Source organism: Coffea arabica, chromosome 2e (assembly GCF_036785885.1).
Source record: "Coffea arabica cultivar ET-39 chromosome 2e, Coffea Arabica ET-39 HiFi, whole genome shotgun sequence".
NCBI classification, from domain to species: domain Eukaryota; kingdom Viridiplantae; phylum Streptophyta; class Magnoliopsida; order Gentianales; family Rubiaceae; genus Coffea; species Coffea arabica.
This window is the reverse complement of record NC_092313.1, coordinates 38,157,917-38,230,005: the sequence shown is the minus strand read 5'-3', so window position 1 is coordinate 38,230,005 and position 72,089 is coordinate 38,157,917. Positions and strand designations below refer to the sequence as shown.

At 38.9% G+C, this 72,089-nt stretch overlaps 3 protein-coding genes and 1 long non-coding RNA gene across 6 annotated transcripts; 2 read left to right on the top strand and 2 right to left on the bottom strand.

Annotated features, from left to right (window-relative positions):
* Positions 1 to 37,027: 37,027 nt before the first annotated feature.
* Positions 37,028 to 37,528, bottom strand: LOC113729050 (uncharacterized mitochondrial protein AtMg00310-like). The gene has a single exon (XM_027253376.1). The coding sequence runs from the start codon at positions 37,526 to 37,528 to the stop codon at positions 37,028 to 37,030; it is 501 nt and encodes a 166-aa protein (XP_027109177.1).
* A 2,211-nt stretch (positions 37,529 to 39,739) lies between these two features.
* LOC113732501 (ribonucleases P/MRP protein subunit POP1) lies at positions 39,740 to 44,874 on the top strand. Of its 3 annotated transcripts, none has more exons than XM_027258311.2 (10): positions 39,740 to 40,323; positions 40,427 to 40,523; positions 40,666 to 40,773; positions 40,857 to 41,075; positions 41,413 to 41,531; positions 41,625 to 42,149; positions 42,440 to 42,548; positions 42,628 to 43,208; positions 44,130 to 44,294; positions 44,455 to 44,874. In XM_027258311.2, the coding sequence occupies exons 1-10, from the start codon at positions 39,914 to 39,916 to the stop codon at positions 44,651 to 44,653; spliced, it is 2,532 nt and encodes an 843-aa protein (XP_027114112.2). In that variant the 5' UTR covers positions 39,740 to 39,913; the 3' UTR covers positions 44,654 to 44,874. The 3 variants fall into 3 exon arrangements, with proteins under 3 accessions (XP_027114112.2, XP_071936598.1, XP_071936597.1); XM_072080497.1 differs by having other exon boundaries at positions 39,814 to 40,323; positions 42,628 to 43,193; positions 44,085 to 44,294; positions 44,455 to 44,783; XM_072080496.1 differs by lacking the exon at positions 44,455 to 44,874 and having other exon boundaries at positions 39,816 to 40,323; positions 44,130 to 44,298.
* A 4,171-nt stretch (positions 44,875 to 49,045) lies between these two features.
* Positions 49,046 to 50,562, top strand: LOC113729049 (pectinesterase 2-like). The gene is made up of 3 exons (XM_072077637.1): positions 49,046 to 49,145; positions 49,880 to 50,103; positions 50,167 to 50,562. Exons 1-3 carry the CDS (start codon positions 49,046 to 49,048, stop codon positions 50,560 to 50,562), a joined length of 720 nt encoding a protein of 239 aa, XP_071933738.1.
* Positions 50,563 to 52,889: 2,327 nt separating this feature from the next.
* LOC113732500 (uncharacterized) lies at positions 52,890 to 57,256 on the bottom strand. The gene is made up of 4 exons (XR_003458781.2): positions 57,037 to 57,256; positions 56,499 to 56,629; positions 54,404 to 54,675; positions 52,890 to 53,173 (listed from the first exon to the last, which is right to left on the bottom strand). It is a non-coding gene; the product is annotated as an uncharacterized lncRNA (long non-coding RNA).
* Between the last annotated feature and the right edge of the window lie 14,833 nt (positions 57,257 to 72,089).

The following is a 72,089-nucleotide window of genomic DNA, read 5'->3' as shown; positions in this document are numbered from 1 at the left end:
CTTTTGCTCAAATTCTATGGCTTCTTCAAGTTATAGAGGGGAATTTTAAAATTTACCAGCCAGTTTCACAATAAAAAAATCCTTATTGAGGTTGTAGAGAGAAGGCTAAAATCAAGATTTCAGATAGTGAAAGAAATCCAAACAAACTCTACTTTTGTTGTACAAATTGCAGACATTTGAATGGTTTGAAGGCCCTGATGATGAGTTGAATAGCAGCAAAGCGAATTGTAGAGATGGCACAACCACATTCAGCAATAACTAATTTGATAATTGTCAACCTGATTCTACTAACAATTTTTATTTTTGTGCAAATTGTAAAATTCATTGGCTAATGAATTTTAAATGCATGATTTAAAGTGGTGTAAAAGCTTTTTGGTCATAAATTACTAGAAAGGCAATGTAGGTTGGAGCTAAATTATAAACTTAATATCAAAATGATGGTTGAATTCCAGATCAATGTTAGAGAACAATTTGGTTTAGATAATTCACTAACTATTGAGGATACAATAGTCATTTTGCTACATAATAGGTCAGCAGTAGGTCCAAATAATCTGCCAAGGGGCGTGTGAGATTTCTAAAACTTGAGAGGAGGCCAGTGATAACATTAGTAACCTCATGGGAGGTTTCTGAAATTATCCTTTTTAAAATTTAATGGTGTCAAGTGATATTGTTAGAAATATCAGGGAGGTTTCTGAAATTATGCCTTTATGGCTTTCTCTTTTTGACCTTCTGGACCAGAGTCTTCTCTTCCCTTGACCCTGAGTTTGCCTTTCATTCTTCTTTCCTCCCTCTCCTTTGCTCTCCAAATTTCACTACTACCCGCCATGTAATATGATATAAAAGCCACCTCGTCTTTAAACTTCGCCCTTTTATTTTTCCTTCTCCTCTTGAATCTCTGCCACCCACTTGCTACTATTCAATGAAGAGTCTGCAAAGAGAGAATTTTGGGTTAAAGACTGATTCGTTGTTTCTATCTTTCTGTACAATTTCCATAAATTGGATATAGGTGAGTTTTTATTTTTATTTTTATTTTTTATTTTTTTATACCTTAAGGTTTAGTTTGGTTCACAAAATGGATAAGATGGAATGATTCATACTCTGATTATTAATCATGAGTTGAGTCATTCTGGGATTAATAATCCAAGGTGCCTAGCATTTTGTTGGTTTAGGTTGGATAGGATATATTAGAACATAATCCTATCCTGTGTTTGGTTGAAGATTGGATGAGATAGGATTACTATTTTAATGACCAAACTACCCCTTAATTTGTAGGATCATTTTAATGAAATAATTTAATAATTTATAACTTTTATTAAAATAAGTAATTTGAGACTTTAGAATTATAATGTTAATAAACGGTTTTGATATGTAAAAATTTGCATTCACTCAAACTCAATCATTCGGGCCCTTAAAAATAGGTTTTAACATAGTTTTTGAATCTAAATTTGAAATACAATTAAATAATGAGCCAAATTTTGGCTAAATTAAGGTTAAATTGAATAGAATTCAACCGATTAAAGAGTTTTGAATGAGTCAAGACCAAGTCAATATAGAAGATTTTTTTTTGGACTAAGCTTGGGCTTATTGAAACCCTATTCACAAAGCGCAATTGCTAAAGTTATGTATTTATATAGAATTTAGTTAGGAAGGTCTGTAAGGACAATTTAGTCCAAGGGCAATATAGTCATTTTATTATGATATAAGTAGGGGTAAATTAGCTTAAAAAATTTAAATTAAATAATAGAGGTAAATTTGTCAAAATAATTAAAATAATGAATAGGGGCAAAACAGTCAAAAAATTTTAATATTACTATATGAGAGAATGGTTATATAATTTTCAGTTTGAATTTGTATCATTCGCAAGGGCAAATTAGTCCAAATATTGTTATATTGGTAGTTGGGGCAAATTAGTCAAAAAAACATTAAATTAATTAGGAGGGACAAATTAGTCCATTCATATTATATTATTATGTAAGGTTAAGGTTATATAATTATGAGAGTATAATTTTATATTATTTGTAAGGATAAATTAGTGTAAAATTTTATTATCCTATCTCTTAATCTCGAGATAATTAATACCACCTCTTCTATATGATCATTTTATTCCATGAATTGGGGAAATTAATTCGGTTAATTGAGATGTATAAAATGCAACCAAACATCAGATGACATAGAAAAATTAATTTAATCTTGTGTCATCCAACGAACCAAACGAGTCTAAATGTCTTTTTAAATCATGGTGAAAGCCTCCATCATAGATAAGATAAGTGAATACAGGTTGACTCGGTAGACTTGGCCGCTCTTTTGAGTTCCGAAGACTCGAGTCTAAATGTCTCCGAAAATCATGGTGAAGCCTCCATCATAGATAAGTGAATACAGGTTGACTCGGAAGACTTGGCCGCTCTTTTGAGTTCCGAAGTCGACTTAGCCTGAATCTTCCAAGTCTGAACTAGTTTCCACCAGGTCTACCATCTCCGAGATATCGCGGAGCGAAAGCTCTAATTCCGGTGACGACTCTGCTGGTTCGAGTCCAAGTCTTTAGACCTTGTTTGTAGTAGAGTGTAGACATGAACAAAAAGTACGACAGAACTTTGTGAAGAAAAAGCAACATAAATTTGATGGTTGAAATATTTAGCTGGCTATGATATAGCTTAAAGATGGAACAAACTCAATCTTAGAAGCCAAAAAGTTTGTAAGGTTGAATAGGAGTCCGGATAACTCAGCATGCCAAAAAAAAGAAAAAAAATTATTTAAGAAGGTGCGATTGTGGCATGAACTCTCCAATTCACACCTCACGAACTCATAACAATTGTTAGAGAATGTGCTTTAACTTTTAGCTTAGTGAAAATCATGAAGGCTGACTGGTAGATAATTTAGAGGTTGTAAAAGGAGCGGCGCAAATCAATCTAGATGCTTTGGAGATTTTCTAATTTTTTGCTGCAAACTATTTCCTCCTGTATTCTATCTTTTTTTTTATGTTTATTTACTAGTTGACGGGGGTCTCACGTGTTGCATGAGGTTGCCTGGATTGTGCTCGTATATTCATAAAAATGGTTCGTTGCAATTAGTTGGTAAAAGAGGAAGATAAGGAGGTCATGTTAGACAAGCAATTGTATACACAATTATTATACACAAAAAGAAAAGCATTATATTTATAGATCCTAGTACCATATTAATATACGCTTAATTTAACTTGATACAAGTAGGATTCTAATAACAAAAGTAATTTCCAAATGATAGCAGCATGCCATTTGTTCAACCTCAAAATTGTTCACCTGGTTGTTTCAAAAGTACCATATGGGATGTAGTAGTCATATGGTTGATTCGAAACTTGACAACTGATAAGTGATGAAGTCATTTATAATAACTTTAGAAGTCTTCTTCCCTTTGCTGCAACAGCTATTTTGTGACAGCCGCACCTCCCCCTAAGGCAAACAAAAGGGGTCAGCAGACCGCCTACCCAACTCTCGCCGGGACTCAATCGTTCACTTCAATGCTCAATCGAAACCAGAATAAACCAAGAATAACATAACAACGATCCAAAACTTAAAGTAAAACTTATGTACATTACTATCTCAAAAGGGAGTACAAACATCGAATATACAAAGGTTCTCAATTCACCACACATCCAACCCGTGCCAACCACTAGGGCGAGAATCATTACAAAATCAAAGAACTAGACTAGACTAGTCTATACAGAGCTCTTGTCCTGCTCGCCGTCCCCTGTTAAGGAAAACAAAACTAAAGGAATGAGTTAAAAGCTCAGTGAGGTTCCGAACACATAATCAAACAATCAATCCAATACATTAATCATAGAGTACAATGGAAAGCGATAATAACACATTCATTAAAAGGATACGGGCTCACAAGGAGCCATTCGTTCGTTCGTTCGTTCATTCTCCTGTCATTCCCCTTATTTCTCCAATTATTTGAAAATGCGTTTTTGTAAGTAAAACTCTCGTTTGCATTGACATTCGTTCATTCATTTCATTTCACCCTCTTCCGGACGTTGGCCGGACTCTACCCGACAACAAGGTAATACTCGAGTATACCAAACGTTCATCCAGGGTCACTAAATCGCCCGACCAAGTCCGCTTCTGGCTCGAGTCGATCAGTAACGAAGGGCAGGGCCAAGTTCAGCCAATGGCTTACATTCATGCATATATAATCATTCAATCATTGAAAATTTCACATTCATTTAGGTCGAGTGCGATAAAGTACACACTCGCCTAGAAAACTCGTTTTTAGCAATCATTGAAAGCATTTAACATTCAATCAAATATCCATAACATGGAATAAGGCATATAGTCAAGAGTAACATAACAACAAAGAATACTCACCTATTTAAGCAAAATAACGTCCAAAGTTTCCTTCCGGATAATACTCTCAATCACCAAGGAAGCCTAATAATCAAACGAACACATTATGCTTTAGCCATCAAAGATGTAAGTGAGTCAAAGACAAGTCGAATACGTACTAGTACAAAGTATAAATATGGTTTTGGTAGTGAAAAGAGTACCTTGAAACCAAAGGACATAAGTAAAATATTTGTAAAATTTAGACTCACTTGTAAAACTTGAAAATCGCTATTTGAGTCGAAATGGCAAAGAAAACGTAAATACCCTAGATGGTTCACGTGGTATTCGCTCTCAAACCTTATTCAAGTCGCAAGTATATCAACCTAGTTCTCGAGCGTAAATTTGGGCAGCACGCCCTTTGTATTTACCTATTTTTCAGCCATTTATAGCTTCATTCTTTTCCTCAATCAAACCCAAAATCATATACAAAATCATCTCATTTCAATAGCCATTCCATAAGCTCCAAGTCATACAAGTACAAAATCAAGCAAGGAGCATGTGCGGAAATGAAGGTTGAGTCAAGAAACAAAAGACAGATTTGATGTTGTTTTGCGTAACGGACACAACTGAAGCTACGTTTATTGGATTGGGGTGAAATTTATACCGTTTAGAAGCTAAAACAAAGGCCTACAACTTTGATGAAGACCACTTAGTCCAGTTTGTAGTGTATCTAAGTTAAAATTGTCATTTACAGAACCAGAATCTCACATTAGGGCTAGTTAACCGGACTATGCGTAAACAACCATAACTCAGGTTACCAAAGTCCAAACGAGATGATTCTTGATTCTAGGGGCGTTAGAAAGCTAAAACATAACACTACAACTTTCATGTTTTGTCCAATGGCTAATTCAGTACACATCAGGGTGAACAGACACGGTTAGTGTTGTGAAATATCAAAATTGTCCACTGGACTAAACCTATGAGAGTCAGGGGTATTTTTGTCTTTTCATAGGTTACATTACTCCGATTGAGCTGAAATTTTGCAGAAAACTATAAAACATTATTCTCTACAACTTTTATGTTTTATGCTAAGACTAATTCGACCTCTAATATCACGAATTGGAACCGGGCAGAACTGAAACTTGAATTTCCAGAAATCTGGACTTTTGTTATAGTCAAACTATAATTCATATTTTTACCTTAAAATTACCACTACCTTCTCCTTTACAAGATTATATACCATATATATACACCATATAACACCTAACCCACAAGAAATATGAGTGAATAAATCAAAACCCTAACTCAATATTCCTCCATCCAATCATCAAAACCATTTGAAACAAGCATCACAAGCACAATTCTAACATTAATACCCAACTTAATCATGATTAATGGAGAAAGAAAGAGTGATCAGCCATTATACCTCAAGACAAGACCTTGCAAGAGTGATCCTCCACTACTCCTTGAAATTTTTGGTTCCTTAAGCTTCCCAAGCTTCCAAACTAATGATTAATCGGTTTAGTTTTTCTTGTTCTCACTAAATCAAGCAAACCCAAGATGCAATTGAAGTTTTCTTTCCTCTTGATTTTCCTCAAGGCTCACGACCCTCTCTCTCTATTTTCTATGAGTTTTTGCTTTGTTTTCCTTCTCATTTACTAACATCCTAGATATTTAAGCTAAGGTCAAAGGTCACTTTTCCTCCACCAATCAAATTTAAACTTAGGAAGACCTTAGAAGCTTCAAGGTTACTAATATCTTACTTTGCTAAGTCTCACACTATGACCCCAATAACTTTTAATCTTTGCAATTAACTCCATAATTCACCAACTAGTTGAAAAAAGTGTTGCGTGCATTGCACTAGCGGGCCCCACATCGATAATGCGTTTCAAATTTAACGTCCACTAACTCATACTAGAAAAATGAATTTAAAACTGTACTTGCTTGTAAAAATGCATAGAAATTTTAATATTTCCAAGGAAAGTATAAAATGTAAGCAAAGAAATAAAATAATTCTAGTTCAATTGCCGCGCTCAACCGTACTTCCAACACACACACGTATATACATATCGTTCACCCAAATACACGTAATATCAAAACCTTCCTTTGTTGAAAACAAATGGTTAATATATTTTCACGTGACAAGGGAAAGTGTTAATAAACAAAAGGCTAAGAAAATGTGACAATTTTAGGGTTCTCACATATTTGATCTTCAGTTTGGTTATTGATATTGCAGCCTATATAGTAAAGCATTGTTTGTTCTAGACTTCTAGTTCATTTAAATTTGGTTGTCAACTAATAGCGCGATTTCTCAAATTGGAACTTCTCAGCCATAATTAAATCAACTTTAGCATTATCCAGATAGTATATGCAACGAAGGTGTAGCAAATCTTTAAGGACTTCTATATCTGGGGTGTTAGGACTGGCCCAAGAATAAACAAACTAAAGTTAGCACAAAATAGGCGGTATAACCGACCATATAATGGTTAGGCGGTAGACACAAACCATATAATAATTAGGCGGTAAAATCGACCATATAAAAGGGTTACGGCAACCCAATAAAGACAAATAATAAAGTAAATAAAAGACACAGAAGATTTACGTGGTTCGATCAAATTGACCTACGTCCACGGGCGAGGAAGGAGCAATATTTCTACTATGAAGAAGAAATACAAAAGCCGTAGGAAAGTGGTTCCTAGGCCAATAAGGCACTTACAAAAGAGTTTAGAAAATATTTCTAAACTCAAAACAAGATAGGCTAAAATATTTGACTAAATGGGTTAGATGACTCAAGAACCTAATAACCCATATAATTCTCTTGAGTGGTGCAATTAATTCTTTCATATACCCTTATATTTATAGGCGCATGAGGGAAGCCTTCCTCAGCCTTTCTCCGATGTGGGACGAAATTAAAGGAAGAAAACTTCCTTACGCAAAGTTGATGTGGGACAAAGTCAAAAACTAACAAATCTCCACCTTGACATGTCCCCAACATCGACAATAGCAAAACAGCTCCGCCTTCTCCATATAAGCCCCAATGGGCGTAAATCACTAACAATGAATACCAATCAAGTCCAAGTACTGCTTGAACTTGTAAATTGGAAGAGGTTTCGTAAACATATAGGCTGGATTGTCCTTGGTATTGATTTTCTGAACAAGGACTTTTCCTTCAGCAATGATATCTCGGATAAAATGATACTTCATATCAATGTGCTTCGTCCTCTCATGATATATCTGATCTTTAGTCAAGTGTATGGCACTTTGACTATCACAGTGAATAACAGTAACACCTTGATGTAGACTAAACTCGCTAAACAAACTCTTCAACCACAAAACTTCTTTGATTGTCTCGGTCACAGCCATATATTCTACTTCAGTAGTAGACAAAGCTACGACAGGTTGTAGAGTTACTTTCCAACTAACAGCACAACTGCTAATGTAAAATACATAGCCTGAAAGTGATCTTCTCCTGTCCAGATCCCCAGCGTAGTTTGAGTCTACAAAATCAACCAAAGCGTTATTATTTTTTCCAAACTCCAAACATGCATTTGAAGTACCTAGCAAGTATCTGAGAATCCACTTCACAGCCTGCCAATGTGCTTTATCAGGACAAGAAATATATCTGCTAACAACACTGACTGCTTGGGCAATATCTGGACGAGTACAAACCATTGCATACATAATACTGCTGACTACACTGGAATAAGGAACCCGTGCCATATAATCTTCCTTTTCATCTGATTTTGGTGATTGAGCAGCAGGTAGTCGAAAATGGCTAGCAAGAGAAGTAGATACTGGTTTAGCATCTTTCATACCAAAACGCTCCAAGACTTTCTCAAGGTAATTTTTCTGGGTCAAGAACAACTTTCCTACTCCTCGATCTCGATTGATATCTATGCCAAGAATTTTCTTAGTTGCTCCCAAATCTTTCATTTCAAATTCATTATTTAACTGCAGTTTTAAAGTGTGAATTTCTAACAAATTCTTGGCAGCAATGAGCATGTCATCAACATACAGCAACAAATAAATGAACGAATCATCATCTAACTTTCGGAAGTAAACACAACTATCATACATGCTCCTTGAATGACCATGACCCAACATAAAGGAATCAAACCTTTTATACCATTGTCTTGAAGACTGCTTCAATCCATATAAGGATTTCTTCAATAAGCAAACATGGTCTTTCTTACCTTCAATCTCAAAACCCTAGGGTTGTCTCATATAAATTTGTTCTTCAAGTTCGCCATGCAAGAAAGCTGTCTTAATATCAAGTTACTCTAACTCTAAATCATACATGGCAACTAAAGCAAGCAAAACATGAATAGAGTTATGTTCAACAACAGGTGAAAATTTTTTATTAAAATCAACACCATGTACCTGACTATAGCCCTTTGCGACTAATCATGCTTTATACCTTGCATCTTCAACCCCTAGAATACCTTCTTTCTTCTTGAAAACTCATTTGCATCCAACAATTTTTTTAGCTGACGGCGGCTTTACAAGAACCCAAGTTTCATTCTGATGAAGAGATTCAATTTTTTCATTCATCGCAATCAACCACTTTGCAGAATCATCACAAGAAACTGCTTCTGAATAGGTGGAAGGCTCATCAACTACATCAGTTTCTTCTGCAACAGACAAAGCATATGCAACTAAATTTGCATATCTTTGTGGTAGTCGAATGTCTCTCCTTGCTCTATCTCTGGCTATAGAATACTCTTTTTCTTCTGAACTATCTTCAACAGTAGATTCAGGTGCATCTACTGGCATTTGTTGAATAGAAGATTTAGTCTGAGAAGGACCAGAACTACCAATATCAAGCTCCATCTGCTTCTGTGTACTATCAGTAATACAAGGACTAGAAGACTCCTTATTGGAAGATAACATAGACAATTCATCAAAAGTAACATCTTTACTGATCACAAATTTTGGGGATTTGGGATCAGAACACCATAATCTGTATCCTTTCACCCCAAAAGCATACCCAAGAAAAATGCACATTTTAACCCTAGACTCCAATTTTCTATTATTCACATGCATGTATGCTGGACACCCAAAAACTTTTAAATTGAAATAATCAGCAGGAGTACCTGACCAAATTTTCTCAGGAGTTTTGAAATCAAGAGATACAGAAGGAGAACGGTTGACAATATAACAGGCCATATTGATCGCCTCTGCCCAAAAGTCGTTTGTCAACCCTGCATTGGAGATTATACACCGTGCTCTCTCCAAAAGCGTTCTATTCATACGTTCGACTACACCATTTTGTTGAGGCGTCATCCTAACGGTGTGATGCCGAACAATTCTTTCATTTTTGCAAATTCTATCAAATTTACCTCCACAAAATTTCATGCCATTATCTGTTCTCAACCGCTTAATATGCTTTCTTATTTGTTTCTCAATCAACACTTTTCATTGTTTGAAAGTTAGGAAAACATAATTTTTATACTTAAGAAAATATACCCAAACTTTCCTTGAAAAATCATCAATGAAAGTCAACATGTACCTGACACCACCTTTAGAAGGAGCACGAGAAGGATCCCATAGATCTGAATGAATGTAATCAATAGTACCTTTTGTCTTGTGAATTGCTGGTGAACTGAATCTGACTCATTTCTGCTTACCAAAAATATAATGTTCACAGAATTCCAATGGCCCGATACTTTGTCCACAAAGAAGTCCTCTTTTGCTTAGTATGCCCAAACCTTTTTCGCTCATGTGCACCAAACGCATATGCCATAATTTGGTGATGTCTGTATCTGACAAAGGTGATATTGAAACAGCAACAGCACCTATAACAGTAGATCCCTGCAAAATATATAAAGTACCAGATTTGTGTGCCTTCATAACAACAAGAGCTTCTCGAGTGATTTGGAGAACTCCATCTCCACCTGAATATCTGCACCCAATAGACTCAAGGGTGCCCAAAGAGATGAGATTTTTCTTCAAATTTGGAACGTGTCTAACATTTGTAAGCGTCCTCACAATACCATCGTACATTTTAATCCGGATTGTACCTCTGCCAACAACTTTACAAATAGCGTTGTTGCCCATTAAGACAACTCCACCTTCAGTTGATTCATATGTTGAAAACCAGTCCCTATTGGGACACATATGATATGAACAACCCGAATCTAAAATCCACTCATTGTTAGATCTAAAAATATTTTCTACTGCACAGAAAATGGTTCCATCATTCTCATCAGCTGTTATACTAGTTTCAGCGGATTCAATATTTTTCTCAACAAATTTTCCTTTTTGCTTTTCTTTATTTTTCAATTTAAAGCAATCAGAGATAACATGACCTTTCTTTTTACAATAATTGTACACCACATTTTTATGTCTGGACTTAGATCTACTTCTATTTTCTGTATTTCTCCTTTCAGATCTACCCCAAACAAACAAGCCATCGGCTTGACTCCTACTAGTTTTTTCAGTAACATCCCTATCTATCTGCTCTTTAGATTTTAATGCAGATTTAATTTTTTGATACGAAATTGTTTCCTTTCCATAAATTATAGTATCACGGAAATACTTAAAGGACTGGGGAAGGGAACACAAAAGTAATACGATCTGATTTTCATCATCAATTTTTGAATCTATATTCTCCAAATCCATAATAATGGAATCAAATTTATCAAGATGAGAGAGTATAGATGTACCTTCAGACATCCGAAGCATATACAAACTCTGCTTCAAATATAGTCGATTCTCGACTGTCTTCTTCATATACAAGATTTTCAATTTATCCCACATAGCCTTGGCTGAAGTCTCCGTTGCTACCTCACGCAATACCTCATCGGAAAGATTTAAGATTATGCTGAATCTGGCTTTCTTATCCATATCGGCGAAATCCACATCCTTTACATCTTCTGACTTTTTCTCAATTCCCTGAATTGCCAAGTCAACTATGTCTTGAACCAAAATGGCCTTCATCTTGAGCTGTCACATGCCGAAGTTGACATTCCTGTCGAATTTCTCGACAATCGTCTTTATTATCGTCATTGTTGCCACAAAATCTATAATATGAACTTTGTCTCAAAAAACTGGTCAAAAAAGCAATCTCGTGAACGAGCCCCACAGGGTTAGTGGACCCCACAGGGTGAGTGGGCCCCACAAGATGAACGGACCCCACAGGATGGACGAGTCCCACCAGATGATCGGGCCCTACCAGATGAACGGGCCCCAAGGGAGTGAAAGGGCCTCACGAGATGAACGAACCCCACCAGATGTACGGGCCCCACAAGATGAACCTATCTTACAAAATATATCAACCAGCTCTGATACTACTTTGTTAGAATTGGCTCAGGAATAAACAAAATAAAGTTAGCACAAAATAGGTGGTATAGCCGACCATATAATGGTTAGGCAGTAGACACCAGCCATATAATAATTAGGCGGTAAAATCGACCATATAAAAGGGTTGCGGCAACCCAATAAAGATAAATAATAAAGTAAATAAAAGACACAGAAGATTTACGTGGTTCGGTCAAATTGACCTACGTCCACAGGCAAATGAGAAGCAATATTTCTACTATGAAAAAGAAATACAAAAGTTGTAGGAAAGTGGTTCCTAGGCCAATAAGGCACTTACAAAAGAGTTTAGAAAATATTCCTAAACTCAAAACAAGGGAGCCTAAAATATTTGACTAAATGGGTTAGATGACTCAAGAAACTAATAGCCCATATAACTCTCTTGAATGGTGCAATTAATTCTTTCATAAACCCTTATATTTATAGGCGCATGAGGGAAGGCTTCCTCAGCCTTTCTCCGATGTGGGACGAAACTAAAGGAAGAAAACTTCCTTACGCAAAGTTGATGTGGGACAAAGTCAAAAACTAACATGGGGAGTACACAACACCTTGAACTCTGCTTTTTTGCAGGTGCTAAATGGGCACATTGAAATAGATTACCAAAAAAATGAAGAGGATGAACTGTAAATTATGTGCTTATGATATAAACAAACGCACATGTCAAATAAAACCAAGTGTAAACTTCAGGCATTAAGAGTATCCAAGTCGCATATTCAGTTATATATCTAAATGGAAATCATCAATAGCACAAAATATGACAAAAGTTGGCTTCAAAAAACTGCCAAAAGACGGATCTCTAAACCTGAGGCTGCCATGTTCTAAAGTTTTATCATTTATGTGGCCTTTGCTTGTAGAGATTACATTCTAGACATGAAAAGACGTTATTTGAGAGAAGACACTAACAGAATGAAATAAGAGAATGGTATGGGATGGACATTCCAATGGCTCAAACCCAAAAGCCAATTAAAGAGTTTGGCCTTACAGCCTAGAAATAGCTATAGCGAAAACTAGAAAGAAGATCAACAGTAATATGAACCTAAAGTTCTTAAGAGTTCGCCAAATGTAGGAAGAAGATATCATACTTTAATCCATGGATAAAGCAAAAAGTATTGGATATTTATTAAACCCAGAACCCTTAGATCTACTGGTGATTATTTGAACATCCAAATATGTTTCCCATAAGTTCAGGACTGATAATAAGTCTCACTTTTTAAAAAAATTACTGCATTGGATAGCAAATTAACCAACGATTATTTTATATAATAGAGAAATATTTGGAAGTCTAGTTTCTATCATAATAAATGGCGCCTCAATTTGCGATTGCAACATTACGTTACAATTATCTGAACATAAGAACATGGCCGGCCGTTGTTACAGAATTTATAAAACGCTGTCTCAAAAGTTTTTTAATTTTTGTATTATAGCAGATTGAAACACATGATGAGCTTCAGGCTGATGCGCACATCAATGTGAACAATAGAGGAAATGTTACAATAGTTTTCCTTTATTGTTCAAGAAACTTTTCAAGTCGAAAGCAACCAGACAATTGACCAAATTTCATCTCATTAATCAAAGTGAAACTTGGTACTTGTGAGCCTAGCATTATTTGTTACTGTTTCATTGGAAGAACATGGTCATGCTGATTAGGAATATTTGTATTGAGTTTTAATTATTAGTTCACTACCGTTATGACCTAGAATGATTTGTCTTTAATCATCTTGCACTGTCTTATCTTCCTATGCAAGTTTATTATCTTCCGCAACGGATCCTATGCTTTGGAAACAGAATAAGAAAATTTCTTATGAGAAACAATGTATTTTATTAATTAACTACTGACTACTTGTAAGTTGAGTAAGTATTCTGTAAATAAGAGGTTTTCGGTTCATGGCCTCCCATTTACACTATAAAAAAATTAAAAAAAAAAGAATTAATTACATGGTTGCATATTAGTCAGCTTCTTAGTTCTCTCTCTCACTCGGTCTTCAATTGTAAAGTACAACAATATTTTATGACAATGAGGCCTCGTCTGATTGCTGATTATATAAACAAACACATAGCATGCATAAGGAACTTGAAGAAATTTATGTTATATCTACATAACTTCAACACCAGTGCCAAATTTACGCACTTGAGTATCTTCACTTTGTGCGCAGAAAGTATCTTCACTTTCAATTTATCAGATACGTAGTCACACTTCAAATAAAACTCCAGTATTTGTACCACTAAATTTCCAATGTTACTTTCATATTTGCTTGAATCCCAATTTTTTATCCTAACAATTTAGGAGGAGAAGTTATACATCGTGGAAGAAGAAGAAGAAGACTACATCGTGGAAGAGAAAGGATTTTGTAGAAGGGCGACGCATCCCAAGAAGTGGCTGAGCACCCTGCCAACAGTGAATGGCAACCACTAGCATTTGTGCGAAATACCAGTGTTAACATATTTGTAAAACCATTTACTTTTAAAGGACCAAAATACCATCCATAAGTGGCCCTAAATTTACAAAATTGTCCACCTGGTAATGGTGTGTATAGGGGACAATAGCACTACTGTTTATTGAGGAACTCCCTTATATGTTAAGATTTAGACCCTGTTTAATAAATTTATTCAACATTTAAACTTAACGAATTTAAATTTTAATATGTTCAAATATGTTTAATAATTAATTAAATATTTGAATTAATTAAGTAATATTAAAATTTTTAGACAAAATTTGTTTCGAAAAATAAATAATAAAGTATTCACTTATCCCTTAATATGATATGTAATCAAATATATTAAATTTAGTACTTAATAATTTAATAATTTAATGAATTCAGATTTCAATTTTATCAATGCACCCTTAATTTAATGTAAGCTGATTGTGGTTTCTTCTAACTACTATTTCCTCTTATCGTTTGGGAAAAAAAAAAAAAAAACCACTATGCAACACAAGCGCTGTAGCTTCACTTTGAGCCACGTGGCAGACCAGGGTGAAATTTTATACTGGGAAATGGGAATGCAGCTTCTGTTATTGAAGATTTTTTTCTCATGGCCCGAACAATTGCTCACTATTTAGGGTTATTTGTGTCCTATGACCTTTAATTACCAGTTTGTCCCTCATGTTTTAACAGTGCTTAACTATTGAGGCCTGTTTTTGTAATTAACAATTATATTTTTTAGCCCACGGTTAGTGGTCTTCCCTTCGTTCTCTTGTAGTCAGGAGAGAAGAAACAAAGCGGCAGACGTCTTCTCCTCTTCTTCGACTGACAAGTCCGCCCAATTCCTTGAATTTCCACTCCATGATTGCCTTTCTTGTCTGCTTATTGTACTTGGAAAGGATGCAAACAAGTGAATTTACTGTTGATTAGGCAGTCCCTGTTACCCTAAAAGTTAGGGATTTTTGCCCAAAAAAGTGCTTCATTCTTTGATTCACCTCACTCATTGGGTTGTACTATTTCCTTCAGTCACAAAACCCTGTTTAGATGAGATGTTTGCTTTTGTCCCTAAAAAGTCTTTGACTTATTTTTCTGCCTTTAGATGTATTTTAATTGTACCCTCTTAATTTTATCACCATCTGATTGAAGCAAAAGTTTTCCAAATTTTCAGACGGGAGTTGTTAGGATTTTGGTGCTGAAATTCAGTGAATATTTTGACCATTTTGTTATGGTACAGAAACTAGAGAAACCAGAGTTTGCAGGAAGCATAAGGAATTAAGCTCAAATGAAGGAAACCAATTAATGATGAATCAATGAAATAGTGAACGAATGAACTTCAGCTTTCATCAATTGAATTCTGGAAACGAATTACAAGAACAGAGATAATGGATTTAGCTAAGAAGGGGAAAGATTGAAGGAAAATTTGGGAGGGAAAAATGAGGATTGCTCCTCAAGTTAATTCAGATGAATCTGAGGGAATAATTCCAAAAACTGATTACAACGAAGCAGAGATGCCTGCTTATAAAGCTATCAATTTCTAACAAACTCCTAACTACACCAATAAGAATCAAACACGTGGCCTTCTTTTATTTGGCTCGCTCCATGACAAAGCCTCCCCCTTAAACAATCCTTGTCCTCAAGGATGTCAAAAAAAGTTCCAGGCTTCCAAACAAAGTCTTTAGATTGATATTTGGCAATTCGTAGCAAGCAAGTAGTATAAGAAAATGGCAAAGCTTGCTGATTCTTCTGAGATTGATCTTCCATAAGCACGTGCAAAAGAAGTTCAGCCGCCAATTTTTGCATATCTGAAACAAAAGAATCAAGTAAAGGAATTGGGAGTTCACAAGTTTGGTGGTCAGCCAGGCCTTGTAGCTCCAAAATGTTTACAACCTTTAAAGTTCTAAATTGCCCATCACTCTCAAAATCAGGTCCTGGAATTAGTTTTAGCTGAGCAACAAGAGCTGAAATTCTAGAAGTAGCACCACCAACCATATATAATCTTTTAAGAGCAACTTGATCCGGATAATGCAAACCAAGGAATTTCTCTACTGCCTTTAAAAGGTCTTGCATGTTAGCATCAACACAACCAAGCAAGGTTAGAAGTCCTGCTGTTACTCCTGGATTTGAAACAGATAGGAGAATTCCTATGTAGCCATTACTGGCCAAGCCAGCCAGAAATTGCAGACCAAAGTACCTATTTGTTGTCTCTTTTAATTCCAATAAATTAGCAAGTATTGGTATAGCTTTCACTGGTGCATGTACCTGTAGGATATCCCTATCTTGAAACACTATTGCTGGTAATACGCCGCAAACCAATCTGCTATTATCCTTACTAAAGTCAATTTGACTACACCATAACAAAGATTGGGAAGATTTCTCATTAAGAAGTTCACTTTCCCCAACCTTCATAATCACAATTTTACTTTTGTGACCACATATAGCAAGAGTAGAAAGTTGCCAAATGGAAATGCGGACACCATAGATAATTGTTGTACACTTCTCTACTTCTCCTTTCTGTGGACATCTTCTTTCAAGCAATTTGAAGCTGCACTCCTGCACATATTTCAATTGTCCATTGCTGAAGTTTTCAAGCAAGATAACCTCACCGGGGTTGAACACGAAAATGAATGCATTTGCATCTTTTTTCTCCCCAAGTGCAATGTTTTTCACTATCCAAAATGAAGACACTGAGCAGTACTCATCCACAACAACATTAGGATTGCAGTCCTTACTTAGTTTAGGCAACCCTTTGATCAAGCAAACAAGGTGTTCAACTATTGCTATGTAAAATATACCTTGCATCGAAACCGCACCAATTTTAGAGTCATTACAGTCTTTGTTCATTGCTATTTTAGTACTGCCCCCAGGATCAAATATCAAGTCATCAAGTGGTCTATTTGGTTGCGAAGGAACAATATTGACAGCACCATCATGCTTTTGTTCATCATTATCCATTTTCACAAGTTTAGATGATAACATAGATTTTAGATATGAAGAACAGTTTCCAAACCGATAACCACAACATAATAACTGATTCCAATTGATTTTCACCTCAGTGAACTTTTGCTTTACCTTGCGGTTGACCGAAGACCAATTTCTGGGACAATGGAGCGGTGAAGCAGAGTTAAATATTTCCTTGTCTATAGAGCCTTGTTGCCAAGCTAGCTCCCCTATAAGCAATTCATAGCTAAGCCCTTGAGAGATAACACAATCGTTGTGAGCTAATCTATCAAACACTTGGTTTTTAGCTTTTTCTTCTTGATATTCCCTTGTTGATGTTTTATGTTGGTTCTCCTCTAAAAAATCCATTGGAGTCCTTTGGTACAACCCATCAAACATGTGGCTGACTACACTTTCATCCGTCAAGTTAGTGATTATATCATTGTGTTCAGCCTCTATACCCTCATTTTCTTTCATAAGCTGCTCTCCTTTTGGTAAATCAAGAACAGAACCATGCTTCTCCATCACGGCTTCCTCGATTTTTGCTCAAAAATATGCTTCATACAAGATTTTGGGTGGATTCCTAAATCCCTTTAGCTTCATCTGGATATTCCAATCAAGCCCAAAGTTAAAACCATCAATAAAGTATTCCTCACTGAGTTCTGGTTTCAAAGCCAACATCTCGTTTCTCCACTCTTCAAATTCCTCATAGTACTCTACTACGTTAGTTGTTTGTTTAGGCTTCTTATGCTCCACCAGGAAGTAATTCAGCATTTTAGAGATTTCTTCAAGGGTCTCCATATATATATATATATATGTATATATATATTTTTTTTTTGGTTGGTTTGAAAAGAGATGAAGATGGATAGGGAAGAAAGTGAATCAGAAGTGAAGGAAAAAATTAGGAGGAAAGATTTCTAATCAAGCAGCCAAACCCAGACGGATCGTAGCTGCTCTGATACCACTGTTATGGTACAGAAACCAGAGAAACCAGAGTTTGCAGGAAGCATAAGGAATTAAGCTCAAATGAAGGAAACCAATTAATGATGAATCAATGAAATAGTGAACGAATGAACTTCAGCTTTCATCAATTGAATTCTGGAAACGAATTACAAGAACAGAGATAATGGATTTAGCTAAGAAGGGGAAAGATTGAAGGAAAATTTGGGAGGGAAAAATGAGGATTGCTCCTCAAGTTAATTCAGATGAATCTGAGGGAATAATTCCAAAAACTGATTACAACGAAGCAGAGATGCCTGCTTATAAAGCTATCAATTTCTAATAAACTCCTAACTATACCAATAAGAATCAAACACGTGGCCTTCTTTTATTTGGCTCGCTCCATGACACATTTTAGTTTAAAAAAAAAAGACGAGAAATAGTCCATTTCCTTTCATTCTCCCTCTTTATTTCTCACGTATATACACAAGAAAAAGGAGACACAGAGAGGCCAAGATGCAGACAACAAGGAATTGTTTCTATTTTTTTCTACCGAGTGGTATGAATCTTTTTTCTACTTTTCCTTTGGTTTTTTTCCTTTTTAGTCTTGAAGTCATAGGTATTTTAATGCTGATGTTCTGTATTGTTGTTCTTAGCTATTATGTAGAAAATTTAAAATCAAGAATTATAAGCGAAGTTAACAATTACTCCATTCGGGTATGTTACAGACTGATCTAATACTTGTTTTTTAATGGTTCGATTATTGGCTTCTGAGAGTGATCTTATGGTTGGTTTTGCCTGGTTTTCTTTTGGACGATGCTATGATGCTTTGCTGCTATGTGATATAGCTTTTTGCTAGATAATGCTTAGTTTGGATTGTGGAATATAATAAAGGGCTACTTTCCTGAGTATATTGTTGTGTTTTCTTCACTGTGTGTAGTTGGTAATGTATAATCATCTTTTTAGTTATCTGCTTTCTTTGTGAGAATGAAAATAGAAAGAAAATCAACTACAAGAGCTGATATGTTTGATGGCATGCTTAATGAGGCATGTACTAAAAGTCAATTTATTCAAAACAAAAGAGCATGCATTGCTATGCCTATATAGTTTATGGAGATGAATCTTCAGTCTTTAATGTCTCTAAACCATGCATAGGAATATTGAGCTCTGAAATGGAAAAGAAACATGTTAGTTACTCATTTATGGAACCACAAATAACAAGTAACTATGTTGGTAGTAATCCTCAATAAGCAAGAAGAAATTGTATGGAGGTAAATAGTGTTGCAGCAGCAGATAGCAGATTGAACTCTTTTGTGGGATTTACTTTAACAAATTCTCACTTAGTAAATTCCTTTAGCTGTGATTTTAATGTAGAGAATGAGATTCAACGTCTGCACATTGCTTCTAATCATGATAAAGAAACCAGAGTTTCTTGTCATAAGCAAGCTTCCAAGTAACTCAATGTGATCAAAAGGATATCTGTCTAAATGCACTACACTTGTATATGATGAGTTCTTGCAAATTTGTCCCACTCCATAGGTGAAGAGTCTCTTGGAAATTACTGGTGTGGCTCACTTTAATTTTGTCCTTTTCCAAGGATACCATCCCATTGAAGTTACTTCTGATATGTTGAAATCCAGTAATCATTATTATGTTGCTTATTCTGAGTTATTGAAAATTGAGGCTTTGCATAGAAAACTTTATAGAAGCGCAGCATTTTTTTCCAATATTCAGAATTTTTGTTCCACATTTTTTGTGTTTGATTACTGCAGTTGCTACTGCTAGGCAGCTAGGCAGCTAGCCACCTAAAACTTGAGTGATGCTATCAAATTTTATTTTGTTCTTTACCAGTGTTTGAATTATGTAGTTTTATATTGTATGATTAAATGCCTGTTAATCGGTTGATACTTTTAACATTTGTATGTGACTTCTTCCAATTTGACTAACTGATTGTCTTAGTGATTTTTTTTTTGGTCAAAATCATATTTGTTTTCATTAACTTGATATCACAAGGTTTGATACATCACACAATTACTTCCTTTGTAATCATTTTGCGCACTCTCATGGAGCTACATCACAATTTCCTTCCCATTCAACATTCCTAACTAACTTGACGGCAAGCTTTGCTAACATATGCACACTTGTTCCCTACTATATGGACAATAGAGAAAGTACATTTGTCAAACAAGCATCTCATGTTGGCGTTGCCCACTAGAATGATATCAACTCTAGATTCCTTCCCATTTTCCTTGTTGATCAGGCCCAACACCTCCTTTCAATCAGACTGGAATTCCAGTTCCTTCCATTGAGCTTCTCGAGCCACCACTATTCCCATTCTAATTGCTGCCGCTTCCTCCACCGGTGGCTCACTTGTTTTTATCTCAGCTCTGGCCCAAGCTTTCATCAGCTGTCCTTCTCCATTTCTAGCAACGGCTCCTATTCCACTTTTGTTCATATTCTTTGAGAAGGCAGCATCAGAGTTGATCTTTATCATCTCTCCTATTGGTGGTTTCCAGTTTTCCAGTCTGCTTGAGTTGGTTGTTTGTTCAATGAACTCTGGCCCTGTGTTGTTCTGTGCTTCTATATACTCATTCCACTCTAGTTGAGCTTTTGCACTGTGTGGAAAAATCTGTATTTTTGGGAAGTAGAATATTGAGTGTGGGAAAATCTGTAGTTTTGGGAAGTAGAATATTGAGTAATAAAACCGTGTAAATTAGGAGAGATTAGAGGAGCTAAATTGGGGTAAAATCTTATTCCTAGGATTAAGGATATAATTGTGTATAGTTTCCTAATATAGGCTGAAACCTGTTGTATATATTCTTTTGAATCAATGAAATAAAGTATTCCCCTAATTCATTATTTTCGAGTTGGCATTAGAGCTAGGTTTGCCTGATTTTTCCTCCTAGTTGTTTTTTCACATTGTCCTATGTCCCTTCATCATGTCTGAAACATCATCAGACTCTACCATTAATCCTCAAACTACTGCCTCTTCATCAAAAAATAGAATCGAATCCTTGAAAACTGGGGTTGATTCTCACTCAATTCAGATTACTACCATTCGGCTGAATGGAGATAATTTTCTCCGATGGTCACAAGCAGTCTGGATGTATATCAGAGGTCGTGGCAAGATGGGGTATTTAACTGGTGAAACAAAGGCTCCAATATGCACGGATCCTGCTTATGCAACATGGGACGCGGAAAACTCCATGGTTATGACATGGCTTGTAAACTCAATGGAGGAAGATATCAGTTCTAACTACATGTGCTATTCAACGTGTTATTCTTGGTTTTGATGATCACAAAGTACTTTGAAATGTTTATCTAACTCTCTTCAAATACAAGTGTTTTTTGCCTATCAAAGAATCAGGTACGAATATGTCAAGAAATGAAAATCAACCAAAAGAAGAAGCAAAAACATGACACTCATGTCGGACGTCCGAATGAATCTGTCGGACGTCCGAAAGGATGAAGATCATTAAGAAGAAGATTCTGTCGGACGCTCGTGAGGAAGCATTGGACGTCCGGATGGATCGGACGGACTCCTCGGACGCACATCGAACGTGTCGGACGTCCTAAAAATTTCACAAAGTGTTGATGACTCTCTGCCAAGACTCTGTCGGACGCTCGTAAGGAAGCATCGGACGTCCTGAAGGATCGGACGCATGTTTCGGACGCACATCAATCTCATCGGACGTCCTAAAAATTCCACGAAGATTTGATAACTCTCTGGACGACGTTCGGACACAGAAGCTCCGACGATAAAATCCCATCGAACGTCCGAACAACAACTTGACTGATTTTCGGACGATGGGATCGGACGATGACTAAGCCGTCGGACGTCCGACAGCCCCAACGGCTAGCTAACTCTTCATCTGCCTTCTATCCGTTGGAAGTTTAATGAAGCCCATTTTTGGTTCCCTTTAAATACAAACGATTCTGAATCAGATGAGGACTTTTGCACACTTTATTTACAAGATCTCAAGAGATATTTTAGCTTGAAAATAGTCTCCAAAGCTAGATTTGTTCTCCAAGTGGTGTGAATTTCTTGTGAGCATTTCTTTTGTGATTGAAAGTTTCTTTAGTGTAGCTTTGTTGAGGGTTATCTGAGTGATTGTAAAACTTCTTAACTTGACTAAGTGAGGCTTAGGGCAAGGAGGAAGTGCTCCCTCCATTGTACATCTAGTTGATCATCTTTCATCAAAGAGAAGTTGCTCAACCTAGTGATTGGTCTTCAAGTTTGAGGAAAGCTTGGTAGACAATCGGTTTGATATTCTATCTTATTCTTTTTTGTTTAATAAAATTCTCATTGCTTATCTATACTTATTTTTTCGAATCAATATTGCTCTCTTCTTCTAATCTACTTGATTGATCATTACTAGAAAAGAAGCTAAATTTTTATTAAGCAAAAAATTGCATAAATTTGATTAAGATTTTAATCAACCTAATTCACCCCCCCTCTTAGGTTGTTTTTGGGCCTTACAATTGGTATCAGAGCTTGGTCTCCTAGAGATTAAGCTCAAGTGGTTTGGAGTAAAGATGACAACCAATCATGCCATGTTTGTTGAGGGGCAATCTGTCACTAGGCCTCCCATGTTTAATGGTTCTAATTATGTTAGTTGGAAAGAAAGAATGATTATCTTTTTGCAATCCATTGATATTGAGCTATGGTTTATTGTGAATGAAGGACCGCATGATGCTAACATTCTTGATGCAGATACAGGTTTGTTTCGGCCTAAAACAAGAGCTGAGTTGAATGCTCAAGATAGAACCAATCTTACCTTGAATGCCAAAGCCATGAATGTTCTTTATAATGCCTTAGACTCAAATGAATCGATTAGAGTAAAAGGATGTAAATCTGCTAAAGAAATGTGGGATAAGCTAAGAGAAATCCATGAGGGTGGTGACAACGTGAGAGAACAGAAAAAGGCTATCTTGGTCACAAAATATGAATCATTTAAAATTGAACCTCTTGAGGATATTGACAAAATGTATTGCAGGTTCAATGACTTGATCAAAGATCTCGAGGTGTTGGGCAAAGAGTACACCTTGGGAGAGAAGAACAGGAAAATTCTCAATGCATTGGGCAAAGAATGGGAAAATAAAGTGACTGCAATAGAGGAGGCTAAGGATTTAAATTCTGTGCCTATTGAATCTCTCATTAACTCACTAAGCTCTTATGGGTTGAAACTGAAATCTAAAGTGCAGGAGGAAGAGGATGCTAGAGCAAAGAGAAATATTGCTCTAAAGACTACTCAAAATGAAAATGATCCAACTCACTTGGATGATGAAGACTCGGATGGTGATGATAATGATCTTGCTCTCATCACAAGAGGCTTCAAGAGAATCTTGAATAAAAGGAAGTTTAGAAGGGGAGGACCTAGCAATCAATTCCAAAATTATTCATCAAATGCAAGGAACAAAGGAAAACAAGAATTCAACAAGAAGTAAATGGACAAATGCTATGAATGTGGACAGCCTGGAAACTATGCAAACGAATGCCCCATGAAGAAAATGAAAGATGGGAAAGCTGATCGAAAACCAAGATTCAACAACTTCCAGATTACTTGGAATGAATGCAACTCCGAAGGGGAAGTTGAAGAAGAGGAAGAATCAGCTCAAATGGCTTTCATGGCTGTTGGAGATAATGAGGTAACTTCCATACACTCTCAATCTGAAAGTGATGATGAAGAAGATGATGATCTTGAATCCTTTGTTGAAAAACTGCATAATGCTTTGAAGGAATCTTATGATAAAAACAAGCAGCTAAAACAGAAAATTGCTTTTCTCATTCATGAAAATGCAAGTCTTCTTCAACAAAATAAACAACTAAAGACTGACAATGAATGTCTTGTAAGAGCCGGATTTGATGTTCAAAATGAGCTTGATAGAAAGACAAGTATTTGTGAAATGCTAAAGGAAAGACATGGTGATTTGAAGAAAAGAATGGACAACTTGGATGAGACTTTGAAAGCAAGAAAGCAAGATTTTCTCAAAAAGAACATGTCATCTACCTTTCTTACTGCTCATCAAAGAACATTAGCACACAACAAAAATGCACATGGTTTCACAACATATAGAAGAAGTGGATTGAGATATGTCAAACCATTACATGGTAAGGACTCTTCCATTATGTGTGGTTTTTGTTGTCAAAAAGGGCATTTGAAAGGAGATTGCTATGTGAAAAGAAATCTGAACAAAGGGATGAGATGCATGTGGTTAGTTAGACACAATGCTAACTATTGTGGACCCAAAAATTAAAAAGGGTACCAAACACTTTCTCTTTTCAGGAAAAAGGCTCAAACAAGTCCAAATGGTTTATTGATAGTGGCTGCTCAATGCATATGACCGGTGATCCCTCTTTGTTCATAAAGCTAAAATCAAAATCAAGTGGAAATGTGACATTTGGTGATGATGTGAAAGCTAAGACAATTGGAATAGGTGATGTTGGTAAGGATGGTGAAACTTTTGTTCATAATGTGCTCTTAGTTGATAATTTAGGTTATAACTTGCTTAGTGTTAGTCAATTGTGTGATAAAGACTTGAATGTGTTGTTTAAAAAGTATGAATGCATTGTGCTTGATTCCAAATATAATGTTGTGTTCAAAGGTAAGAGGTTTAACGACATATATATTGTGGTTCTTGATAAAATTGATTCTTCTAGCTTCAAATGTCTTAAAGCTTCAAATGAAGATCCTTGGTTGTGGCATAGGAGACTTTGTCATTTTAACATGGATTTACTAAAGGAAATTTCGAAAAAGGAGCTGGTTAGAGGCTTGTAAAAAATCTGTTTTGAAAAGGATAAAATTTGTGATGCATGTCAATTTGGAAAGCAAACAAAAGTTTCTTTTGAACCAAAGAATTGTGTTTCAACTTCTAAACCTTTAGAACTCTTGCATCTTGACTTATTTGGTCCTACTCAAATCACTAGCTTGGGAGGTAAGAAATACTGCTTTGTGATTGTGGATGATTATTCTAGATATACTTGGGTGATATTTCTTGCTCATAAGGATGATGCCTTCAAGAATTTCACTTCATTGTTTGCTAAAGTGCAAAATCTACTTGGCTTAAAAATTGTTAGGATTAGAAGTGATAATGGAACGGAATTCAAGTATTGTGGTTTTCCAGATTTCTGTGATCATAATGGCATAACACATGAGTTTTCAATTGCAAGAACTCCACAACAAAATGGTGTTGTAGAAAGGAAAAATAGGACACTACAAGAGGCTGCTAGAACTATGTTAAGTGAATGTAGTTTGCCAAAATACCTTTGGGCTGAAGCGGTAAACACTGCATGTTATGTGATGAACAGAATCCTTTTGAGACCCATTTTGAATAAAACATCTTATGAACTGATTTTTGATAAGAAACCTACGGTTGGATATTTCAAAGTCTTTGGTTGTAAATGTTTTATTTTAAATTTAAAGGAACATCTTGGTAAGTTTGAGAAAAAATCTGATGAAGGAATATTTTTGGGATATTGTGAGAACAAAAAAAGATATAGAGTCTTTAATAGAAGGACTTTTGTGATAGAAGAAGCCATACACATAACATTTGATGAAACTAATGATGATAATTCCAAAAGTTCGTGTGAGGATGATGATGTAGGTGTTCGTGAAGGAATGGAAAAGCTAAAAATTGGAGATGAAGGAAATTCTGAACCGGAAGCAAAGGAAATGGAGAATGAAGCTCATGAAGATCAAGAAAGGGAAGATGAGGACAAAAATGATGATTCATTCAAAGATCTTCCCAAGGCTTGGAAATTTAGCCAAAATCATCCAAAAGAACTTATAATTGGTGATCCATCCGAGAAGGTAGACACTCGTTCCTCATCTAAGAAATTGATAGACAATTTTGCTTTAGTTTCTCTTTTTGAACCTAAAAATATCAATGATGCCATAAAGGATAAAAACTGGATTTTGGCAATGCAAGAGGAACTCAATCAATTTGAAAGAAATGAGGTTTGGACACTAGTTGATAGACCTCAAAATCACCCTATCATTGGCACTAAGTGGGTATTTAGAAATAAGCTGGATGATAAAGGTGTAGTTGTAAGAAATAAAGCTAGATTAGTCGCAAAAGGGTATGCTCAAGAAGAAGGAATTGATTTTGATGAAACATTTGCTCCCGTAGCTAGATTAGAATCAATTAGAATGCTTCTTGCTTTTGCTTGCTTCAAAGGTTTTAAACTGTTTCAAATGGATGTTAAAAGTGCCTTCTTAAACGGTTTTATTGATCAAGAAGTATATGTGGATCAACCCCCCGGTTTTGAAAATTCAAAATTTTCAAATCATGTGTTTAAACTCTCAAAAGCATTGTATGGGCTAAAACAAGCTCCAAGAGCTTGGTATGAAAGATTGAGTGGTTTCTTGATTGAAAATAATTTCAAAAGAGGAGTTGTGGACACCACACTGTTTACTAAGCAAGTGCTAAATGAACTCCTCATTGTGCAAATATATGTAGATGATATTATTTTTTGTGCTACTAATGAGTATCTATGCAAGGATTTTTCCACCATTATGCAAAGTGAATTTGAAATGAGTATGATGGGAGAATTAAATTTCTTCCTTGGACTTCAAATACATCAAGCCATAGAGGGCAGTTTCATAAATCAAGCAAAATACACTAAGGAATTGCTGAAAAGATTTGGCATGGAGGATTCAAAGCAAGTTGGAACTCCAATGTGCACTTCAACAAAACTTGACAAAGATGAAGAAGGTAAACATGTGGATGAAAATCACTATAGAGGTATGATTGGAAGCTTACTTTATTTAATCGCAAGTAGACCCGATATTATGTTTGCTGTTTGCTTGTGTGCTAGATTTCAATCTTGTCCAAAAGAATCACATTTGAATGCTGTTAAAAGGATTTTTAGGTATTTGAAAGGTACATTAGACTATGGTCTTTGGTATGCTAGATCTAGTGAATTTGCACTATATGGATATTCGGATGCTGATTTTGGAGGTTGTCGTGTGAATAGAAAGAGTACTAGTGGAACTTGTCACTTTCTTGGTAATTGCTTAGTCTCTTGGTTTAGCAAGAAACAAATGCAATCTCTTTGTCTACAACCGACGCGGAATATATTGCCGCTAGTGCATGTTGTGCTCAACTTTTATGGATGAAGCATACTTTGAATGATTTTGGATTATCATATGACTGCATGCCTATATTCTGTGATAATACTAGTGCTATCAATTTGACAAAAAATCCAATTCAACATTCTAGGACAAAGCATATAGATATAAAGCATCACTTTATTCGCGATCTTGTTCAAAAAGGTGAAGTATGTGTAAATTATGTTTGTTCTAAAGATCAATTTGCTGATATTTTTACAAAAGCTTTGCCATTAGATCAGTTCATTCATCTAAGATCAAAATTAGGGATAATCAAAAAATCATCTTAAAATTTTTCAAAGCCTTCAGACGTCCGAAAGAAGATGAACGGACGTCCGATAATGTTCTTCAGCTATTTTTTCCAGAAACACCTGTTCGGACGAAGATGTCGGACGCACGACTTCGTTCGGCCGTCCGACAGTGCAACGGTACACTTTTTAAAGTAACTTTCTTCCTCATTTGCTTCAAACTCTTCTTCTTCTATTTCCTCTCGGACGAAAACTCTCTCGTCTCTCACTCTCAAATTCATACCATTCTGAAGCTCTCATTCCCAAATTGACTCAACCAAAACTTTTCCTGATCGATTGCGACTTGTTTCTCCTGATCTGATACGAACAAGAGGAGCCACTGGAGCCATGATACCAACCCTTGTTCGTGTCATTCATTTCCATCCAGATTTGAGGACAAATCCTGCTCAAGTGGAGGGGATTGATGTGTGCACGGACCTTAGCCCAAGTAATGACCCAGTCCGAGTTCCATTGGGCCCAGTCACACGTGCACGAGCCAAGCTCTTCAAAGAATCCCTCCAAACCCTTGTTCGAATTGTCCAAAACCAACATGGAGTCCATAGAGATATTGAAGGCTTGAAGGATTTTAATCGAGTTATCTACACCATGACCCAAGCCCATGAAAAGTCAAGTGGGCCTCCAAATGAGTTGGCCGAATAGGGCCTTAGGCCTTAGTAGTTATTTAGCAATTGATTAGTGTTTAAGTAAGAGCATGGGCCGGCCCATCTTGTCCCAAGACCATGAGCCGACTTTTCCCTTTTCTAGTCCCTTTAGGGTTTCAGTCACTTTAGCCTATAAATAGGCTTGCTTTGTAAGGTTTTAGGGTAGACGTTTTATCAATAAAGTTTTGCATATTTTCGATTCTTCTTGAGCCACACAACCCAAATTTCACCGACTTAAAAACTAATCAATTGCTAAATAACTACTAAGGCCTAAGGCCCTATTCGGCCAACTCATTTGGAGGCCCACTTGACTCTTCATGGGCTTGGGTCATGGTGTAGATAACTCGATTAAAATCCTTCAAGCCTTCAATATCTCTATGGACTCCATGTTGGTTTTGGACAATTCGAACAAGGGCTTGGAGGGATTCTTTGAAGAGCTTGGCTCGTGCACGTGTGACTGGGCCCAATGGAACTCGGACTGGGTCATTATTTAGATTGAGCATATTTCACCGAATCGCATAACATTTCGCAAATTCCCAAATTTCCCTCAAAACCCTACTTTCTCATAACCGCTCTGTCTTTTGTCCCAAAATTTCTGTGTGATTCACTTCCATACTACTGCGTGCATCATTTTCATCCTTCATTCCACACATTTCGCACAATGGTGAATCTAAGAGAAGGGAAGGTCACTGCCGGACGCAAGCATCCACTCAGGGATGAGGATGATGATCTTCCTACGGTCAAACGATCATCCAAACGCTTCAAGAGGGGAGCTGTAAAGGGTCAAATGTCACAGCCTACACCACAACCCACTCCTCAGCTTGAATCTGGACAGGGAACCTCATCTCAACCGCCTCCAAAATCAACCACAGTCCCTACATTCTTTGATGATGCTGCAAAAGACAAACACTTCTGGATATCTCAGAAAGGTGTCATCCCTCAACGCACTGTCAATTCTTCTGAATTTCGCCAAATAGGTTTAGAATCCATTCTGAGTCTGTTTTCTTTCCAGAAATGGTCACATCTCATTTCTATGCCCAATGTTTATTACCCTGAATTGCTGTATCAATTCTTTGCAAATCTTAGGAAAGGCACTGATCACACTGAAATCATGTCCAGGGTAAATGGGGTAGACTTAGTTCTTGATCCTGAAACTGTGAATGCCATCTTAAATACCACTATTGAACGTGGATGCAAGAGTAAAATTGCAAATTTCTTTTCCTATGAAGAGCACCCTACTGCTGATAATCATTTTGATGGGGCTAAGATGCTGACTTATTTTAAAAGAAGTTTTTCTTCCCCTGCTGATGCTAAACTGAATGATCTTGCCCCTGTGAATCTAATTGCCTTTTCAATCATTTCAAACCTGCTTGTGCCTACTGATGGCCATAGAACAGATGCAAACAAAATGGAGTTGTATCTCTTTTACTGTTTTTGAGAAAAGATTCGCATTGATTTTGGTTTTGTCATGTGCAAGTTTTTACTTCGCTATGCCACTGATTCTCGCAGAAAATTATCTTATGGAAAATTTCTTCAAAAGATTTTTGAGTTTTACAAAGTACCAATTCTAGGTGTTTGTCCCAAAGAAATATCTTCTTATGCCTTTACCAAAGGATATTTTGAAAGGAAAAATCTTGTCTTTAAGGATAATCTATGGGTTTATAAGGGGGCATCATCTAGTGAACATAGGTCTAAGGCTGCACATGATCCTTCATCTATTGCACTCACTCCCATTCATCCCAGGAAGTCTGCCACTAAGGCATCTTCCTCCTCCAATGATGAAGTGATTGAACTCCTTCGTGAACTCAAACAGCATGTTCTTCTTCTAGAACATGGTCTAATGCTCACCATGTCCTCTGAACATCAAACAGCCTACCTAGACAAAAAGAACCTTCTTTTTCCCCCACCTGTGGTTGAGGAAGTTTCACATGGCAAAGAGCCACGCCCCACTGATCCAAGTTCATCAATTCCAGACCCGAGCTCATCAACTCCAGTGACTCCTCATGACCCTTCCACATCAGATAAAGGCAAGGCACCTGTTGAAGAAGCTGCTGCAGATGATGAAGAAACTGAAGAGGAAGACCTCTCCCAATATCAGCTTTCTCGAAGGACACCTGGATCCACCTAGTTCACCATTTAGGATCACATAGGGTCATTTGCATTTTGTTTGGCTATTTCATATGTTTCTAGTGTTTGTGGTGTTCAACAATGAATATGTAGATGTAATGCTTTTGTTAATGTTGTGTTCGTTTAGTACTTTTTAATGGATGATTATGGCTGTAATGGTTATGGATATCTGGATGGATGTTTAAGTATTTTAAATGATGAATGTGTGGATGTGATGAATGTTTTTGTTATTGGTTCTCTGTGATATATGTGATTGATTGACCTTTTGTGATGACAAAAAGGGGGAGAGGACTGGATTGAATTGATGATTTAATTGAATTGGCTTGATGGATTGTTGGATTGAATTGGTAAAATGTTGGTAAAATGTTGGATGGTATCATGTTGGCTGCTTAACTGTTATGTTTTTGGATAATTGACTAATTCGGTAAGGTAGCCAAGTGAGGGGGAGTTTTTCAAATTTTTGCTCTATGATCCACTAAGTAAGGGGGAGTTTTTGTCAATTGAGAAAGGGGGAGCTTATATTGCAATCATCAAATCTCATTTCAAACCATTGTTTTGTCATCATCAAAAAGGGGGAGAATGTTATTCTTGGTTTTGATGATCACAAAGTACTTTGAAATGTTTATCTAACTCTCTTCAAATACAAGTGTTTTTTGCCTATCAAAGAATCAGGTACGAATATGTCAAGAAATGAAAATCAACCAAAAGAAGAAGCAAAAACAGGACACTCATGTCGGACGTCCGAAGGAATCTGTCGGACGTCCGAAAGGATGAAGATCATTAAGAAGAAGATTCTGTCGGACGCTCGTGAGGAAGCATCGGACGTCCGGATGGATCAGACGTACTCCTCGGACGCACATCGAACGTGTCGGACGTCCTAAAAATTCCACAAAGTGTTGATGACTCTCTGCCAAGACTCTGTCGGACGCTCGTAAAGAAGCATCGGACGTCCTGAAGGATCGGACGCATGCTTCAGACGCACATCAATCTCATCGGACGTCCTAAAAATTCCACGAAGATTTGATAACTCTCTGGACGACGTTCGGACACAGAAGCTCGGACGATAAAATCCCATCGGACGTTCGAACAACAACTTGACTGATTTTCGGACGATGGGTTCGGACGATGACTAAGCCGTCGGACGTCCGACAGCCCCAACGGCTAGCTGACTCTTCATCTGCCTTCTATCCGTTGGAAGTATTAATGAAGCCCATTTTTGGTTCCCTTTAAATACAAACGATTTTGAATCAGATGAGGACTTTTACACACTTTGTTTACAATATCTCAAGAGATATTTTAGCTTGAAAATAGTCTCCAAAGCTAGATTTGTTCTCCAAGTGGTGTGAATTTCTTGTGAGCATTTCTTTTGTGATTGAAAGTTTCTTTAGTGTAGCTTTGTTGAGGGTTATCTGAGTGATTGTAAAATTTCTTAGCTTGACTAAGTGAGGCTTAGGGCAAGGAGGGAGTGCTCCCTCCATTGTACATCTAGTTGATCATCTTTCATCAAAGAGAAGTTGCTCAACCTAGTGATTGGTCTTCAAGTTTGAGGAAAGCTTGGTAGACAATCGGTTTGATATTCTATCTTATTCTTTTTTGTTTAATAAAATTCTCATTGCTTATCTATACTTGTTTTTTCGAATCAATATTGCTCTCTTCTTCTAATCTACTTGATTGATCATTACTAGAAAAGAAGGTAAATTTTTATTAAGCAAAAAATTGCATAAATTTGATTAAGATTTTAATCAACCTAATTCACCCCCCTCTTAGGTTGTCTTTGGGCCTTACACAACGGCATAAGAGTTATGGGAAAATATCAATCAGATGTACTCTGATTTGGGAAATCAGTCCCGAATTTTCGAGTTGACTCTCAAAATTGGAGATCTACGTCAAGGGGAAGACACTGTCACAAAATATTTCAATTCGCTTAAGCGAATATGGCAGGATTTGGATCTCTTCAACAGCTATGAGTGGAAATCAACAGAGGATTTTCAGCATCATAAGAAAACTGTTGAAGACAGCCGAATCTTTAAATTTCTGGCAGGGCTAAACGTTGAATTTGATGAAGTTAGAGGGAGAATTATTGGGAGACAGCCTCTTCCTTCAATTGGTGAGGTGTTCTCAGAGGTTAGAAGGGAGAAAAGCAGAAGAAATGTAATGCTGGGAAAGAAGGGTCCTGGAATTGCTGTTGAAGGATCGGCTTTAGAGGTTGCCTCATCCTTTAAAACATCAACTTATCCGCGTAGAACAGGAGAAAAATCCAGTGAAAAATCACAGGTCTGGTGTGACTATTGTAATAAGCCTCGTCACACTCGTGACACATGTTGGAAACTGCACGGAAAACCTCCAAATTGGAAAAACAGAGGAGAGAAGTCTGAACGAGGAGTTCCTACTGCTAATGAAGCTGATGCTGGCCCTTTCACCAAAGAACAAATGGAGCATCTTCTTATGCTACTGAAATCCAGTTCTACCTCATCTGACTTTCCTAATGCTTCTATGGCTCATACAAGTATTGGATCTAAGGCTCTATTCAATTCTTTTTTGTCTAATTCCTCAACCTTTCCTTCTTCTTGGATCATAGACTCTGGAGCCTCAGACCATATGACAAATTCTTTTAAACTCTTCCAATCATATACACCATGTTCTGGAAATAAAAATATCAAAGTTGCAGATGGAGGTTTCTCTCCTGTTGCTGGAAAAGGTTCAATACAGATCTCAAAAAATGTTAACCTGAAATCTGTCCTTCATGTTCCAAAATTGGCCAGCAGTCTTTTATCAGTTAGTAAACTAACAAAAGATTCTAATTGTTTGGCTATTTTCGATGAATCTCATTGTGCTTTTCAGGACAAGAATTCGAGGATGACGATTGGCAGAGCTAGAATGATCAATGGCCTTTACTGTCTTGAGGATAATTCACCTAGTGCTCAAATTGCTCAAGAGTATAGTAGTAATATTTCTGTATCTGCTTATGAACAAATAATGGTTTGGCATTACAGATTGGGCCATCCTAGTTTTATTTATCTAAAACATTTGTTTCCTTTGCTTTTTAAGAATGTGAACCCCCTGAAACTGAAATGTGAAAGTTGTTTGCTTGCTAAAAGTCAACGAAAATCTTATGTCCCAAGGCCTTATTTACCATCAAAACCATTTTATTTGTTTCATAGTGATGTTTGGGGACCCTCAAGGGTTACTACTGTTTCGGGAAAAAGGTGGTTTGTAACATTCATAGACGACCATACTCGTCTATGTTGGGTTTACTTAATGCATAAGAAGTCAGAAGTAGCAACCATTTTTCAAAATGTCTATAACATGATAGAAAATCAATTTCAAACAAAAGCAAGTATTTTGCGCTCTGATAATGGAACAGAGTATTATAATAGTATCCTTGGAACATTTTTTGAAGAAAAAGGGATTTTACATCAGTCTTCTTGCACTGATACCCCCGAACAAAATGGAATTGCCGAGCGTAAAAACAAACATCTGTTGGAAGTCGCTCGTGCCATGATGTTTTATATGAACTTAACAAAATATTTTTGGGGGGATGCTGTTTTAACAGCATCATACCTAATTAATAGGATGCCTTCCAAGGTCTTACAATATAGTACTCCTTTAGAGTGTTTTAAAAAAAATTTCCCTGAATCAAGAGTTAATTCAGATTTGCCTTTAAAAATATTTGGTTGCACTGCTTATGTGCATATTCCAAAGAAATCTCGGTCCAAGTTGGATCCTAGGGCCGAAAAATGTGTCTTTGTTGGTTATGTTCCAAATAAAAAAGGGTACAAATTCTTTAATCCTCTCACACGGAAAGTCTTTGTCACTATGGATGCAACCTTTTTTGAAGGTCTTCCTTTCTTTAACAAACCTTTGATTCAGGGGGAGAATTCTAGTGAATCAAATTTTTGGGAAACTGAAGCTTTACCAACTATAATTTTTGAAACAGATAAGGAAACGAAGATCCCTCAATTTGATAGTGCAGAAACTGATATTGGTTTATCAGATATGGAAATATTACGACGAGAAAAAAATCGTTCCAATCTTGAGCCTGTGGTATACACTAGGAGAAATATTTTTAAAAAGGGTGAAGGTCCATTGATGAGTTCAGCTCCTGTTCATGAGAAGTCCTCGAGGGAAGTCTGTCCAAATACATCAGGTAATACTTTACCTTTCTTTTCTTCTGCTGTTCCAGAATCTGACCCAGTTTTAAACCTTCCTACTCAAGAATCTGATCTTGATCTTCCCATTGCCATTAGGAAAGGAACCCGTACTTTTACTAGGCATCCAATTTCCAAATATGTGTCCTATGATAACCTTTCCCCTAAATATAGAGCCTTTACCACTGAAATTTCAAAACTTGTGATTCCTAGAAACATTAAAGAAGCGTTGGTTGATCAGAACTAGAAATCTGCAGTGTTTGAAGAGATGGAAGCATTGAGGAAGAATGATACATGGGATGTGGTAGAGTTGCCTAGGGAGAAAAAGATTGTTGGGTGCAAATGGGTGTTTACAGTTAAAAGCAAAGCAGATGGTACTGTAGAAAGGTACAAGGCCAGATTAGTTGCGAAGGGTTTTACACAAACCCATGGAATAGATTATCAAGAAACATTTGCCCCTGTTGCTAAGATAAATTCTATTCGGGTCCTTTTATCTCTTGCTATTAATGCAAATTGGCCTTTGTACCAACTTGATGTGAAAAATGCCTTTCTTAATGGAGACCTAGAAGAGGAGGTGTTTATGAGTCTTCCTCCAGGTTTTGTAGACAAATATGGTGTTGGAAAAGTTTGCAAACTGAAGAAATCTCTTTATGGACTTAAACAATCACCAAGAGCTTGGTTTGAACGCTTCAGCAAAGCGGTTAAAAAATTTGGTTTCTTACAAAGTCAGGCTGACCATACTTTGTTTTATAGGCATTCAAAAGAAGGTAAAGTTGCAATCTTAATTGTATACGTCGATGACATTATTTTAACAGGGGATGATTGTGGAGGATTAGAGAATTCGAAGAAGTTTCTGGCCAAGGAATTCGAAATCAAGGACTTGGGAAACTTAAAGTATTTTCTCGGGATGGAGTTTGCACGATCCAAGGAGGGAATTGTTGTAAGTCAGAAGAAGTATGTGCTTGATTTGCTCAAAGAGACAGGTATGATGGGATGCAGGCCAGCTGAAACTCCCATGGAGCCAAATTTGAAACTTCAACCAGCTAGTGTAGAGAAAGTAAGAGACAGAGAAAAGTTTCAAAGACTAGTTGGAAGACTTATTTATTTATCACACACTCGGCCTGACATAGCATTTCCAGTAAGTATTGTTAGTCAGTTCATGCATTCACCAGGCTCAGAGCACTTTGAAGCAATTCATAGAATCCTAAGGTACCTAAAGGGAACACCTGGCAAAGGTATTTTCTTTAAGGCACGAGGACATCTTCAAGTTGAAGCCTATACCGATGCGGATTGGGCTGGATGTATAACAGATAGAAGATCAACTTCTGGATATTGTACGTATGTGGGAGGTAATTTGGTAACTTGGAGAAGTAAGAAGCAGAATGTTGTGGCAAGGAGCAGTGCAGAAGCAGAGTTCCGGGCTGTTGCTCAAGGTATTTGTGAAGTGATATGGATTAGAAGAATATTACAGGAGTTGAAGGTTTCAGAAGTACTTCCTATGAAATTGTATTGTGACAATAAAGCGGCTATTTCTATTGCTCACAATCCAGTTCTTCATGACCGAACGAAACATGTTGAAGTAGATAAGCACTTCATCAAAGAAAAAATAGAAGGAGGTGTAGTCTGTATGACCTATGTGCCAACTAGAGACCAAGTGGCAGATCTGCTTACAAAGAGTCTTCCCAAAAAACAGTTTGATTTGTTAGTGAGCAAGCTGGTGATGAAAGATATCTTCAAACCAGCTTGAGGGGGAGTGTGGAAAAATCTGTATTTTTGGGAAGTAGAATATTGAGTGTGGGAAAATTTGTAGTTTTGGGAAGTAGAATATTGAGTAATAAAACCGTGTAAATTAGGAGAGATTAGAGGAGCTAAATTGGGGTAAAATCTTATTCCTAGGATTAAGGATATAATTGTGTATAGTTTCCTAATATAGGCTGAAACCTGTTGTATATATTCTTTTGAATCAATGAAATAAAGTATTCCCCTAATTCATTATTTTCGAGTCACTGTTTTCCCTGGATCTGCATTTTCTTCAGCAAAAACTTTCCTGTTCCTTGCTTTCCAGATTTGCCACAAAATATTTACACAGTGTTACGTGATCCTGTCCTTTTGTCTCTCATCCTAGCTCCTAAATATCCCTTTCCACCATCTTACAAAGTTGCTTCTCGTGTCATTCAACCCGTCCCATTGCAGAGGTGCTAATTTCGAAGTGGTTTCAGCATTTTTGCAGAAAAACAGCACGTGTTTGACTGTTTCCACTACTTCCCCACAACATTCACACATTGGACTTCTTCTTCCTATCCTCTTGTTTATTTGCTCATTCACTGGTATCCTATGGTGCAGGCATCTCTAGATGAAATGTTTGAGTTGTGTTTCATCTGCTGGGATCACACTCCTTTCCAGATGTTCGATATCTTTTGAGCATATCTAGTGCTTTCTTTATTCTCTTCCCTCCTTGTCATCTGCTGTTGTAGATGTTCTTCCATTGCTACAGCATAGGCTGACTTTACAGTAAAGAGCCCAGACTTTGTGCATCTCCAATACCTTCTGTCTTTGCAGCCTGTTATACTTATAGGGATAGCCATGATTTTCTGGATATCTTCTGCTATGAACCACTTTTGAGTATCTCCTGGTTCCATTCTCTTTCTCTCATCAGCTCTGCTGTTGTCCTGATTGTGCATTCTGAATTCCTTCTAGTTTTGATCCTACCATCTGCACTACCTGGAATCCACTTGTCATGCCAGATGTCAATGGTTTCTCGATCTCCCACTTTTTTCCATAGTCATTTGTTCAACAGCTTCCTGGTTCCCATTAGACTCTTCCATATCCAAGAAGATGCTTTTGGAGGGTCTTTATCCCAATCTTGTGCTCTTCCTAGATACTTTGACCTCATCACCCTACTTACAAGTAGGTTTGGTTGTGTGAGCATCCTCCAAAGCTGCTTGGCTAAGAGGGCATCATTGAATTTCTCTATATCTCTAACTCCGAGCCCCCCTCTTCCTTTCACATGAGACATCTTTTCCCAGCTAGTCCAGTGCATCCTCCTTTTGCTTTCTCCATTGCCCCACCAGAACTTTGCTACCATTTTACCTATATCTTTGCAAAGCACTTTTGGGAGTTTGAAACAAGACATGGTATAGGTAGGAAGTGCCATTGCCACAGATTTTATAAGTACCGCTTTTCTTGGTGGGCTCAGCAAATGCCTCTTCCATCCTTGCAGCTTGTCTTGTACCTTTGCTTTGATGTATCCAAAAACTTGTTGCTTGGATCTCCCTATCAGCATAGGTACTTAGGTAGTCCCAGGTACTTCCCGCTTGTAGCTTCCTTCATATTCCCCAACTAAGAACGTATTTCCTTTATCAGATTCCTGCACGTGTTTGCACTAAAGAAAACAGCAGATTTCTCATAGTTTATTACTTGCCTTGAAGCCTTGTCATAGATAGCAAACATCTGTTTCATTTGCTGAGCTTCCTGAATACTGGCTTTACGATTGTCTTAGTGATTTGCTTCTTTCGAATTTCATTTTATGTTTTTGAGATCAAAGAGTAGCTTTTGTTTTAAAAACTTGAAAATGAGAAAAAGAAAGAAAAAAGAAAAAGAGGGATTTACACTAAATTCCAATGTGTATGATCAACTACTTGATGATGTTTTGGATGCTAGAGCTTTTACATACTGCATTGACAATTCAGACAAATTAAAGTGAACTTCATATATTTAACATGAGGCCAGCTAATCTCAGGCTTCAGAATTCACGATAATTGTCTGAATTTAATGAATAGTTACATAGGTGAAAATCAAATTTAACATTTTGCTATAATTATTGAACCCAATAAGAGTGATCCTATTAGTAGTATGGTGGTATCATGAAAGAGGCTGAAAATATTCATATGGTCTTTGGAGAATAGTCATTGGCTTTCGATTCTAACAGAATGAGTCAATAATGGATATTCCATTCAATCAGATAAAATAATTTTCCAAGAACTTACTTCAGTTATGATAGATTGTGACATAGGATACATTAATCTAATAAGGCAATTTTCTTTATCAAATTCTAGGTAAAATGTCACGACATAAAGTATTAAGTGCTTGATGCCAATAAAGGATGGGACAGTGTTGGTCCAAATTATTGCAAGAGGACACACTTAGCTAAGCTGTGGTAGTTTTACATTGTATGACTAAATGCCTGTTAATCGGTTAGTACTCTTTAACATTGACTAACTGATTGTCTTAGTGATTGGCTTTTTTGGAATTTCATTTTATGTTTTTTAGATCAAAAGTAGTTTCTATTTTAAAATGAACATTTAATGGACAAAATATTACAAAAATTATCGCCACTGGTCTAAAAGTCATATACAACAAGGATCTATTTATGCCTGCTGCTTAATTTTTCATTGCAAGATGAAATGATGCTAATTGAGTGGTAAATGCAGCTAGATTGATTGCAATTTTTGAAGACAACAAAATATGTACATTACATATTGAGATTTTTATGTAAAGACTTCAATGGTAATTATAAAGATGAAGTCAACGAATTGAATGAGATGAAAGAAAGCTTATGAGGATTCAACCAATTGCTCCAACTTCCCAAGAAGAAATAGTCGATGTTTGAACAGCTTTTATAATTACCAAAGGTTTGTTGTATTCACTATGATTTATAACAGTCATTCGACTTATAACATCCCTACCTTGTACCTGCGAACTGATATATTATTATATTCTTATGCGGAGTACAAAAAAAAAAACAACTTAGATGAGGGCAAGCTTTAAGTTCATTCTACAACAAAAAAGTGGTACTGGCAATTTGAAGAGGACACAGGAAATCAGTCCACCACTGCTGCAGCTAATTCACCAACCCAAAAGCAAAGGCTCCCTATCAAATCAGCTAAGACCACCTCTGCATAATCGAGACCAGTGATAGTGTACAAGCGAGCCCTGCAAATAAGGATAAAGAGAACTGATGAATCAAATATTTTAACTTATTTTTGTTAACGAATTGAATGATAGCATTGTTTGAAAAATTATTTTTGACTATATGAAGAACCTCTTTTGATAGCATATCTGACCAATTATCTTTTGCATCTGAAGTAAAATAAATTCAATGGATCATAATACATGGAGCAATATTTTAACTAGAAGCGCTATAAGTACTATTGCAATAACGCAATCAGGTTAGGAATTACTTAAATGATCAGCAATATGAGATGTGTTCTACTTGAGCACCTACACATGACTTAGCATTTTAAAATGTCATGCTACATTATTACATATGACTTTGGCATTTTAATGTGTAATGTATTGCTTTATTATCTTCTTGTGTAAAGCTTTCAATTGTAGAATTGACTGGCTCAGTTAGGTTGATGGTTTACACTTTTGACTCCGAATAATATATAGGTCTATGCCGTGAACAGTGCACAGCTAGCCCAATCTAGTACCTCCAATAAGGCACTCTATATTCCCATCTATAGGTTAAAAATTGCCCATACAGCCATTTTTTAATGACGCAATGTTCTTTCATTGAATTTTGGACGAAAAAAATTAACTCTAATGTTTGACTTGTCATTGCAGGGATAAAGTGTATATGTCCTGAGTTTAAGAGGGCAAATGTTACCTAAGGTCAAGTTCCAGTGATAAAGTGTAATTAACCCTAAAAGCTCATTTGGGGAAGAGGATGGTTACTGATTGGAGCAAGCATCAGGCATCTACAGCAGCTCCACCTCGAACCCTCAATGTGCAAAAATTGGCCGAATCACGAGCTAGTGAATTGCACTCTCTTCATTCAATTGTCGGTACTCATCTCCAAAATGATTTTCGTTCCCAGAGAAACAAGAGGAGGAGAACCACTAGCCACATAAAGAAAAGATTCTGTTATGATATTAGTAATAATGGGCTTTCGGAGACAGACGAGAAGAGGCTCCCTCGTCGTATCCGTCGGAGAATTCATCTAAAAAGGAATCCTCTGACTGGCTTTTCTACATCTGGAGATGGGACCAAGAGATTATCAACACATGTTTGGCATGCTAAGCGCTTCACCGTGTCTAAACTCTGGGGATTTTACCTTCCTCTCGGCCTCCATGGCAGGTAGTCACTTCTTTATTTCCGACTCCAACCAATCATGAATGCTAACTATGATATTTTTTTTCATTTATATATCTATTACTGATGTATATATTACCTGAGGCAGAGGTAAAGGTTCAAAGGCTCTCCTCAAGAAGTCAAAGCAAGGAGTGCTTGTGCACGACTCAAGTTACTATAGTGCTGTTCAGCTGGAGGGTCCAGAGGCAGGCATTTCTTCATGTTCTACCTTGCAAGCATCTAGTTTGAAATGCTTCTATACTGTCAAACCAATTTCATAGGTTGCTGCTACCAAAAAACAAAAGTAAGTTATATGCTATACATGACATTACTGTTTCATGCTTTCAGGACCTCTTATTGTTGATTCTAAGTCAAGTAATGGTCCCTTCTCCATTAGAAAATTCTGGTCAGACATCCCAGCTTATAGTTGCTGGTGTCACATATGGTAGTGCTATGGTAGGTTACTGTCTTGATTTTTTTAGCTACCCATCAAAATTGTAATACATGTTGGTGTTTGACTTTTGCGTGTGTATTGGCAGCTTCATCATGTTGGGACTGTATTTGCTCAACCAGTTGCTCCGGTGACCTACATGTGGCGACCACAAAATCCAATTTTGACTGCAAGGGTAGACAAAATTGATAGCAAAGATGAGCAGCAGAGCATAGACAGCTATGTCTCGTCTAGACAGCTGTGGATATGGATACATCCTGCTGCTTTTAGAGAAGGATATGATGTTCTGGAGTCTGCATGTGAAACCGTATGTTCTTTACCTAACAGCACTGAAGAACATGTCTTTTCGCCTTTGAGTTTTGCTCATATTTTCATTTAAATACTGTGCAACTTACTTTTTTAATTTCTGTTTCTTTTATTTTATTTTTGGCCAGTTGCTGCTCTTGATACTTTCTAATTAATTGAGTACTTTTTCCTTTTGCTCTGTGTTTTTGTTTGTTTGTTTTTCTGTATAATGCCCTTATTTTAGCCAAGATCGTGAACTACTTGATGGTGATGAAATTGCTTATGGACTAGTTATATGTCCCAATCTTCATTTACAAGATTTGTTTGCTGTCTTGTGAGTTGCTATTGTGGGTTTGCAGGCAAACTTAAATGGACGCTCAGTGAATTGTGTCTCGCTTGAGGGCAAGCTTGGAAAACTGGACCTGATAGGTTTCAAGGCATTTCAGCTTATGCAGAACATATTGCATCCTTTGACCTGGTGATTTAGCTTATAGTATTGCCTTTTCTTCTGAAACCATATGGCTGTAGATAAGGGAAGCTCATGGCTGAATTGAATTTGCTTGTTATGCAGCTCTACAAATTCTTGCGCTGTGCCGAAATGCTCAGTTGCTGTAAATAACAATAAATCTTCAACAACATACTCATGGTCCCTTCCACAGGAAGATCAAATTTCAACTTCAGCTATCATTTCTCTCACGGTAAAAGATCCACGTGCCATTGCAGAAAAAGGATTTGCTGTTTTGCCAGAAACAAAACCTTCTGAGATTCTAGGTGCTAAAGAGACAAATATGCAAGGAGACACAACCTTGGAGAGGATTCTACCCCGGAACCCAGGGTCCCTTTCGTCATTGCTTTTAAACCGTGAAGAAAAATATCAGTTTTCTGATTTCATTGATTTGTGGGATGTCTCCAAAGGGGCAAATCCGCCAGTGGAAGAAAGTTTTCTTTGCAAAAAAAAGCACTGTCAGTTGATGAAATTTTTCAGTATTGGTGAGGAGAATTCCAATAACTTAGATCCTTCAGGTGTGAGGCAGTTCTCTCAATTATGCCCCATTATGCTTTTGAAAGATAATTCTGGCAAAGGCTTTACAACAAGGTAAAAGCGCACTAACATCTTTGATACAAACACAAAGATGTACACCAAGTATCAGTTTACTTTTTGCATTTGTTTATGTGCCTTTGCTTTTCACTTGCCAAAGATCGTAGGATATTGAATTTTTGTGGTCTTGGGAAAAGAAGCATTGGATGTTATTATAGGATTCAACCAGTTTAATAACAACCTGACAGATGGACAGTGAGATGCTCTTCTGGTTTGTTTAATTGAGAGAGCACCTTCTGTAAATCAAGTGTATCGTTTCTGATATTCATTTTTTGTCATCCCTTTAGATGGACTGCCATTCTCCCTTTAAGCTGGGTCAAAGTCTTTTGGATTGCCATTATCTCCAATGGTGCTCAAGCTATAGGTTTGAGAGAGAGGCACTGGATCGCATGTGAAGTAAGTGTCTCGAATACCATTGGTAGTGAATTAACTGCAAGGTTATTATGATTATCATAAACTTGATTTTCCTTTTCAGGCTGGTTTGCCATACTTCCCTTTAGACTTTCCTGATACCAACGCATATTCTTGCTTTATGGCAAGGGAGGCAGCTATTGCTGATCAAAAGGAAAAGCTTCGACCTCGTTCCCTGAGGCCTCTCAGAGTTCCACATTTTCCACCTTGGGACTGTATCCACTATGGTTCCGAGGGAAGATCTACAGTAGGGGTCACCAAATTTCTTCCAGTTAGTAATAACTCGATGAAAATTTTAAATTGCAAAAATTGTGATGTAGCAGCTGTGGGAAGTCATGGTGCTGTTTTTAATGGCTTTGTTGCAAGGACATCTGATGTGCTGATTCATTTTGTGAGTCATGTCAAAGATGATAATTTGGTTCTATTCCCAAATTTTCCTGATGGAAAGAGATGCTTGACTAAGGTTATGAAGGATAATGATTTAATTACGCGTCAAACAAATGGCATTAGCTCTCAATTAATGTGTTGCCAGAAACTATGCTTTGTGAGAGTTCTTTTGCATGCCTACAAGGAAGGTGTTTTTGAAGAGGGAGCCGTGGTTTGTGCTCCTCATGCCAGTGATATAACTATGTGGTTGTCAACCAGGTAGAATTTCTTCAGAAATATTCATGGAGTTCTTTTTATTTGTTTGGCTTGTTTCGCGCAGCTTACCCAGACGATTTTGAGTTGTTTCATGCAAATGAAAAATGATTGTCTTCTTTATTAAATTTTATTGGTGAAAATGCAAGTTTATAGGTGTCATGCTGACATGTTGAAACCATCAATATCTGGTATACAGTGGGTTGGGACATTGTTTTCTTCCTTTTTCCTTTACCACTTATGACTTTACTTTTTCCTTTTCATGAAACAAGTGGATGTGGTACATGTTTCTGAAGTATGAAAAGGCTTGTGATTTGGTTCAACGAAACTGTCCTCAGTAGTCTTTAGGCAGCAACTATTGGAAACCACAAGGCAATAAAAATTAATATTAGGTTGGACCTTGACTGATTTACTAGTCAGACAACTAGAAACCTTTTATTCCCAGAACCTCCACTTTTGCAATTTTTTTACTGCCAAACAAGGCCTATTTTGCAAATTCTCATGTAAATTTTCAGTGGCTTACATGGGTGATGTCCAGCTGTATTCTGACTACTGCTGTCAAAGATTGGTTTTGTGTTTTAGGTCTCAAGGTTCATAAGATATGGTAAAGTCTTCACTAAAAGAATTGTGGGAGATATCATAACTTTTTGCTTTGCCTTGTTAGATGATGGCTTAGATTGCGAAACTCATTTGAGGGATTGGTATTTCTGTTGTGCGGGTTATTTAGACCAATAAAGTTATGATGCTGTGTAACCATAAGGTTGTAGAGGTTGAACTAACTTAAGTAGGGCATGCAGCCTTGTAAATGCACTTAGGAGTATGTATGTATCACATTTTTGGGAAAATTAAAAAAGAGGAACTTTGGAAACTGGAACTTTTAAGGCTCCTAGTAACTTTTCTGAAAGTATCTTCTTGCAAACAACGTAGACTGGAGGATGCTGGAAAATTTCAAGCACCTCAGTCTTTGCCGGGTTCATATTTTGTTCAGCAGCCATCTGGGAGATGGGCACTTCAAGTACCAGAAGAACCGGTAGTCAGAGAGTCTTTTAGGTGGCCGATTGGATTTATTACAACTGGCTTCATTCGAGGCAGGTAATTATTGTATATTCTGCAAGAGAGATTGTGAATGAACTTTTCTTTGCTTTGTGAATTTATTTGGTTGACGTGAGTTCCTTTGGACATCATTTGTTTGTCCTTTTAGTCTTTTTGGTTTATTTTTGTGCTTTTGATTGTTGTTTTAATGGACATACAGCAAGAAGCCTGTGGCAATAGCTCTATGTGAGGCGGTCTTGCTTGCTCATCTTAGAGAGGATCAATGGAAGACCATCTCTGTTAGCAAGAGGAGGAAGGAAATTTACGTTCTGGTTAGGAATTTGAGGTCCACCGCATATAGACTTGCTCTTGCCACCATAGTTCTTGAAGCACAGGAAGAAGATTTGGAATTCATGTGATCCCAAGTTTCTACTGTGAAACTATATTTTTGATGGTACGATGGACTAACATTTTGTGGAGAGCCTTGATTTTCCTCTTATTTGATGTATTAATGGAGTAGTAAACTGGTAATGCCTGGTTACAATAGTACTTCTTCCGTTTGGGTACTTGTGCCTGAAATTTTGGTGGAATTTTATTTCGAATCAAAGCATCATAATGCAAATGGGTCATTAGGGTCCTAGTGCCTATAGACTTTAAATCAATTGTGGGAGTTTTGAAAGGAAGAATAGCTAACAAAAAGTTGCCCCTTCAAACAAGATGGTCACCGGCCTTGTAGGGTGCTGCAACTAGATAAACAACGGATTCGGAATGATTACCAGAAAAGATGGTCAACGTCCTCTAAGAAGTAAAGCTTTCTGCTCGCAAGCCTAGCCTTGTTTGGTTCCAGGAAGCCATTGAGGAAAGGAAAGTAAAAGAATGGAAAGTAGGTTCCTTGTAAACCATATTCTTTTCTCTTGTTTGGTTGACAAAGGAAAGTACTTGGGAAATGAAAAAAGATCCAAAGAAGGTAAATCCTTTGTTTGGATTCTGGATTTGGTAGGAGGACATAAATAGAAAACAAATTTAAAAAAGAAAATACAATTGAATTAAACAATTACTAGTTATATTGAAAATTCATGAATTGACTATTTTAAATGTTTGATAATTGGAGTTGGAAAAAAGTTCGAAATTTGGGTCATTGAGTGGTAACTTCGAAACTTTTTACCATTTTTGATTGATTAACCATCCAAATGCACCAAGAAAAGAAAATTAGCGGGAAAAATAATAGGAGTAAAGACAACAAATATGTAAAGAAAAAGTAAGTTAATACCGTCTTGTAATTCAAGTGCCATGTGGCCTCTTTTATCCTTTTCTTTTCATAATTGCTAAAAATAAAATTTCTTTATTTCCATTTGGTCATTTCACAAATTTTCATCAAACTTTTCGACCTTGAATTCATGAACTACAAAACACGCAAAATTGTTTGGTCAAATAAGGTAAACTCATTAAGTTGCAAGCAAATAGAACAATAGCAAAATGCCAATTTGTGTGATTAGAACATTAAGTTGCAAGCAAATATAACAATTGCGAAGTGGCAATTTAGGTAATGCGAACAAGTTCTGATAGAAATTTTACAATTAGTATACTTACATCAACTCATTTATATCAATACGAATTGATAAGTTGGATCAACTCATTTATACTAGTACGAATAAATAATTCAAAAATTATCTGAATAACCCAAACACCCATCAAGCCTAATAAAAAAAATTTTCTCCGCTCTAAGATGTTGCAAAATTACTCACTATTGGATAAATTGAATGATAAAAATACATTAATTTGAACTAAATACTATGTTAAAAATTTCACAACTTTTGAATTTGTTTTGCAATTGCAAAGGGTGATAATAATAGGACTTTAAGATTGCTTGGATTAATCCAAACACATATTAGAACAAGAAGAAACAAATGATCATGAATTTGATCACATAATTCATACTGACAACCATATTTTCATAACAGCAAAATCTAACGATTTCTTTTCCTGGAAGAGAAATAGGTTAATATCATCTTTTCAGGCGAAATGTGAAAATTCATCGATTGATAAAAGGGGACAATTTACCAGAAGAGAGCATAATATCTCAATAGTTTGGCTCTGGACTAAAGGGTCATTTATCTTAAGTTTAATGAAGAAACTGATCAATAGTTTGCCACAAAACTTTTTTTAGAGATGTCTCAGTAAAGAACAAAATATAATATATGTTATCTCGGTGAAAAGTAAACATTAATCAATGTTGTCATGCCCTAAATTCTTTAAATTTTCAGAATTTAGGATTGATTATCTAAACCAATCATAATAGAACAGACTATACAATTATACAAGGAGTAAAAAAATAGCCTAATAATTAAATATCAAATGCCACTTGATAAATAGGGTCAAAGCTAAAATCCGTTACATCATTTTTTAGAATAAAAAGATGTCACAGTCTTTGTTATTTTTCTTGAAACAAAGAAAGTAGCCCTCTATTCACTTCAAATTGACTTGATTGAAGGAGTCAAAGGCTTGTTCTTCAATCGGAAGGGTGTCTTCTTGTCTATACTCGTATAGAACAGACCATTTCAGGTGCAACCTATCTATGAATTTGACATTATGGACAAGTAAAATCTTGTGAATTGTTTCAGTGAATATCGTTATTACTTGGATCATTCGTGCAATTTGGACATGTCATGCTAGGTGGATAAAATGTTCTCTTTGACACAAAAAAAGGACTCATCTAGCTTTTTGCTCATCCAATGAGTGTTACCACCATAGCCTTGAGTTTTTAGTAAGATGCCATTTCAGAAGAGAGAATGAAATTAAAAAACTATGTCCAAATATAATATCATCTCTTATACTGTATTGAACTCTTCTAATGGATACGATGTGGTAACAGATATTCTGTCTATCATATATTCACTATTTGTGAATTGATATTAACATAAATCGTACCGTGGAATTGATGGACAATTCCGAGCTTGGATGGACATTACATTTGAATTACCTTCATTCGGGATGGACTAATTTTATTCTGCATGAGCGGGGAGGGTGATTTGCTACAATGTTATGGCATGCTTACCATTGATACTGAGCAAAATACCATTGCTGTCAGGGGAAATTAACATAGATTTAGCGCAGCTAGCCATTGTTAAATAGCCCTTTTCCCGGTCAAAGGTTCTAATAATACTACCCCAAGACCACAACATCAACACTATTCTCTGTCAATACATGTAGACCAAAGTATTCTGTACCAATGTAACCTACTGGCTTGGTCAGCCCGTTATCGCACTTGGACTCTGGAATGTTTAGTAATAATCGAAAAATCAGAAACTTCAGCAGTTCAATTTGCATCAATCAGTATGTTGGAAGATTTAATCTCTGTAAATTATGGTGGAATTGCGTAGTTGTCAAGGTTATGCATAAATGCACTGTTGCTTTTATATGGTAATGACTGATAACTCACTCTTGCCAAAATGATGTACATTTGCAATTCCGATCCAGAAGACAAAGTCAATGCTAGTCTGCACTCCGCAGTATCCCTGACTATCTCTTAAGCTCATGTAAGCATAAATGTATATCAGTTAACATCCATTAGTCAGGCCTTAGCAGCTGTCTTGGCCAAATACTACTATAACACAAGCGTATACGGAAAATTAAACAGCAGCTAAAGGATTCAATCATGATTGCTATTCCAAAAAGTATATAATATCCTCTCACTCACTTTATAATCACATAATCTAACTATATAAATTATTTCTTGAATTCATCTGCTGTTAGAATCTAATACTGTGGAGTTATTGGCCATCAAATTACTGCATTATAATGAAGGCAGTTAAGTTTAATATTCAAAATCTAAAAACAAAAAATATTCATTATTGTTTCTGTGCCTACTTACAGTTGTAATTTGTGATCACCGACCGAGGAGGAAAGCCGCAGGAAGTAAATCATGTTCTGAATATCAAGCATATTTTTATGTAGCGGGCAGTTTCAGGTCATTATTCCCAAAGATGTCCATTAGCCCGAAATGGTTTTATCCATTCGCAGTTCTTCATTACCCCCAAAGATGTCCATTGGCCTGAAATGGTTTTTATCCATTTGCATTACACACTCAAAGCAATTCAACAACCAAATCATCCTTTTTTGGGTAAGGATTAAAGTTTTAGTTGGCTACAGGAAGTAAATCATGTTCTGAATATCAAGCATATTTTTATGTAGCGGGCAGTTTCAGGTCATTATCCCCAAAGATGTCCATTAGCCCGAACTGGTTTTATCCATTCGCAGTTCTTCATTACCCCCAAAGATGTCCATTGGCCTGAAATAGTTTTTATCCATTTGCATTATACACTCAAAGCAATTCAACAAACAAATCATCCTTTTTGGGCAAGGATTAAAGTTTCAGTTGGCTATAGTATGTTACCGCCAGAAATAATGAAACATTATGTCTGCAAACCAAGATAGAATAAAATACAAACACAAAAACAGATTAGCTTTTTATTTCTGTTTTTAGGACTAAGGTAACAATTTGCAATCATGATTTCGTTCCCCACCAATATCAGTAAACTTCTGCATCTCCATTTTCTTTTAAATACTCAAAACATGCAATATATGTTATCCCTACAACCAACTAATAAACAAAAAGAACACTCAGGCTGCTATTAGCATTGACTAACTAATCTCCACGTGCAGGTAGGGAGGTATGGCTAAGGGCGCTTCACCAGTCATCGTGATTGTATTGGTTTTGGTTGTATCTGTTTACATCTCCATACATTTCCAGCTGCAAGGACACAAGAAATTGAGCAACGTTCATGGAAACGGGTATTATGTTTATTGCAATCATGTCCAAGACAAGACCTGGAGCATATAGAAGGATAATAGATGCCATTGCATTAGCACCCATTCAGAGTCAATCCAGGTACTTCATTCATGTGGAGGCAGGTATATATGTAGAGATTGTGGAAGTATGGGTAAATAAAACGAATATAGCTTTGACTGGATATGGTAAAAATGTAACCAAAATCACAATGAACAGGAGATTCCCAGAGCTCCAAACAAACGAAACTGCCACTGTTTGTAAGGACTTCTGACTGCAATTTATAATTAATGTATATGCTTTAGTAGGATTACAACATTTCAGTTTTAATGAAAGGTGTTTAGTAAAAGGCAGGGTATGAAAAACAGGGGACATCAAGTTTTCCTTTCTTCACTACACTATAGCACTTTGCCGTATGTGATTTTGGTTACATTTTCACCATCTCCAATCAAAGCTATATTCGTCTTATTTACCCACACTTCCACAATCTCCACATACATACCTGCCTTCACATGAATGAAGTACCTAGATTGACTCTGAATGGGTGCTGATGCAATGGCATCCATTATCCTTCTATATGCTCCAGGTCTTATCTTGGACACGGTTGCATTAAACATAATACCGTTTCCATGAACATTGCTCAATTTCTTGTGTCCTTGCAGCTGGAAATGCATGGCAAATGAAGATTTAGAAGTTCGTTTTGGTTCTGCAGTGGCACAAATATTGCATACAGGATTTAAATTTTCAGCAAGCTTTATTTACTATCTCTTTTCCTTTCTTTTTCTTTTTCATAAACTTTTTCTTTATCTATTTCATAGCATATGAAGCTTATTAAAATGCCATTACATTTCATTGTTAGCAGCTGTTAAAGGTAATCGTTTCACGGCCAAGTACATAACTTTGGAAAACTCAGCAGGAGAAGCCACTCAAGCTGTTGCCCTAATGTCCCAGTCTGACAGATCATCATTTTACAGATGTACATTTTTAGGGTTCCATGACACACTCTGTGCACTCTTTGGCAGGCAATTCTATGAGTGTGACATCTACGGCACTGTTGATTTTGTGTTTGGCAATGCTGCGGCAGTCTTTCAAAGCTACAACCTATATGCACGGTTGCCTAACCGTGTTATTACTTTCACTGCATAGGGAAAAAGGTCACGCGATGAGATTAGTGGATTTGTCATTCAAAATTCCACTTTGACAGCAGCCCCAGATTTGCAGTCCAACAAATCTCAGGTTCACGCTTTTCTTGGAAGACCATGGTTTGCATGGTCGACCGTGATTGTGATGCAATCTTTCTTGGAAAGCATCGTAGATCCAGCTGGGTGGTATGAGTGGCCAGGCCATCGCACAGATGAGCTAACCTACAGAGAATACGGTAATTGGGGTGCTGGTGCAGGTACAGGGAGACGAATTTCATGGGTGGGATATAAAGCATTAAATCGGTCCAAGGAAGTCATTGCTTTCATGGTTTCTAAGTTTATTCAGGCGGATTCTTGGATTCCAGAGTCTGGAATCCCTTACACCAGCGGTTTATATTAGTATGAGCCTATAGGCCATATCTTTGAAATCCCTTATACCAGCAGTGTATTTTAGTATGAGGCCATTATATGGTGTTTCTGTAATGACTTGAAAGACTTTGCTAGACTGTGAATGGAGATATGTTCACTACTTTACTAGCCATTAAGTATGACATCGCCGGACTATGAATGGAGCAAAGTATTTCCGATATGTTCACTACTTTACTACAAATTGAGTATGCCATTGCTGGACTGTGAATGGAGAAAAGTATTTGCGATATGTTCACTATACTAGAAATTGAGTATGGCGTCCAGCAACCGCCACAAGCCTATGGGACTGACCCACAAGCACTCCAAAAAGACCACTTTAAGTTCCTTGAATAAAATTTAAGAGAAGGTACTTGTGTAAGTTGAGAATCAAACTTTCTTCCTCTTTGTCAGCCATATTTTCTTCTTCTTCTTTAACTAATATGGTTACAAACGCAGAACTCTTTTCAAACTTTGAGACTTTCTCGAAAGATTTTGAGAGTATGTCCAAAAGAAGTTGCTTTGCTAAAAGATAAAAGTGCATGAAATTGGAAAAAAAAATTAGAAGCATTGCAATCTTTTCTCTCTACATTAGATGGCATGGCCAATAGATTCAGTTGGATTGAAGCTTTATTGTTGGTTTTGCAGCAAATTGACACAGCTAACAACAAAATTTTGGAAGCTTCAAGTTCTAATCAGCTAAAAGTGATAATAACTGGTTTCCCTTCCCTACCCTTTTCTCTACCAATTTCTCCACTAATTTTCCAACCATAAGCTGGTTGAAAGGATATTTTCATCCTTGGAAGCTAAGAATAAAACTAAAGGATCATTTGACAAAAAAAAAATTATTTTGGTCTAAAAGAGTCCATCCGCAGTGATTCCTAGAGTCTTACAATGCTCAAAGTTCTCTGCATGTTCAGTGGTTTCTCTTATTGGGCCTTAAACATTTTGGTCTTTCCTTTGTCACTTAAAATTTCCAGAATGCCAGTCATTTTGGGCCTCTTTTCATTATCTACAATATCAGGTAAGTTGTTCAAGCATTCTTATGGGGAAAGGGAAAGTTCCAAAAAGTTCTAAAGTTCTACAACTAGTTACTTTTGCTCTTTAGAATATGGAAATAGGAATTTTAGGTACCTTTTTACTTTATGAATACTTGTGTTTCTATGTCATTCTTTGCAGAGAATTTGATGAATGAAGATTTAGTTTTGGTTTATTAGTTGTGTTGTTCTGCTTTCTCTTGGCTTCTCTACTTCTTTCCCTCTTTTCTTACCACATCACTGTCCAGGATAATGTTCACAGCACCAAAACAATCTCAAGGCCCTTGTTCTTCTGCTCGCACAAGTAGGCAAGATCTCACCCATCTTGTCCCACATCAATTTTAGAGATACACCATTTGGCGGTGCTCTGAGCCAAGTTTTGTGATATTTTGTGCTATTAATGATTTACATTTAGATATATAACTACAAATTTGGCTTGCACACTCCAGTTTACATTTAGATGGTTGGCATTCCTCAAATTTGTAATTCTGCAGTTTACAATTAGTTTTGTTTGACATGTGTGTTAGTTTATATCATAAGCACTTAAATCACACTCCTCGTCAACATCAAGTGAAAATTATAAATAGCATCAGCAGCAGCAGATATCAAAAGAAAACAATGTACACCAGAAACCCAGCATTACTGCTGATAGTCTTTCGGATGCGTGAACTGACAAAATAAAGAAAAGGAAAAGAAAGATCCTGGTTGCTGAACAGCGATACAAAGTAACCAAAGAAAACAATGTAACAAATCTTACTTACTGCTGTTCAGGAATGCATTAGTTAGTACTTCATTTCTTATGTAGTACTTGATGCATTAGTTGTTTTAGCTGAATATGATGGGCAATTTCAGTGGGATATGTTGAATAGAGCAAGAGTAATTAGAAAACAAGAAAATTCAGATTTTGTACACAGTTTCTCAAAGCAGGCCAAAAAGCAACTTTTCATAGATTAAAATGAACACCTATTGTCAAGTCTAGACTAAATTCCAGCCAGTGAAGAAGTTAAGCATCTTGGGGCAAGTTGCATGATCTAACTCAAGGAATGCACAAGGCACACTACATTGAATAAAAAATGATATGTATGTTCAAGTAATATGTATGTAAACCTATGTAAGACATGGCAATAATTATTTAAACAAAAAGCTCTTGGAGAACAAGTTAATTAGATTTTCTCCAAGCATAATTTCACTCGTAAGGCGTAGCATATGAGTTTTTAATTTAAGTGGGCCAAATCGATTAATTCAACTGAATTTCCTGCTGTCAATGTATATAGTCATTGAACACTTAACATGAAAGATTTAAGATCTCATTGATACCTCAAGTCAGAAAGTTATCAAGCGAACAAGAAACAGAAAAGAAAGCATGACATAAACACATAATGCCAAGAACAATTACCCACAAAAGCATGAATTCAACATTTATCCCAATCATTAAACAGCAAACTTAAAATAGAGCCACTCAAGAAACATGACTACAAAGCAACTTTACAGGTTATGCAGGAAACATATTTGCATCCTTTGGAGCTACTACTTGCTCTAAAATCATGTCAAAAAGGATGTCCATAGTCCCTGTGACATAAAGAAAACAATGTAAGAAAACCGTTAATATACAACAGGAGTCACTCTCAAACTGTAACCAGATTAAGCAAGCAATCTGAAGTAATCCGCATCTTTCATGAATTATGACTGCAACAGTGGCTTAAGAAAAATCCCAACTTTTATTCCAATCATTTTGTAATAGTCACTCAGAAACTATGACCACGAGACACAGCTTTGCAGGTACACTTGCACATAACTACTTGATCACATTAATATCCAAAACTTGATCAAGCAAAACAACTGAAATAACAGGTATCTTTAATCCTTTAGTATACTAGGTGGCATTAGTTAGCCAAGATCAATATTTACACACCCAAATCACTACTTTGTAGCTAATGAAGAAACAGATTTGTTCACATTGACCTTTTGAGGCAATTGACATCCAAGAAAATTTGTCTAAGTATATATAAATTACAAATGTTCAAGAATCAAAATGCTCATTTTGAGGAAGAAAAGAGAGGATGAAAGCAATCGTTCAAAAAATTGCAATAATCCACTAGAACAGAGAAGAAAGAACAAAATATTTTGACGAGATTTCAGGATTTTGGTCAATCAGAGAAAGGTATATCCCAATCTCAATACACCAATTTTTTCTAGAAAGTGATTAGGTCAACAAACATCAATGGACACAAAATACAGTGTGGCACACGTCCAAGAGTTTGCTGAGAACAACAACAGCATGAAGAGGAGCAGGCATTCGTTCAGATCCCAATCATTAATCAAGTAGAGAAAGTGAAACCAACATTCAAGTTAATTTCCAAAAGAAGAACATTTTGAGACAAATGACAAACAATTCTACTAGATATGATTTAAACCTCATAATGTAGTCAATATACAAATCGTGCATAGCTTAGATTAGATGCTTGTGCAAAATCCATGCTTAAAAAGGTCCAATTATACAACAATTTACCAAAGCTGAAAACCAACATCCTATTTATTATACAATTCAGCTCATAATGCCTTTGTTTAGTTTCCATTGGAAATGATCTTTCATTTTGTAAGAATTTTTTATCTTTGACAAATGCGCAAAGCTTGATGCAGAACAGCTACCTCGTTAAAAAATGACTACGATAAGAAAAATAACTGCTACTTAAAGTTGATTAGGTATAGCTAGATTCGTTATGGTTTCCAAAATCCCTCATTATGGTTTTTAACAAGGGAAGAGAAGAACAAGAAGAAGAAAAGGATCAAGTAGCTTACCTCATCCATCAACACTAAAAGCAGCATCCCATAGTAGTCCTGCACATGCCACAGCAGCAAAACTACTATAAGAGCCTCCTGCAATCCTTTCTGTTCATGGTTCAGCAACCAAAATATAAAGCTTGCAAGTGGACCAAGAATCAATCCTTTCACGGGTTTAGCAACCGTTTCATCATTTTGCATGTATATATGGACTGACTATCTTCACAAGTTCAGCCTTGCAATCACTATATTTGCCTTTCCTTCTGGTCAGGTGGACACTCCAAGCCACACTGCAACAAAAAATGCCTTTAAGGACATTTGAAAGTGTCAGGATAGATGATATAAGCTGACACTTTACCTTTCGTCATAGCTCGGATGAGTGTCATCCCTTCTAATGTGGGGATAGCTCAATGGCATTTAAAGGTGTCAGGAAAACTCATTTATTAAGGCAGTACAGTTGCCAACAAAAAGCACCATTCTTGCGAATCTCTAATGTCAGGATAGCTCTAAAATGTTAAAAATTTGATTTCTGTAAAGGCACTTTAAAATGTCGTATCATATAACTTTATACATTGAATCTAGTTTACACTACAAATGGCATCCATACATTTTCACACCAATTTATGACCAGAATTACACAAGCATGCAAACCTGACTGTTAGTTAGCAGATTAGTTTAGCTTTTGCAAGTGCCTAGTGAAATTGATGTTATTCTTTATACATTTGTCAATACTATAAAATTTGTACCATCCTAAACTACACTCAGGGTACTTCTATTTTTTAAAGTGCATCATTTTGTGATTTTAACTAAAATCCACCTTAAATTTGCATGCAAGTCAGGACATCTACAGTTCTCAGATCTACAGAGTTCAATTCTCAGTCCGATTTGCAGATTTACTGGCATTAATAGAAAAAGAATCACAGCATGATTCTTACACCATTTGAAAGGTTATTGAATCTGATTTCATGTGCAAGAAACAGCATCCAATTTGAGCATTTCTACACCAATTTATGACCAGAACTATAAAGGAATGCATAGCTGACTGTTAGCTTACAGATTACTTTAGCACTTTCTTAAGCCTAATGAAATTGATGTTACTCACTATGCATTCGTTGAAAACATTTAAAATTTGTAGCATCTTAAACTGCACTCAGTGTACTGCTTTTTCTTAAAGTGTATCATTCTGTGATTTTAACTATAATCCACCTTAAATTCTCATGCAATTCAGGACATCTACATTTCTTAGACGTTCAGAGTTCAATTTTCAGTCCATTTTACAGATTTACTGGTATTAATAGAAAAAGAATCAAAGCATGATCTTATTTCATTTGAACGGCCATTGCATCTGGTTTCACGTGCAACATACGGCATCCAATTTGAACATTTCTACAACAATTTATGAGCAGAAATATAAAGGCATGCATAACTGATTGTTAGCTAACAGATTACTTTAGCTCTTGTTAGTGCCTAGCGAAATTGATGTTACTCGCTATGCATTTGTCAAAAAACTATAAAATTTGTACCCTCCTAAACTACATTCAGGGTACTGCATTTTCTTAAAGTGCATCATTTTATGATTTTAACTATAATCCATCTTAAATTCGCATGCAATTCAGGACATCTATGGTTCTCAGATGTGCAGAGTTCAAATTTTTAGTCCAATTTGCAGATTTACCGGTATTAATAGAAAAAGAATCAAAGTGTGACTCTTATACCATTTGAATGGTCATTGAATCTGGTTTCATGTGCAATAAACGGCATCCAATTTGGACATTTCTACACCAATTTATGACCAGAATGATAAAGGCTTGCATAGCTGACTGTTAGCTACAAGGTTAGTTCAGTTCCAAGTTTTCACAGGGAGCACCCAATTAATTTATGCCTATCTGGTATTGCAAGTTTTACCAACTAGATAACAACATCAACAAACAAAGAATGAAAAACCATAATGAAACAAACTTTTGCAATTAATTTGTGTTCATTCTTCCCTATCCCATCATCACATAAACTGCCTTACTAGCGAACAACAACAGAATCAGATTTTCTGCTCTTTTTAAAATTGGAAAGACTTATCAATCAAAAGGAAAAACAAAGTGACAGAGGAAAGTCATACCTTTCAATTTGCAAGTGATTTGTATCTGATTCTTCAAATCTCCCTCAAAGTTTTGTCCAAAAAATAGTGACTACTTCGCTTACTACTTCCACCATAAGAACACTAGCCCAAATTGCTTACTCTTTACATGTCTAGATTAATACGAAAAAACATACCAATCAATAAAAAGAATGAAAGCCAACCAAAATTTCATATAAAGTCCAGTAATTGAACAGGCATTGCAAACATGAAAGTGAATAAGTGGCACTCAATTGCTGAAGGGTTAAAATAGATTAACCACATTCTGTCTTATTTGAGGGCTAATTTTGCAGTTTAACCGTCTTTATTCAACATAATAGAGCAACTAAAAATCCAAAAATAGGAACCATTATTGACACAACTCATAAATGGCTTCAAAGATCGCTAAAATTATCCAATATAATCACAAAAAAAATGAAAAAAAATCAAGAGTGGTGGGTGTATTCAGTGTGTAAGTAGTGAATAATTTATATAACTCTAACATGAAATTACTCAAAAAAATTAACATGCAATTACAAACCTTAAATGGGCAAGCAAAGAGACCGATTGCTGCTGTGTGATTCAACCAAAAAACTCAAAAAAGAGGTTCGATTGAGAGATATAGAGAGTTAGAGAGTGTGGTGATAGAGATGTCAAGAGAGGGATTGGTGAAATTCTCATGAGAGTAGAGAGAAGAGAGAAAAGGGGGAGACTGAGACAGTGGAGCAGCTAAAGAAATTGGCAAAGTTTTAGGCGCCTGAAATTTGGGCCAATTGGAAACGACGTCGTTTTTTGTTTTTGTTTCGTCCTTCAAGATGCCTCACATAGAGTCCATTGTCAAAATAGGTATTCTAAAGGACACACTATTTTTAAACAAAATAAAATAAAAAATAATTAGAATATATATTATTGAGTTGATACTAAGTGTCATGATTGAGGTGTTTTAAGGACATATGTAAGCAAGTGTCTTTATAGGTATGTCAATAAAGGTCATTTTTTGTTGTAGTGCCACCAACTCATATGCACATAATAAACAGAAGAGTTTGGCTTAATTAAATAATATTACAAGCCAAAGCATTAGGTTGCACTTTGTATGTCCTCAATCAAACCAACATAATGGAAACAAGAAAAAACAAAGAAAACATAAATTAGGGTATAGCAAAATTCCAAACTAAAAAGGACTTGACCAAATAAGTAGATCATCTACCAAAAATAAAAATAAAAAACTGAATGCAGATTTATACATGCAACCAAATTGATCACAGCCCCACAGCCATTCTCTTGCCTTTTTGATTACAAAACATATGGCCAGCTCCTTCCACTTATGCTAAACTCCTTTCCCTCCCTTGTACCAAAGAAGTAACAAGAATATTCCAAAAACCATGAAACCATTTTTAAGTACCCAAAATTTTATTTTATTTTATTTGGTATTTCCCATGTAAAAAATTGAAGAACAAAGAACTATCAGTGAAAGAAGTTGTGAACAGTCCTATTCCATTACTCAGTCCCTTCCAAATAGGTAACAAACACCATTTGCATCTAGGAAGGGGTTCTCAAGTTTATTTCTCCTGATACACAATGTTGTTATAAAAGGAAAAAATAAAAAATAGGTGAGGGCCTGCGCAATAATTCTTTGGTAGATGACTTGGAGAACACAATATCACTTCCTATGTGCTTAGAAATTCTAGGATGAATGCTTTGATTAATAATTAAAAGTATGTTATCCACGTAAATAAGATAAAGATGATCTTAATGGAATATGACAAACTGTTACGAGGCTCTCTACTCTCTCGAGGCTTTAGTTAGAAAAGGAACATCTTCTCAAATTGACTGGCCATAAAGAAACCAATCACATGGAATTTCACTCTGATTGTAAGAGGGTCTTGTCTATAGTGCTGAAAAGGATGGGATATCAATGCTCCAACTTTCCATTTTCAGCTCACAATCATCTTATGAGCACATTAAAGAAACCAATCAGATTGATTTTTGTTCTGGTTGTAAGGTAAAGGGCTGAAAAAGAAGGGATACCAAGGCTCAAAGTTTTGATTTTTCAGGTTAAATCATCTTGAGATCACCTTGAAACAGCTGTGACCAAATTCTCTTAGCTGCTTCAGTGGTGAAAGAATATTGTTCCTCGCCATAACTGCCCCAAAATTAGTCAGCATTTGGACCTTTATTAGATCGTAATGTAGGCTTGGAGTAGGTTTAAGCAAAGAATAAGATAGTAAAGGCCAAAAGATAATTTTTTTTTTTTAAGGATTAGAACCATGGTTCAAAGTCGTGGTCGCGGTCACGGTCGCGGCCTGGAACGTTCTACATTGGTTTCGACATATCGGTCGCGGTCTCGGTGAGACGCAAATTTTAAAGTATTTAATATTCTAAAAATTATTAATAATATAAAAAAAGTATGCTAAACAAAAATAATAAAAAATAGCAAAAGAAATGGCCAAGTCAATCCGTCACGGTGTAACTCGACCGATTTCTCGTCTTGACTCGGGATAACTCGGAGTGACTCGGCCGAGTCCATCCGTCGCGGTGACGTCTCGGCCGATTTCTCGGCGAGTCAAGTATCTCGGTATCGTTTCGTCACGGTATCGTATCGGTAGGGGCCGAGACGGTGACGACTCGGCCGAGTCGTCTCGGTCTCGGCCGAGACTTCGAACCATGATTAGAACCTGTGACCACTTCTGCATAAGCTGCCGCCCAAGTGAAACTTTTGGGCTGTCCAGCTGTTTCTTCAAAAATTTGACTTGCTCTCTTTACACCACGAGGCTTCTTGATTCTGGGATGTGAGCCTCTTCTCAATCTCTCTCAGTTTTTTTGTCCTTTTTGGGAACTAAACTATTGATATTTGAGCTTCTCTCAAATTCTCCTTGCTTTCCTTCTTTCTTTCCTTTTGTTTTCTTTCTTTCTTTTGTTTTTCTTTTTTAGAAGTAAACATCTCAAACTCGAGCATTGGAACTCAACATTCTTGTAATCCTTGATTTCATAAAAAATCACAATTTAAGTACTCTAACTTCCATGAAATCACCCTCAAAAAATTAACCCCAGTGTGAGGTGTGATCAGCAGGGGTTTTAACGTGAAATGAATTATCAAGTTTAAAGGCTCAAAGGGAACAACAGAGGTCATTGTGTTGAAGTAGGGAAACGAAGGCCAAAACATCATCCTATTTTTGTGGCAGTTGAGATCGCGAACATCGATAAATTCAGCTGCAGAGCTACTAAAACTTAATTTAGTAGCAAAAACATCTTAGTGCTTTGTGAAACATGAAAAACAACACTTTCATGTTTCAAGTTTTTATTTTCTACCATGCTCCAAGGTGGGGACGATCATCAAGAGGTTTACGGAATGAACATAATTCATAGGCCCAAGGAGTTTGACAAGGTTTAAACTGTATATGGGTAGCAAAAACATGGCCATCATCACATTGGTTTCTATAAGTCAGCTCCTAAGACGAATGACTAGAGGCGGAGTTGCTAATTTCGTACGTAGATGGTTTGGAATGCATCATATGTGCAATAAAGTCATACGGGCAAAAAGAACTTGAATATGAGAGCTAAGGATAGAGTATTCAGACATTTCTTTTTTCAAATTTTGCAACCAAATTTCAGTAGTTCAGTTTGCCGTGTTCAACCAAAACCATCTTTTCATTTCTTTAAAAGTATAGTTCAATTTTGATCTCAATGTGAGTCGAAAGATGAATTTATACTTCAATTATTAACATAAGCATTCCTCCAGGAAACTCATAAAAGTGTGCAATGAAGATGAAACATCCAAAAGTGTTTGAAAGCTATTTTCAAATTTCAACAAGACAGAAACTCATGGAATTGGCTAATGATGACTTTTGAGCACAGTAATGGATTTAGATAGGTGAGGATGCTCACCTCGGCCATCCCTGATTGGCCGAGGTGATTCCATTTCATCCCTCACAAGAGCGCAGTCTTGTCCTGAGTGTGATCCCTGATCTCGGCCGGGCCCCTGGTCTACTGCCTAGTCGACCTCTGCACCTCAGATCTTCACCTCAGCTACACGCTGATGATGTCAAGCCCCCTGACAGCACCAGAAACCAGTGCTTTATCTGAAAAGCACTGACCTCTTAATGGCTACTATACAGGACTCCCGTCACCCTGCCCAGGCGGCTACAGTGTCAGAGTCAGACCTCCTGGCCTGGAACAGAGCCGTAATGGCAGAACATGGGTCCCGCTAGCATGAGCTCTCCTTCCTACCATCCACTCCCGCTCTATAAATACCTCTCATGTACACCCAACAAGTAAGCACACTGTTCATTTGACGATACTATTATTTCTCTCGTTCTCATACTAACTTGAGCGTCGGAGTGATCCCAGGGGAGAAGCCCCGCCATTCACTTCGGACAAGCAAATACACCTCACTTCATCTCATAGGAGCCTGATTCTGGTCGGTTCAACTACCCACCAAAAATCACCTCTTCAATTGGCGCCGTCTGTGGGAACGAGATTACTGCTAAAATGAGATCCACGCGCTCCAGAAATAGAAGAGTCCCCTCGACCGGGGCTGGGCAGACATCGGGAGCCCAGCAGGATCGTATTTCAGAAGAACAAGGGTCCCCAAGGACCCAGCCCAACAACGAAGACGCCATCGCCAAGATGGCCGAGTTCGTGGCTGATAACCCCAACATTTTTGAAGAACTGGGGAGGTACTTCAAGAGGCAGGGGAAGGAAAAGGCTGAATCCTCCAAGAGGGGACCGACGAAGTCCCCTGAAGTGCCTTCCGGCGAAGACTCCGATGAGGGGCACCTCTCTCGGAGCACTTCCAGGCGCGCCTCTTCCAAGGCAACATCTAAAATTGCTTCCATTTCCCAGGCATTTTCCCGGGGTCTTTTGGGAAAACGAGCTGCGGACACACCTCGGCGTCCCGGAGGCTTAACAGCCGAATATCTGAGGGCACCGCCCTTCACGGATGACATCAATGGGGAGATGGTCCCACCAAATTTCAAACTTCCCGCCCTACGTTCCTACGATGGCCGAGGTGACCCCGAGGATCACCTCCGCGCCTTCCTTTCTACATTTCGGCTCTACTGCGTCCCCGACGCAGTAATTTGCCGAGCTTTCCCCATCTTCCTACAGGGGACGGCCCGAAAGTGGTTCTGGGGCCTAGAACCGAGGAGTATTTTCTCGTTAGACAAGTTGATAGATCGGTTCATCCACCGCTTTGTATCGTCTCGTCCAATTACGAAGACTTCAGCTTACCTCTTGAACCTGCAGCAAGCCCCTGGCGAGTCACTGCGCTCCTATGTGCAGAGGTTCAATGAGGAGAACGTGCAGATACCTGATCAGAATGAGCAGGTAACCATAGCTGCCTTCACCAATGGGCTGATCGCGGGAATCTTCAATACTGAGATACACCGGGATTACCCCCGCACACTTCGGGAACTCTGGGATCGAGTAGACCAGGGAATCCGAAGTGAAGACCTAAACCGTATGAAGCGAGAGGCTCAAGCCACTCGTACCGGGCAGGACTCCCGAAGGAAAAAAGACGCCGGCCGAGTCGAACAAGGCCCTAGTGGCTCGTCAACTCAGTTCCGAGACCGCCGGAGTGTCTTCGATCGAATCGTAAAAGACAGGTCGTCCACCTCGGACGCCGAGCTCACGCCCCTCAATTCCAGCCGGACCCATGTCCTGGCTGTGATGAGGCAGAATCACCTCGGCCGAAACTCTCCTGAAATTTCGGGGAGGAGAGATAAGAGAAACTCAAACCTCTATTGTGCCTACCACCGGGATGTTGGGCACGAGACTGAAGACTGTAATGATCTGAAGCGAGAGATCGAGAATTTGATCCGGTAAGGGTACCTGAAACAATTCGTCCGCAAGGATGGAGGCTTCAACCGAAGCGTCTCCCACCGGGAGAACCGGGGCCCCCGCCGAGAAGACAGGCGGGACACGAACATGCATTGCCGAGATCCCGAGGACCGAAGGGAGGACAAGCAGCATCCACGCGACGGATCACCGGGCTATGGCCCCAACATTGCCTGGGTGATCAACACAATCGCGGGAGGACCAACGGGAGGAGACAGCCAGAACTCCCGGAAGCGGACCTACCGCCAGGCCGGGATGGAGGTGGCCGAGCCGAGCTCTCGGTTGTCCGAGGTCATCACCTATGGTCCCAACGACCCCGTCCCTGCAGCCTCCAGCAATCATGAAGCACTCGTGATTGAAGCTCTCACCAACAACTACATAGTCAAAAAGGTTTACGTTGACCCCGGGAGCTCGGTAGACGTCTTGTACTACCGAACTTTCGAAAGTTTGAAACTAGCCATGGAGCAACTTACTCCTGTAAGAACTCCCCTTGTTGGTTTCGGGGGACACGTCGTCCACCCGGAGGGCATGGTGACCCTGATGGTAACTATCGGGCGTCATCCACGCTGCCGAACTGTGCCTGTCAGTTTTGCGGTGGTCAAAGCAGACTCCCCCTACAACATGCTGATAGGCCGGCCCACGCTCAACGCCTTGAGAGCCGTATACTCCACCTACCACCTGAGCTTTAAATTCCCGACACTTGCGGGGGTGGCCGAGGTGAGCAGCGACGTGGGCGCCGCCCGGGAATGCTACCTCGCCACCATTCAAGCAACAGTCACACCCCGGCCCTTGCCGAGGTCAGAAGAAAAGAGGCCAGCGGTCCTCTCCATAGACTGCATCGACCCTCAAAAAGCAGGAGAGCCCAACAGGCTTGAGCCCGGGGATGAGGTGGAACAAGTGGTCTTGGATGAAGCGAAACCTGACCAAGTGGTCCAAGTAGGGGCCGGACTCCCCTCACCCCTGAAAGAAGAAATGATCTCCCTGATCAAGGACCACCGAGACGTCTTCGCGTGGTCCGCAGATGAAGTGGTCGGAGTGCCACCCGAGCTCATGATTCACCAACTCAACGTTAACCCACAGGCCCGACCTGTGAAGCAGAAGCGTAGGCACTTCGGGCCCCGAACGCAGCAAGGCCGTATCTGACGAGGTGGATAAGCTCTTGCCTGCCAAGATGATCCATGAGGTCCAGTACCCCACCTGGCTGTCCAACCCTGTTATGGTCAAAAAGGATACCGGTGGATGAAGGATGTGCGTCGACTTCACCGACCTTAACAAGGCCTGCCCCAAAGATTGCTACCCCCTGCCGAGGATAGACGCCCTCGTCGACTCGGCAATGGGACATGGGATCCTCTGCTTCCTAGATGCCTTTAAAGGCTACCACCAAATAGGAATGAGTGAGGAGGACCAATAGAAGACAGCGTTCTACACCGACCAAGGTGTATACTGCTATACTACCATGCCCTTCGGCTTAAAAAACGCCGGGGAGACCTATCAAAGGTTGATCAACCGCCTCTTCAAAGATCAGATCGGTCGAAATGTGGAAGCCTATGTGGACGACATTCTCGTCAAAAGTTTAACCACTTCGGCCTTCTTATCAGATGTCAAGGAGGTCTTCGGCGTTCTGCGGGACTCAAGGATGAAGTTAAATCCCAAGAAGTGTGTCTTTGGTGTTACCTCAGGAAAATTTTTGGGGTATCTGGTTTCCCACCAGGGAATCGAAGCTAACCCCGACAAAATCAAGGCCATTCAGGATATGTCCTCACCTCGGAACCTCCGAGAAGTCCAGCGACTGAACGGACGCCTGGCTGCACTGAACCGTTTCCCATCCCAGTCTGCTGAGAAAGCCTTGCCCTTCTTTAAGGTGCTAAAGAAGGCTGATCAGTTTGCCTGGACTGAGGAGTGCCAGGCTGCCTTCGACAAGCTGAAGCAGTACCTGCACCACCTACCCACCCTCGCTTCACCTCGGCCCGAGGAGAAACTGTACCTCTACCTCTCCGCAGCGGACGAGGCTGTCAGCGCCGTGCTCATCCGGGATGAGCGCACTCAAGTGCCAGTCTACTATGTCAGCCGAGCCCTCCGTGGGCCGGAGACTCGATACACTCAAGTGGAGAAACTTGTGCTAGGACTAGTGCACGCCACCCGGCGGCTTAAACCCTATTTCCTAGCTCATCCCATCTCCGTCAGGACCGACCAGCCTCTCCGACAGATACTGGTGCGGCCCGAGACCTCCGGGCGCCTCACTAAGTGGGCCGTTGAGTTGGGGGAGTACGACATGTCGTATGAGCCGCGCACCGCCATAAAAGCTCAAGCCTTAGCCGACTTCTTGGCCGAGCTCACCTTCACGAAGGTCAAGAATCTACCTCCGCCATTGCCGAAGTGTTCACCTCACACTTGTGGACGTTGTCTGTGGACGGATCCTCTAATGGAGATGACAGTGGGGTGGGACTGCTCCTGGAGGGCCCCCAGGGAGAAGTGTGCTCGTATGCCCTCCGCTTTGACTTTCCAGCCACCAACAATGAAGCCGAATATGAGGCCTTGATCGCGGGACTCCAGCTAGTCCGCAGGCTTGGTGCACAGCGGATCCACGTCCGCAGCGACTCCCAACTCGTAGTCTGCCAAGTCCTTGGTGAGTATGAGGCTAAGGATGAAACCATGCAACGGTATCTATCCAAAGTCCACCAACTCATCGCATACTTCGAATCTTTCGAAATCCAAAGAATCCCCCGCTCCCAGAATAGGCGGGCCGACGCCTTATCCCGGTTGGCTTCCACCTCATTTTCTGACCTCAACAAGACCGTTTTGGTGGAAGTGTTGAGCGAGCCGGGATACATGGAAGAGGTGGCCTGCCCTGTGAACACGGGAGAAACATGGATGAGCCCGTTCATCCTTTTCTTAGGGCAGGGAGTCCTCCCCGAGGACCTAGTCGAGGCGAGAAGGATACAACTCAAATCTGCTCGGTTCGCGCTCCGAGATGGAGAATTGTATAAACGCTCATACCTTGGCCCATGGCTGAGGTGCGTTACACCCGAGGCAGGACGCCAGGTCCTCCATGAGATACACGAAGGCCTGTGTGGGGCCCACGTCGGCCACAGGATGTTAGCCAGGAAGACCTTATTTCTTGGGTACTTCTGGCCTTCCGTTCGACAGGATGCTCAAAATCTTGTTCTCAGCTGCCCATCCTGCCAAGTCCACGCCCCTGAGCTTCACCAACCCTCGAACTTCATGGTTCCAATCACCTCACCCTGGTCGTTCGAGCAATGGGGGACAGACATCATCGGTCTTTTCCCTAAAGCGGTCGGGGGTTATACCTTTCTGGTGACCGCTGTGGACTACTTCACTAAGTGGGTCGAGGCCGAGCCTCTGTGGACCATCTCAGGGCTGGCCATTCAAAAATTCTTTTGGAAATGCATTATCTGCCGCTTCGGCATACCTCAGATCATCATCTCGGACAATGGGAGACAGTTTGCCGAGAACCCATTTAAGACTTGGTGCGAGAACCTCGGCATCAAGCAACACTTCACTTCGGTAGGTCACCCTCAGGCCAATGGTCAGGCAGAAAATTTTAACCGAACTCTCTTGCATGGTCTCAAGACCCGATTACACCGAGTTGGGTCATCTTGGGTGGAGGAACTCCCCAGTGTTCTGTGGTCATATCGGATCACGCCGAGGTCATCCACGCAAGAGACCCCCTTCTCCTTGACCTATGGAGCCGAGGCTGTTATCCCTGCTGGGCTCCTCTCACCTAGTCCTCGGCTAACAGCCTATGTAGTCGAGATGAACGGAGAAGAGAGGCAGTTAGATCTCGACCTCATCGACGAGAAAAGAGATCTCGCCTCAGCTCGGATAGCTTCCTACAAGAACACCCTTGCCCACTACTACAATGCCCGCGTCAAGCATCGGCGATTCCTGCCAGGAGACTTGGTGCTTAGAAAAAACTCGGTCAGCCGAGCTGAACCGCAAAGAAAATTGGGCCTGAAATGGGAAGGCCCTTACCGAGTTGTGGAATCTAGTCTAAGTGGGTATTGCAAATTGAGCTACCGAGATGGCTCTCTAGTGCCGAGAACTTGGCACGCCGAGAACCTCCAGCTGTATTATGCTTGAAAATTTTACTAAGTTATCACTTCAGCTATTTTGTTATTTTTCAATACCAAGATGCATACATCTGTTATTAAAAAATAAGGGGGACAAATAGGGGACGAAACAAGAAACTAAAGGAGCCGAAGTGAGAAGAAATAGATCTTTCATTCAAATAAGAGAAGGCATTACAAGAAGTACAAAAGACCGAGGTCAGGAGTATTGCTAACCACCTCCCACCTCGGATTTACAAATAAAGCCCTATAAGTTAAGCCTCCGTCTCGGCTCCCTCTTGGCCAGCTAAGCCTCCGTCGCGGCTCCCTCTTGGCCAGTTGCCTCCGCGGCTTCTCCCCGCCGGGGTGAGTGTCTTCTCCACCTCCTCCTTGCTCTTCGGCAGCCTCCTCGCCGACGTCACCCCCAGTGTCCTCTCCTCCTTCCTTCTCGAACACCTCATCGAGTTCAGCTAACCATTTGTTGAACTCGTCCTGGACTTCGGCCAAGTTCCTTCCAGTTTGGATGCCCTCGGCCATCCGATCGCACAGCTCCTTGGAGTTCTCGTTATAGTTGGCACTGTTCCTTAAGGACTCCAAAGAATCAGAGGGTAGATGAGCTGCGGCCTCGTCTATGGCCGATGTGAAGCCTAGCATGAATGTCGGCGTTGTCAGCTGGCCGAGGTCCCCGATGAAGGTCTCGGACCTCCGGAAACCCTTTACAGCCGAGGTCCTCGCACTCTCGAGAGCCTGCTCATGGGTCTTCTTCGCCTCCTCCGACCTTTTCTGCTCTTCCTCCAGAGACGACCTCAGACTGTTGATAGTGGCCTCGGCCTCCTCCCCCTTAGCCTCGGCCTCTTGAAGCCGTCTCTGAAACTCCGATTTCTCGGACTCAGACACAACCAGCTTTTTCTTCAACTTGGCAATCTGATCTTGCAGTTTGCCAGTGTCCTGCTCCTCAAGCAACTCACAGTACCGATGTGCCATCTCGGCCACAAAGGCTGTGTTGGAGGCCGTGGTCACCATGACGCTTTGGAGCATCTCGGCCGGAGTCAGCTTTCTTGTGAACTCCAAGTCCTTCGGCAAGGTGGACTGCATCACCAGATCTTGTGCAACCCGAGGATGGCTGCATCGGTCGTTGACCTTGAGCGACCAGTCCGAACACCAATGCTCGCCGGGGTGAGATTTGTCTTTCCCAGAAAACACTGGGAGGCTTTGATAACGGTTCCATAGCGAAGACCCCGTCACCGCGTTGACTGGAGCCTTCAACTGTTTGCCTCGGCCATGTGGAGGTGGAAGTGCCGTGGTCACCCCTAATGGTACCCCTTCTGGCACCGAAGAGGTGGACCCTGTGGCCGCAGCAGCCGAGCTGCTCTGGGCTGCCGTGGTGGGGGTGGTCTTCTCTACCGAGGTCTTGGAAGACTGCCCTTGGGACTTCTTTTTGGGCGGAGGCGCCGAAGTCTCCCCCGAGTTCTTTCTCTTCGACCTCTTGGCCACCTCGGCCGAACCCGATGTGATGATGTCGGACAACTTTGTCACTGCACAAAGAACAAGTATTATTATTTGCCATAGCCGAGGTAAAAGGAAAGCTATGAAAGAAAAATTACAGGGTTTCTTAAGTTTAATGGAAAAGAAGGAAGGCTTGTCAGGAGGGATCAAAGCTCGGCTAATTCCCCCATCGACCAGCACGGCCTCGGGGTGGTCCCAGTTGAAGATCCGAAGTCTAGACCCCATCAATTTCTGAAAGGACTCCTCCTCGTGATCCCCCGCGGAAGGGTCGGCCTTCGATTTGATGGGCCTCCACCAAAAATCCCGTGGGAAGTCCACGGCCGAGACGAATATGAAGTTACGCTTCCAATTCTTTATTGAAGTGGGGGCGCCGATGACTAGTTTCGGGATGGTGTTGTTCCGGTTGCAGACATAGAACCACCCCTTATCTGTCCCATGTGCCTTGAGGGTGTAACATCGGCGGAAGAGATCCACAGTCGGGGTCACTTCTTGATGTCGGCACAGCATCTCGAAACCTACGAGAATGCGGACTGCGTTTGGGACGAGCTGAGTGATTCTTACGCCGAAGTGGCGGAGCACGTCCCGGAAGAACCTTGACGTCGGCATCCTCAGCCCGGCCTCCAACTGCTGAAGGTAGATGGCCACAGTGCCCATGGGGGGCTTCTCGGCCGAATCGTTCCGCTCGGCCGAATCGTTCGACCCGGGCGATGTGATGAGATACCCCGGCCTGAAGGGATACTTCCTTATCACCTTACTGGCCCTGTCTCTTCCCATGCTGCTCCTAAACTGCGGCATCTTGCCGAAGTCCAGGTTGGCAGCATCTCTTGGGGCGTCGGGCTCCAGCACCCCCTCGTCATGGGGTATTGTAGTTCCGAGGCCGGTGTCGTATTCGACATCGGAACCGCCCTCGCTCATCTCTGATGACTCTGACCCCGATGCTGTCCCAGCCACTTCTTCCTCGGCCGATCCCCCCACATCGGTAGGCGCCGACCCCATGGAGCTGGATGAAGTCGCTTCTTCCGAAGTTTCCTGCACCTCCTCGGCCTGATAGCTCGGTTTCACAGTTTCTTTGTGGGTTTTAGCCGTTTTTGCCATGTGTGAATGATGAAATGAAAAGAAAAATACTTACCGTTGACTATGGAATCTGACGAAGTGGATGACTTCGGCTGGGATCTCGGATGGCTCGAAGATAAAGTGATGGGCCATGCGGTGAAAAGGACCCCCTATTTATAGGGATTCGGCGAGAATCCGAAGAGGCGGCAAGAAGGCGAAAAGGCGACCACATTCAAATTCGAAGAACGTGCTTTCCTCTCTCTTCATTAATGACCCGTCCTTTCGACTGACGCCCTCTCTGCACGAAACGTCCCACTACTTCACGACGTGACCACTCGGCTCACCACGTCCTATCAGTTGACAGGCCTACGTGTCGCGCCCGCGCATCGTACGGAACTGTCTTGGGCCTCCGACCCTGTACGACCTCGGTACCAGTAAGCCTCGGTACCTCCAGGACTCGGAGCTTCCGAGGCTTGGGGGGCTTATTGAGGATGCTCACCTCGGCCATCCCTGATTGGCCGAGGTGATTCCATTTCATCCCTCACAAGAGCGCAGTCTTGTCCTGAGTGTGATCCCTGATCTCGGCCAGGCCCCTGGTCTACTGCCTAGTCGACCTCTGCACCTCAGATCTTCACCTCAGCTACACGCTGATGATGTCAAGCCCCCTGATAGCACCAAAAACCAGTGTTTTATCTGAAAAGCACTGACCTCTTAATGGTTACTATGCAGGACTCCCCGTCACCCTGCCCAGGCGGCTATAGTGTCAGAGTCAGACCTCCTGGCCTGGAACAGAGCCGTAATGGCAGAACATGGGTCCCGCTAGCATGAGCTCTCCTTCCTACCATCCACTCCCGCTCTATAAATACCTCTCATGTACACCCAACAAGTAAGCACATTGTTCATTTGACGATACTATTATTTCTCTCGTTCTCATACTAACTTGAGCGTCGGAGTGATCCCAGGGGAGAAGCCCCGCCATTCACTTCGGACAAGCAAATACACCTCACTTCATCTCAGAGGAGCCTGATTCTGGTCGGTTCAACTACCCACCAAAAATCACCTCTTCAATAGGGCTTTTATATCATAAAGGAAGGAAGAAGTTGAGCACAAGAAAAAAGGAGACAGAATAGGGAAAAGAAGAATGAGAAGACAGAATAAGGAGATGAGGGAGTTGAATAGAAGGACACGTACAGAGGCACAAACTAAACGTTTCAAAAGCCATTTGATTTGCAAAGTTCAATAAAATCTAATGGAAGAAATAAGTAAATCCTCAACCAGCAGCTTCAGCATAAACGTGTACTACTACACACCTGCACACATGTACAAATGACATTAGCCTGTTGTTTACGATAATATCCATGATTCTGATCAAAATAATTTGACATTTGTTAGCCAAAATAAGGAAACTTGCTCAATGATTGCACAGAATTCAAAATTTTCTAATAAAGTACAGTAATCCAACAGCTTTCAAGTTAATTCACTAACCAACTGTTCATATCACAAAAGAAAGAGATTAGCATTTTGGACAAAATACAAATTGAGAGTGTTTGGATACCTAATTTTTCATTTTCCCAAATAAAATGTTGGATAGACGTTTGATATCTTGAATGAAATAACACATTTGGGTGAGGCGCACCAAATGGGAATCAATCTCAGGTGCTTGCTGCCACGTGGTGCCACGTTCGAAAAGTACAAAGCTTATGCAATAAATCTCCGCACACGTGGACATGAATCATGCCACCCGTGTAATGACTCTGATGGCTGTCATCAACCACATTCAAGAGCTTTTATGCTGTTTCACTAAACTAATGAGAAGATTACTATACCGTTGCAGCCTACCGTTGGAGTAAAAGTCTTCACCTACTCTTACTTCCCTGTCGTCGGAGAATATGTTCGACTAGTCATCCTCCTGTAGGAGCCATTACTTTGCAGCTATATACAACAAAGCAAATGCTGGTGAACATCAATCCACCGAAACCTATAGATACGGTGCTTATCGCAGAAGGAATCGATTCCCCTGGCATGACGTGAAAGGGCTATTGATTCAGCCATCTTTGTTGCTTACGGACGCCTATAAAGGGTTGGCTTTGGCAATAGATCTGCAGGAGCATAAGATCTGCAAGAAAGGCAAGGTGATGGAAAGAAGATTTAGCATTTAGTCCTCACCAAAGGCTTTGCCCTAAGCTTCAGCTCCACTGCTACATAAGTGGCAGAATCCTACTCTTTTTTTTTATCTCAAATCAAGGAATACCATAAGGACTTACCAAATATACTGTGAGGCGCGCATTGTTATTATTTCCCCTTTTTGTAATTTTATGGCCTTCCATCTTTCCTCAAATCTTTTGCACTTTATTCAATTAATTCCAAGTATCAATTGTCCAACTTTCTATGCTTTTGTAATTGGACAAAGTGCTAGCTTGCTGCAACGGAAACGATATGGTTGTTACCATTTTTACTGTGGCAAAGCGTGGGTGCTGTTGTTTTGTTGGAATGAACGAGCAGCAATTGGGTTTAGGGATGGCCACATTAAAATTACGTCTCCCATCACGTTCCCATTCAAGGCTTGTCCCATAACTGGTTTTCATGCTTTTGATTTAGCTGCTGTGTTGGGATGACAAAATGTATCTCTGAAGTTTTGTACACTTTGGAGGTCTCAGTTGTAACAAAAGTAGTTCTATTTTGGGCCTTTACACAGAATGTGGCTATAAGAAATAATTGGAATCTGTAATTGGCTTCTGTGATACTAATGGCAGTATAAAGAACTACGGAGCAATTCTTAGCATCCATGTTCATATAGGTTCATGTACTTGTTGTCGTATTTGTGGCCTGTTTTCAGATTTGTGCACATAGAGCAGTACATTACATTAGAATGGTTTTGTTCTCTTCGTTTCACTCTACACTGGTGCTTCTATTTGTGCTCATACAAATAGTCACCAACACTAATGCTATATCCATAATTCATTCATTCAGTGACATTCAAGTTTTTCTGTTTTATGAACTTGTAAAGGCCATTGTCGTCTCCAAGTTTTCATCACATTTAAGGCAACCCAAATTTTTTTTTTTTGCAAGCCAAGGAGTTCATGCCCAGTAACAATTCAAATAAATTGAATACACTCACTGGTAAGACATCTCA

Coding starts and splice junctions, on each gene's coding strand:
- LOC113729049 (XM_072077637.1), top strand. CDS start 49,046: ATGTCCAAGACAAGACCTGGAGCATATAGAAGGATAATAGATGCCATT. Junction 49,146..49,879: donor CTTCATTCATGTGGAGGCAG/GTATATATGTAG, acceptor TTTCATTGTTAG/CAGCTGTTAAAGGTAATCGT. Junction 50,104..50,166: donor TGTTTGGCAATGCTGCGGCA/GTCTTTCAAAGC, acceptor TTCACTGCATAG/GGAAAAAGGTCACGCGATGA.
- LOC113732501 (XM_072080497.1), top strand. CDS start 39,914: ATGGTTACTGATTGGAGCAAGCATCAGGCATCTACAGCAGCTCCACCT. Junction 40,324..40,426: donor CCTCTCGGCCTCCATGGCAG/GTAGTCACTTCT, acceptor TACCTGAGGCAG/AGGTAAAGGTTCAAAGGCTC. Junction 42,150..42,439: donor GGCAAAGGCTTTACAACAAG/GTAAAAGCGCAC, acceptor TCATCCCTTTAG/ATGGACTGCCATTCTCCCTT.
- LOC113729050 (XM_027253376.1), bottom strand. CDS start 37,528: ATGCTGATAGGGAGATCCAAGCAACAAGTTTTTGGATACATCAAAGCA.